General features: G+C 39.6%; 3 protein-coding genes across 4 annotated transcripts; 1 reads left to right on the top strand and 2 right to left on the bottom strand.

Moving 5' to 3' along the window:
• Positions 1–19,088: 19,088 nt before the first annotated feature.
• Positions 19,089–25,599, top strand: LOC135475244 (protein-L-histidine N-pros-methyltransferase-like). Its single transcript, XM_064755068.1, has 6 exons — positions 19,089–19,540; positions 19,865–20,055; positions 21,523–21,623; positions 22,266–22,374; positions 23,300–23,484; positions 24,168–25,599. Exons 1-6 carry the CDS (start codon positions 19,397–19,399, stop codon positions 24,392–24,394), a joined length of 957 nt encoding a protein of 318 aa, XP_064611138.1. The 5' UTR covers positions 19,089–19,396; the 3' UTR covers positions 24,395–25,599.
• A 1,870-nt stretch (positions 25,600–27,469) lies between these two features.
• On the bottom strand, positions 27,470–65,171 carry LOC135474669 (CCR4-NOT transcription complex subunit 1-like). 2 transcript variants are annotated; one of them, XM_064754206.1, is made up of 52 exons: positions 64,914–65,171; positions 62,536–62,643; positions 60,061–60,159; positions 59,632–59,812; positions 58,868–59,011; positions 57,672–57,781; positions 57,154–57,209; positions 56,560–56,686; positions 56,006–56,122; positions 55,363–55,530; positions 54,994–55,121; positions 54,492–54,621; positions 53,601–53,708; positions 53,259–53,378; positions 52,397–52,519; positions 52,090–52,253; positions 51,579–51,735; positions 51,015–51,080; positions 50,313–50,499; positions 49,821–49,967; positions 49,387–49,574; positions 48,327–48,451; positions 48,016–48,126; positions 47,541–47,619; positions 47,106–47,375; positions 46,683–46,823; positions 45,183–45,362; positions 44,871–44,987; positions 44,473–44,583; positions 43,803–43,937; positions 43,035–43,307; positions 42,138–42,275; positions 41,727–41,882; positions 41,029–41,169; positions 40,563–40,667; positions 40,127–40,258; positions 39,709–39,897; positions 39,120–39,268; positions 38,638–38,746; positions 38,045–38,143; positions 37,593–37,660; positions 36,273–36,513; positions 35,586–35,822; positions 35,037–35,200; positions 34,374–34,491; positions 33,469–33,570; positions 32,959–33,216; positions 32,555–32,623; positions 31,964–32,141; positions 30,965–31,097; positions 29,877–30,011; positions 27,470–29,322 (listed from the first exon to the last, which is right to left on the bottom strand). In XM_064754206.1, the coding sequence occupies exons 1-52, from the start codon at positions 65,013–65,015 to the stop codon at positions 29,241–29,243; spliced, it is 7,275 nt and encodes a 2,424-aa protein (XP_064610276.1). In that variant the 5' UTR covers positions 65,016–65,171; the 3' UTR covers positions 27,470–29,240. The 2 variants fall into 2 exon arrangements, with proteins under 2 accessions (XP_064610276.1, XP_064610278.1); XM_064754208.1 differs by having other exon boundaries at positions 39,709–39,894.
• Positions 65,172–70,256: 5,085 nt separating this feature from the next.
• Positions 70,257–71,778, bottom strand: LOC135475018 (late histone H1-like). The gene has a single exon (XM_064754749.1). The coding sequence runs from the start codon at positions 71,724–71,726 to the stop codon at positions 71,184–71,186; it is 543 nt and encodes a 180-aa protein (XP_064610819.1). The 5' UTR covers positions 71,727–71,778; the 3' UTR covers positions 70,257–71,183.
• Between the last annotated feature and the right edge of the window lie 311 nt (positions 71,779–72,089).

Here is a 72,089-nt window from a genome sequence, read left to right as displayed (position 1 = left end):
AGTATTTTAAACTGAAAACTTACAACTAGATGAAAGGTATAGTAACAATGTGTTGCTGTGCTTATTCGTTTTTTGTTTTTTTTTTGGGTGGGTTATTAAAGATTTGAATAACACCCAAGTATTACCTGCTTAACAATTAATTCAAGCTGTTGAACAGTGAATGTTCGACATTGTGGCCCATGAACATTTCAGGTTGTTTTCTTTTATTATTTACCAGCAATTCCATTGAAGGGATCAACTTAGATTTACTACATATAATAGTGTTGTTAGGTGGGGTACTAGGGGAGATTACATGGGGTCCTATCATTAAAAACATGTTCATGTAGTTAGACTGGTCTTACATACATACACAAAAAATCTATCTAAATATATATATACACACACCCATATATATGTGTGTGTATATATATATATATATATATATATATATATATATATATATATATATATATGTGTGTGTGTGTATATGATGCAATGGCAAATTGATTGTCACTCTTTGTTTAAAAAATGTGATTTGATGGTGATATTGGTACATGTAGCCTTGTTATACAAACCCATTTTTGTGTAGTAAATGTGGTTAACCTTCAGTCCCAGTTTGTTTACATTCTATACCGTGTTGTCCTGTGTGGTAGTTGTTTCTACCCCTATAGAGGTTTACGTCTATCCTTAAAAACACTGACCAGAGTCCCGACATTGTTTTTGTTTTTTGTTTTACTGTGGGCATCCACCAAGGTGTCACACTATCTGTTGCTTTCTTTTTGACTGTGGATGATCTATGGTATTATATATCAGACTCTACCTACACTTTGATAGGTAATGTAACCTTTACTGACTAGACACCAGATTGATAGGTGAAGCTTTATAAGTGGTTATTTAGCATATATATATATATATATATATATATATATATATATATATATATATATATGTAATGGTGGGGTTTTAAAAGTCTTTAGATCCAATGTGCATGAAATGTTTCTTTTTTTACTTCTTGTAATTGCACATGTTAATGATTTCCAAGCTTTTAAAAAAATTTTCAGGAGAGAAATTCTTTTTTTCTCTCTCACTCATTTTTTTTTGTTTTTTTTTTTTTGTTTTGTTTTTATTTTTCAAGTTGTTTGAATAAATGTCTTAATGGATTGTTTAAAAAATTAAGATGTTTTTTTCCTTGGGGAAAATGGCAGGGAATTTGTAATAGTGTTGTCTAGGGTCTATATGTGCTATCAGCTTGCTTTTTATATTATCAAAAGCTGCTGCTTTGAAAAAACTGAAATGTAAATTTTGCGAATTTCAATGAAATTTGAGATGACTGCTTGTCCAGCCTGCTTTGTGCTACTATCTCTGATACATTTACACTCTAGTTCATGGCCATTCATGACCAAAACATTGATCATTATTAGATGTTTGATGATAACATGTTCATAGACCGAGTCTAATATGATATTCATAGTATTTGTTCTTCATACGATGTAACTTGTAGAGTATCCCGATTCTAATTTGTTAACCAGTCATGTGACAAGGTCTGTAAAAACGAAAGTGAAAGTATGATTAAATACATGTATGTACCATTTGTGAAATTATGACAAGTGGATATAATATTGTGAAAACAAAGGCTTCCTAATTCTAAAAAAATTGTGCTACCTTTTACACAAAAGGCGTCGACCAAATATTTTTGCATTTGGAATAGATGAATAGAATTGAGTTGTGACATTTTTAAGGCAAGATGAGCCTACTTTTTTTCTTTTATTTCCATGGTTAAATGACCCCAGAATATGTCACTAAGCGTTGGAACATTGGTGACTCATTGTGTTTGCTTTGGACTTGCTTCTGATAGTTTTTTTTTTGTTTTGTTTTGTTTTTTTTTTTTATTTTATTTTAATTGTGGCGCATATATATATATATATATATAAAAGCCATTTTATCAGTTTTCTCAAACCTGCTTGAAAACTGGCATTTCTTCACATGGGCGTTATTTTAAAGCTACATTTTAATCCATGTGTATTATTGATTGTTTACTGTTATTTCACAGTCTTTAAGTTTTCTACCATCTAAGCTTTACTGAGCCTATATTTTACTTTATGGACATCTGTACATGTGTTTGTATATAAACTATTGTGGCGCATACCAGCGTTGTCCCTAGATAAGATGGGATTGGGCGTTTATGTTGTATTAATTGGTTTCTTAGCACCTGACTGTTTTAAAGTGGGATACTGAATAGTAATTTTTTTTTGATTTACAGAGATCTCATTTGTATGATTTACACAACAATTAGACTATGACTAATTAAACTATATTAATATGTTGGACAAGTGAGCTCTGTTTTTAATTTTTTGTTACACTGGCTTTATTTGTTTTCACTCTCAATTCCGCACCTGTCTTTTGTTTTTAAATGTCTAGATATATACATATCTATAGAAGTCCATAGATATACTTAAACTAAAGCTCAGACAAGCTCTATATAGTATTAGAGTTCCCTGAAACATACAGTATGATCGACAGGAGACGCCGTCAGTCTAAGAACACCTCAGAACGTTTATTTAGTAGGGTTTTAGATGTTAGCAATTATTCCAATCCCGTCGGAAGGAACAAGAAAGGCAGAGGTGTTGATCACTTCTTAATATTGTAAGTTGCTATTCAGATGCTTATTCTATCATTTGTTGAGACGCTTTTTTTTTTTTTTTTTTTTGATTCATTTGGTTAATTTGCTATGTTAAGAAATAACAAAGCTTTCAGCAAAATATTGCTCCATCCATAAGAAAAGATTATTAAGTATCCAAAGCCGCCATTTTGAATATCATTTGACCATGCAGATGTGTTGCAAAAATATACGATCTTTTCATGGCACTGTGTTTTTATTTGTCATCTGTTTGTGTTACTTCGCGTTTTGTCTGGTGTTATCTCCGCCTGACCATGGCGAGTGAGATCTCTGTCCGACGGTTGGGGTGTTTACAGACTGAGGGGGTTTAACAGGGAGTGGTGAAGTCTCCTCTGTCTCATCTCTCATTTCTCCTCAGCTCTCTCCCTCCCTTCCTCCTTTCCATGCATAGGTCTCCAGGTTTCTCTCTCCTCGCCTCTCTAGCTTCGGGTCATGAGCCTGGGCCAGAGATGTGGCACAACAAGCTCATATTTAGCGACCTTTTAAGTTCTCTTACACAAGATCGATTTTCTTCTGCACCAAATAATTACGGACGACATTTCAATAACTCGATCGGGCAGCCAGCCGATCAAGGCATTTGGCGAGGCCATCACTTTCTTAAACTAATTAGCGTGTGCTGCAGGACCCAGGCCTCTCTCCTTGATCAGCAGCTCACGGCCTCTCATTAATCCAGCGCTCTATAGTTTGCCATGCATGGTCGCCGGCCTTATTATATTTTTTGATATTATGTTGATAGAGTTGGGAATGTCTTAAAGAAAGGCCCGGTTATGGCGGGTCAGCTCATATCGGCTAATTCGCTGACTGCATCCACCCTGAGTCACCCGCACGGACTCGTGTGGCTATCTATACGGACAATACATACCAAAAAGGTCCAGGCTTTTAGTGGCTGACTCTTTCGTATAGGACAAATCCACCGCAGCTGATATGATACCATAATGCAGTTACATATTATAATAACATGAGGAGTCATTTATTCGTGGAAACATTTTGGTGTTTTCGTGCTACTGTTATTTCATAGGACTGGTGGCCCAAATCCAAATTATAGTTGTTGCCTGGCGACCAAATAAAAATTTCAATCACATTTGAAACGAATTAACTAGATTACTGTCATTATTTCCTTGGAATTGCGTGTTTCCTTGGTGACAAACCATGGTCCTTTTGTCTGGTTGGATAAGCTTGTTGGTGATGTCATATCATTCCAGAGACGCAGGCGCATTCAGGATTCCGTTTGAGCGAGCTTCATTAGTTTGTGCAATCAATATGTGTTTTAGCCTATCTCTAATGAAGCTGGGTCATTTTTCCATGGCAAGCAGGGTTCTAACCTTTTGACTCGGCAATTAGGGGGTGCACTGCAGCGAGTTAGGCCGGAAAAAAACGGCTTACAATTCTCATTTAGATGAAGGCCCGTGACTTCATTGTCGAGTCTTTGATTGGAATAGATTGCCGTGGGCAGGCGTGACTTTTCCGGCCTGTGATCATCGGTGTTGGAAACTTATTGATACATTCGTCCGTTCTAGATCTATCCGAGTTTGAGAAACAAAACCCAGGGCAAAGTCGCTTCGTTAGTGGAATGTTTCTAGCGAAGATATCTGGGTTACAACATATCTCACATACAGAGTGTACATGAATATGTCATAAATGCTGAGGATTTGAGAATGGGGATAGGTGGTACGCGCTGCACTTTACAACCAGAGCGAGGAAATAGTCCAGCTGGTCGCAATATGTCTTCTGGGATACAGCAGAAAGTCATTATTGTTTTGGTAATTACAACAGTGTTCTGAGTTTCCAGCTAGCGCACTTTTCTTGACACATTCTTAAGCCGTCTTGGTCGTGAAATAACTGAGGGTTGGGTTATGAAGTTAAACTCAGTCCCGGTGTTAAATACTCTGTCAAGTCTTTGTCTTTGGAGGTCGGCACTTAGACAATGGCACGGTTCTGTTCCCTGGCAAATGAAAACCAGTTTCAATCAGCCGACATGAAAGCCTTACACTTGCGTCGCCACAATTACCGCAGGAATTGTCATTGTAATGAGGCGGTGGAAGCATTCATGGATTGCTCTTTGATATAGAGATTAGCTTCTGTTCAAACGAACCCTTCACAATATCGCTCCTCTTGCACGCTTAACGACTTAGCAGAACCTGACGAAATATATTAGTCAAACTTTAATTTCAGGTGTGTCATTAAGAACAGGTGATCATACCGGACCTGAACAATTGAGACCATTCGCTTGAAGCCTGGGAAAGTTTGTTACCACCGAATCGCAAGTAATTTAAAGGGTGTGGTCTATTGTTTCCTTCTCCAGGCCCCTTGTCCCTTTATTTCCAGTAGCCCGTGAGGTCATTGTTCTCCAACCCAGCGTATCAGCGACTAGCTTAAGCTGTTTTGTTTTCAGCGGTGCTGTCACATACTCAAGTGTCAGTGAAAACTGGCCAGTCAACTTCTCAGAGGGTCAGCAAAGCTGTAAATGCATGTGCCGGAATGGCATTCGTGTCCAAAGACAAGGCCCACCCGCGTCTAGCTGTAAGACTATGCCGGAACCCTTAACCCCGGGGGTCTGTTTTAGAGGTGTCAGGCCGTGTACAATGTCCCGGAAATGCACACTGACGCTATGTATTCAACCATACGAATGCTGATTATCATTTCAATAACGAATTAAATTTTATTGTCAGAGAAAGAAAATGTAGGCAGAAAAGTAAAATTAATCCGTTGGAAAGGTTACAAAGAAAGGTGGATTTGATCTCTTGTGACTGGTCTGCGCTAATATGCACGCATCTAAACACTGAACTTTCATTTGTCTGGAAATCGTTGCTTTACTGCGTTTTCAGATCAGGGGTGAGCTTCCGTGACTTTAATGGACTGCGTTCACATGCATGCGTAAGCTTGGATTACGTGGCAAATCAGTCGTCACTGAATATGTAACTTTCCATGCAGTGTATGCCAGCTTATGTAACCGAAGACTTACAGCATTTGACAACCTCAGCTAGCTTTTCAAAGAACGGAAGAGTATACAGATATTAACTATATCAACCTAAGAGGGTTCATTTATAATGGCGCATGAATACAACTTCCACCGGCATTAGACTAAAGTGATAATGCGCATACGTAACAGTAGTTTGCCTCATGTAGAGAAAGGATTATGTTAAATGTTTGTGTTGGGCACATTAACCAAAATAACCCGTTAACTTCAACAGAGAGTCTATGGCCTGAGTGATGCTAGAACACGTTTGTTATTATAACATAATATTGTCATATTCAACGCAATATCCCGTAAGTCCGATACAATCTTAATTTATATTTGATTAATAGAATATATGTGCCCTGTATTTTACAGAATAACCTGCTGCAATCACAGAATGATTTTCTGCGATAATAGAATGCACGGTAGCATTACTCAGACATCTGACTTTCTGTGAAATTTAACAGATTAAGTTTTTGAAAGTATTAATCATCTGACGTAGAAATGTACAGGCCTGCTCATTTTATAACAAAGAACTGCGATGGCGGTATATATGCGCACTACATACTCTGTTTGAGTGTCCATACGCATGGGACGTCTGTAATGACTAAAGTTGACTAAATTGGTGTAGAAGCTATTAAGAAGGTACAGTTTCAACTACCACGGTAAAAGACCACAGAGTTCCGGTAAAGCGCCGTGATTCGGCAGAATCGAGTGGACAAGGAAGATGGTGTGTCACGGAATTATAACTGTGCACGACTCAAGGACGAGTCTTAACGCAAGAGATAAAGGGAGTAGGGGGTAGGGGTAGCATAACCCGAATTGCGTTAAAATTTGACTAGTGTTTAAAGAAAGTCCATTAAGGCAGAGAGGTGGTCCCGCGGTGACGCCTGGGGCGCCCTGTTTATAATTATATCTGATGATTTCAGTGTGAATACCAGACAGAAGGAATCTCTGTGCGGCCTGGCCCAAGAATCTGCCCGTCCGACGGGTCCTGATTAGACTCATGTGTTAACAGGACTAAGCCCTACTCCCAGGCCCAGCTAGGACCCACGTGTAATTATCACTCTCTCTGTAAATATATTTACTGAACTTTTGAACTCCGGCCAAAAACGAGTTTTTCCATCGCGTCACAATGGATGGCCCAGCTTTTCGAGATCTGCCCATTGTTCCCGGGCAGATTATATAAAGCTGTGGTGCCCAGTGCGTGCCTCCAACCTTCTTCCGGCCTCAAAGCTACTGGGCCCATAAAAGAAAAGTTAATGGCTCTTAAGAAGTACAAAACTGCGCCGCGAAATATATGTGGATATACTTTGGATATAAAAATACATTCTGTAAACACCTCAGGTAAAACGAGTATATATACACCCCCTCATATTAAATTAAACTTATACACAAGTTATGCCCTTGTTATGAGTCGTGCAGTACGTAGGTCTACCTTTTAAAAACTTAATGAAATACTCCCCATACAGGTATAGTCTATGGTGTGCTTGTGATGATTCACTATGTTGGAATTATCCTCCATTTGCGGTTTTTAAATCACCGCTAAAGGTAGACCTATTCTTCTTGGTGTCGTTCTCTCACACGAAATCAGTGCTCCCTTTTTGTAAGAGATCCGCATTTACATTCCTATACACCCCATTTTCTTTATCGCACATTCAATAAAATCTAGGATCCGTACGTGTACCTATCTCAATGTATATTGCCCACCTAACCGTAACATGTACCATAAAACACCAATAATAAGACGGTAGAGTTAAGTGAGCTATCGTACAGTCAAACAACAGCAAAGGCACACAGAAGCCTGTATTGTATATCCCTGGCCAAGTGTAGAATGACGTAATGTGTCATCTGATGTAACTGTCAGTCGCCACGCCCACGTTGTGGGCGGCCCCATAGGCGTGAGAGTGAGGTTACAGCTACTTACTTAACAGCACATACGTAGCGTCAGATGGCTTGTACACATGTATGCATTAACAGATTTACAGTGTGAACTCCAGGTGACGGGGACAGCGCCAACTGCTGCTTGAGTGGCGTAAAGTCATACCTCGGGGTGTGGCGTCAGGCGGTGTGGTGCACGTGACGTCAAGTGACAGCTATAGCGCCCTCAGGTGCCTAGGTGACGTAAGGTTAAACTTCTGCCTCAGGGTGAGTTATGCTAGGCGGTGTGATACACTTGGATCAGGTAAAAGCTATACCTGTCTGGTGTGACCTCTGAAGTCCCCGTGTGTATGTGTGGCGTCTGTTATAACAATAACAGCCATCTGATATCTGGAGAACGTCAATTAGGTACAGTCCTTAAAGGTGTCTAGGTGACGTCGGTTACACTATTGTGAGGGGTCTAGGTGACATTGGTTACACCATCCTCAGGTGTCTACCTAACGCCAGTTTGGGTTACGTCAGTTATACCACACCTAGGTGTCTTGGTGACGTCAGTTGTACCATCCCGAGATGTCTTATTGACGTCAGTTGTACCATCTCGAGATGTGTAGGTGACGTCAGTTGTACCATCTCGAGGTGTGTAGGTGACACCAGTTGTACCATCCCGAGGTGTCTTGGTGAGGACAGTTGTACCACCCCGAGGTGTCTTGGTGATGTCAGTTGTACCATCTTGAGGTGTGTAGGTGACGTTAGTTGTACCATCCTGAGGTGTCCTGAGGTGTTTGGGTGACGCCAGTTATACCATCAAAAGGTCATTAGTCATTAGTGACGTGAGTTAAACATTCCTGAGGTGTCCGGGTGACCTCTTTTATATCACTCTGAGGTGTCTGAGTGACGCACGTTATAGCAACTGGGTAACGCCAGGTGTCAACAGGTGTCTACGTAACGTCACTTACACTATTCTGAGATATCTGGGCGACGTCCGTTATACCATCTTGAGGTGTATGTTCTGTCTATACTATATATAACCTGTGATCCTGCTATCAACCGATATAAAGCTTAAGCTACAAATGGTGATACTGTTACATCCAAGGCATTAGCTGGTGATACTGCCATCAAAGTCGTAGCTGGTGATACTGCCATCAAAGTCGTAGCTGGTATAACTGTCATCAAAGACAGAACTGGTGATACTACTATTATGGGCATAGTTTGTGATACAGCCATCAAATCCATACCTGGTGATGCTGTCATCAAAGCCATAGCTAGTGATAATGCGATCAAAGTTGTAGCTGGTGATACTGCCATCAAAGCTATAGCTGGTATAACTGTCATCAGAGACATAGCTGGCGATACGGCCACCAAAGTCATACCTGGCGATACTGTCATCAAAGCCATATCTGGTGATACTGCCATCACATCCATAGCTGGTGAAACTGCCACCAAAGGTATAGCTGATGACACTATCATCAAAGCCATAGGTGGCGATACTGTCACCAAGGCCATAGCTGGTGATACTGCCATCAAAGCTTTAGCTGTGATATTGCCATCGGAGTCATAGCTTGTGATACTGCCATCAAAGGTATAGCTGATGACACTATCATCAAAGCCATAGGTGGCGATACTGTCACCAAGGCCATAGCTGGTGATACTGCCATCAAAGCTTTAGCTGTGATATTGCCATCGGAGTCATAGCTTGTGATACTGCCATCAAAACCACAGCTGGCGATACTGTCACCAAGGCCATAGATGGTGGTGATACTGCCACCAAAGCCATACATGGCGATACTGTCATCAAATCCATACGCTGGTGATACCGCTTTGAAAGCCATAGCTAGTGATACTGCCACCAGTCAGAGCTGGTGAAACTACCACCAAAGCCATAGCTGGTGATAGTGCCACCAAAACCAAAGCTGGAGATACTGTCATCAAAACAATAGCTCGTGATATTGCCATCAAAGCCATAGCTCGTGATATTGCCATCAAAGCCATAGTGGTGATACTGTCATCCAACGCACTAGCTTGTGATGAAGCCAGGCATTAGTTGGCATTAGTTGGTTGTACTGCTTTGAAAGTCAGAGCTGGTGATACTGCAATTTATTTATTTGTCTACTGGCTTCGTGTTCAACGCCGAACAAAAAATATTTCACTAATACGACAGGACCAGCATTATGGTGTGAAGAAACCGGGTATATCCCGGGGGAAACCCACGGCCGTCCTTATGTTGCTGGCAGGCCTTTCCACGTACGGCCGGAGAGGAAGCCATTGTGAGCTGGAATACAATCATTGATTCTCTACCGTCGGCGGAAACACATCTGCCGGTCATACTTCAAGATTGTAAAAAGAGGTAGCTGTATATTTTAGTTGTATCGCTTGACACCAACGAAACAGGAGTTGATCCTGTTTTCTTAGTGCGACGTCGTGTAATACAGTGTAACATAAAATGATGTTCTTGCGAATTGAAACCCTCCGCACCCGAAATCGGATATTAAAGCTGCGGCTGTTTAAGGTGCAATCTAACCGAAAATGTTTTCGACTTATAGAGATATAGAGATTAAGGTACGATTGAGAATAAGCGTGTTCTCAGTATGACTGACAATATATGACATATCCGACAACCTTGTTTCCGATATGACTGACAATAACCATGTTTCCAATATAACTGACAACGAGCCTGTTTCCAACAAGAATGACAATGTTCTTGTTTCCGATATGACTGGCAATATTCCACTTTCCCATATGACTTACAATGTTCTTGTTTCCGATATGACTGACAATATTCCATTTTCCCATATGACTTGCAATGTTCTTGTTTCCGATATGACTGACAACATTCCACTTTCCCATATGACTTACAATGTTCTTGTTTCCGATATGACTGACAACATTCCACTTTCCCATATGACTTACAATGTTCTTGTTTCCGATATGACTGACAATATTCCACTTTCCCATATGACTTGCGATGTTCTTGTTTCCGATATGACTGACAATATTCCACTTTCCCATATGACTTGCAATGTTCTTGTTTCCGATATGACTGACAATATTCCACTTTCCCATATGACTTGCAATGTTCTTGTTTCCGACATGACTGACAATATTCCACTTTCCCATATGACTTACAATGTTCTTGTTTCCGATATGACTGACAATATTCCACTTTGCCATATGACTTACAATGTTCCTGTTTCCGATATGACTTAAAAATGACCATATTTCCGATAAGTATAACAATGACCGTGTTTGCGATATGCCCTGGCAAGGATCCTGTATCCCATGTGACTGGTAATGATACTGTATCCGATGTGACTGACAATGATACTGTTTCCGATGTGAAAGGCAATGACCCTGTATCCGATGTGACTTGCAATGATACTGTATCCGATGTGACTGGCAAGGATACTGTTTCTGATGTGAAAGGCAATGACCCTGTATCCGATGTGACTGACAAGGATGATCCAGTTTCCAGCATGACCGGGAATGATGTAGTTTGCAAATAATTCAGGTTTGGATGACCCTGTTACTGATCAGTCTGTTGGTGGTGATTGTGATATGATCGGCAATGACCTTATTTCCAGTATAGCTATCAATGGCCCTGTTTCCTATATGACAGCTGATGACCTATTTACCAATATGACTGACAATGAACCTTTTTCCGGTATGATTGACAATGGCTATGTTTCCAATATGACTGACAATAACTCTGTTTCCAATATAACTGGCAATCTGATTATGGCGTCGTTTCCGATAGTACAGGCGATGACTCATTTTCCAGTATGACTGACAATGAATCTTTTTCCAATATGACTGACAATAAACCTTTTCAACCTTTTTTCCATATGACTGACAATAAACCTTTTCCCAGTATGGCTGTCAATGGACCTTTTTCTAGCATGACTGACAATGAACCTTTTCTCAATATGACTGACAATAAACCTTTTCCCAGTATGGCTGTCAATGGACCTTTTTCTAGCATGACTGACAATGAACCTTTTCTCAATATGACTGACAATAAACCTTTTCCCAGTATGACTAGCAGTGAACCTTATTCCAGTATGACTGACAATGACCCTTTTTCCAATATTTCTGACACTGATCCGTTTTCCGATATGACTGACAGTGACTATTTTCTGATACGACTGACGATAATCCATTTTCCGATATGACCTAATAAGAGTCTGTTTCCAACATGACTGGCAATGGGCGGGTTTCCAGTACGACTGACTGACTGACAATGACACTGTTTGCGATATGCCCTGGCAAGGATCCTGTTTCCTGTATGATCCAGTTTCCAGTATGACCAGGAATGATCCAGTTTGCAAATAATTCACTTTTAGATGACCCGGTTTCTGATGGACCTAGCAATGATGTAGGAACAGTTATCCGCCTAATTTCCTTTGTCCCACTATAAGGATGGGCGGTGTCTAGTATGATAAATGACTATGGCCTTTCGGACCTGCCACGCCCATTTATGGGCAGCCCGGTTGCAGTAATCTGTCATATTATTATGGATTGGGCGTTGTCATGCTTTGAGGGTGTAACTTTGGAGTGGGTCATGCACGATTCTGATGACACTGAGATCATGGTATAGCGTGGGGAGAAAGTTTATCATAACTATATAAGACAACTTAATAAACCAATGATAACTTTAATCTAGATAGTATGGTAGTTAAAATTGTACTAGACATGCTACAACCACATGCAGTTATAAAAATGTTAATATGCAATGCATGTGCAAAGACTATAGTATTTTTTACAGGCAAATAATAAAGAAGATTAAATAGACCTTTTGGTATTGAAACGAGAAGTTTTCCGGTTGGATGTTCTTCTATCTTCCAGTCTCACCTCAAAACACCATTAAAAGATCAATATACTTCTTAGAATCGGGCAACATGAGTAACTTTGTCATGAAGGTAATTTTGGGTCAAATACACTGTAAGTGCTATGACGAAAGGTGTCAGAAATAGGTACATGGACAAAGGCATAACATTGTGTATTTTCATCTGTCGCGACATAACTTACAGCATGTACACACAGGCTACATCATAAACAATTAAGTATAATTTCAGACTGTCACTCCGTGGTTTCAACTTAAAGAACGTATGTTTACTGCCAGTGATTGCTCAGATGTTATTTATCAGATCTGAGATTGTTGTATATGACATTCGTCCGTGTAAACATCCACACGTGTATTTGCATTGACACTAAGCCTAAGCCTATATAAGAACTGTGAGGTTTATAGTTAGTTGATGTAAGCCAGTATGCGCGCAGTATTTACCACGGCCTTTCACTAGGTATACCAGACAAATTTAATGACCTCAGCCATAATTTAAAGACAACATATATTCATTTTATTTACTTTTTTTTTACATCTAATTTCAGTGAATTATTCATTCAATATAACTTCGTGTCTGTTCAGTATGCCTAATACTGGGTTTTACACAGATACAAGTGAATAGCGTAATTAACACATTTTGTGATTGGAATTTCCGTCTAGACCAACAGGTACTGTGTGTTCACTCAGACCTACGGTATATATTGACGTAAGCAGATGCACTATATATTAAATATGCATGTAGGCCTATAAACACGTAGGCCTCGGCCTATGATACTGCATAGCTGTAAAGACGTTGCGAATCAATAAAATATCTACCTTTAATTTTCATGTCTTTGTAGCAGAATATACAACAGGACTTTTATCACATTCATTTAGCTGTAAATGAAAATATTCAAGTAAAGGTTGATAATTTTTGTTTAAACATGGTAACACAGATATTCCTTAGACCGCCTGTTCGGCACGCTGCCCATCAAGAAGTCGAACACAATGTGACAGGGGAGACAAATCTACTTATTTCGTTTGACAATATTAACCGCCCCTGTTTGGCAAATCAGATATTAAAGTTGCTGCAAAGTTCATGCGTATAAGTTAAGTGATATTCTGGAATTTAAAATACAATAATAATATTAACAAAAAGGGAAAAAATCAAGAAACAAATATATGTGTGGCGTTAAAATTGAAATGACACCCACACACACTTACATCAATTCATTTCATGTGTGGACAAAAAACGTATATGTGGACGAATAACCTTTTTGTCTTTTGTCATATATCGAACTACCATTAAAACAAGCAAGCGACTCTTTTAAGCTGTCTTATTCAAGTCACCAGTATAGCATAAATGATATTACCAGTACTTTAACAGCACGCAAAAGCGGACACTTCTTTTATATATCGCACACACCATGCTGACTTGCGAGCCCACTTGGTAAGGGTTACTCTTGAGACGGTTAAGTCTTTGGAGTCAAGTTCAAGCCTTAAAACTGTATGTAGATAAACAAAACTAAAGGAAATGCATGAGTTATCGTGAAATGAGAGCGGAGTATTAATAAGCTAATCATATCTAGTGCTGTCTACAGGCCGATCTCGACACGACCTAGCACAAAGCGTCACGTTTCCCATCTGCCAGCTATGTACGAATGAAATAATGAAACATGAAGATATGCTAACAGTTTTTTATGAAGGGTACTAACTACGAAAAGTCTAATCACATTTCTCAAGGCGCACAAAAGCACGTTCCTGTATTATTGGCTGTGTTTTCTTCTCAATCCTCTAGTTTCTAATAAAGCCAGCCATCGGTAGCTTGCCTTTTGAAGACACTTTGCGTTGTCTTGCAATCGCCAAACCGAAGTCTTGGTTCTTTTGTTCTTGTCATGCGCACTATTAAAATGAACTGGTCCGAGTGGCAGAGTGCTGACTGTATATGACATATGAACACAGCGGCATGATCTCATAAAATCCTAACCACCAAGGATTTTGTTTCATATGCCCTGGAAATGTCACTTAAGCCAGATCAGGACAAACTAACTTTCTTTATGAGCAATTCATTACAGTTCCCGGGCATTTGTATACAGACTTCAAACCCAGCCCTTTATCACATTCAGTCCGCCGACTGAGTAGAAAGACGGTGGGTCGGCCGACAGCCATTTTCTTACGACCAGGAACAGAAATTAGTTTTTTCGCTTTGACCGGAACACAACTTTTATAGCCCCTGCATGGTATGGATTAAATCCTTATTCATGATTTGTCCGGTTATATCACATTCCTGGCGGAAAATCAGATTTCTTCTACAAGTGTTTGCAATTCCTTTCCTCGTTTTGATGAGATTTGTTTTTTTATTTCCCTAATATAATTTGACTTATTCCAGAGATATTGCAGTTTGAAGATTTCATTTTGTTCAAGCTTTAACTGTATGCAAATTAACTGAGATGATATTTAACATTCATTTATATGCATTATCAATATCCGGTATTATTTACCTAATAAAACATGTTTTATTAATTTTTATTAATTTTTAAATTTTATATTTTCTCATTAAGAAACGCTACAGTGATGTCTTCAGCCAGCTATACGCCTGAAGGCCTACGGATTGAATTGAAATCATAGCGACCATGCCAAAACCTTAAGTTATTGATGAAAATGATACAAATTAACTCAGAACAAACGCTTAATTTCTAGGTACTAAGATAAATTTAAATCTGAATAAACTATAACCCATGGATTTTTACTGAGTCAGAAGTAGTTTACGTGTACTGACGTGTACACTTCATCATGAGCAGACAAAGAACACAGGAGCAGCACAAAGAATACAAAGCGTATTATGTCCACAAACCAACAAAAACTAAACCGCGGCGACCGCCTCGAAGACAGAAGTCCTGGGATCAAGCCCGGGCCGGGCCATATCAAAACTTTAAAAATGACACTTGTTGCTGCGCTCGGCACTGAGGAGATAGAGCCAGGACACAGGACTGGTTGGCCCGGTGTCAGTGTATTGTGAGAATATGGGATATCATGGTGTCTTTGGCAATGGTGACAGCACTTCGGAGGTATGAACTCGCTCTGGAAGTCATATGACTTAAATTTGTTACGACGCACAAAGCTAAGCATATGTTCAGAAATATACCACAGTTGATGAGTTTTCAGTGTAACTGTGCTCGCCCATGCATGGACACACGTCATGGTTAAAATCTATGAGTCGAAACAGACATTCGTATACCAGCCGTCAACCCAGATGGACGTTCCAGGTCAATAGTCGCAAGGCCAATTCCAAAAACTACGTTAAACACAAACCACAAAAGAGTTAAGAAAGTACTTGACGCGCGAAATTCGGACGGAATCATGGAGAGATAAGCAGTGAACAGTTTTCAACGATGCTGGAAAGACGCAAGGGATGTAATCGGCGACTGAGTGAAATCAGTATTCGCATCGTGTGCCACGGTAGTATATAAGTTGTCCATAAGTTGCAACTGTTCGTCCAACTTGGCGATCTAATTCAACACGATGAATATACAGCCCCTAGCCCCGGGTTAAGCGGAATTAGACAAAATTATGAAACACAGTGCCAGAGATTCTGGATGCTCTGTCCATATGTACTTACAAGAGAATTATACCCACTGTAAAACTTAAGAAGCGTAGAAAGAAGGCGTTTGGTTGAATAATTTTGACACACTAATGTTTTAAGTAATAACTTGTGATTTTGATCGAAATGGTCACATAACACACGGGATCTAAGAAAATTAAATGCTACAAGCAGAGATATGGACACACCATAAGTAGGGCTCTTCTGTATATTGGTATTTACATAAGGATAATTTACAATGTCAAATCTGTAACTATTTCTCCTGTAAAGTCTTCTACACTGTTTTGGTTTTCGTACAAATACAGTTCCAGATAAGACATACACTGTGGACAGTTTGCGGTTTCCTTTAAATTCAGAGAAGGCGGATATATATCTTTCACCACCTTTGTTGTCTATGGTTTGTTTAAAACCAGCAGATCATCAATATATCTTTTAGAACGTGAGAAAGATCGGGTAGGATGAAAATTACTTTTTAATAGTTTCTGCATATGGTCGTCATCATACGAGCAAAAAGATTATAGGTCAGCCAAAGTATTGTCACAATGGGTACCCATCAGTATACCTATGTAGTGTTGATATATCATCATGCTTTTCACGAATTTCACATAGATGTTGCTGATGAGAAATTCAAGCAACTCGATGAACAACGAAAGATCCCATGAACGGCAATCCTTGTATGTAGTGTAACTGAAGAAGTTTTGTTGCCTTTGACGTTAATGTGGCGGTGACCATTCATATGAAACAGCGATACAATTAGTGATGAAAGTATATCAGTTAAATCTTCGTGAGAAATACAATTTGAAAACCAAAGTGTTACATTTAGCACTTGTAAGAGCTATCTGACCACGATTGTAAAGTGTAAATGTTTTAGCACTCTTCTAAGTGTTCACAGTCCAACACTATCAAAAGCCAACGCCTTAAACCAACCCTTGAAACAGAGTTAAAATATAACACTTTTACTGAAGTACGAATGTGAACTCTCACAAGTGCAGTTACTCCTCGTGATCCTTACACTGTTAAATGTAACACTTTACTTTTAACAGAGTGGTAATCGTATAGAGAGTAGAGAAATCACAACGTCTAGTTCTTCAGTGAGACGTTTGGAGGTTTTAATAATACACATATAGCTAACGCCTGGATTTTTGCAATTGCAAAAACGGTACTTCTTCCGAAAAGGCCTATATTTCTTTTAGTGCCTTCGTTAAGAGGGTAAATACAAATTAAGTTGTACAGCTGATGTTTTTTAAATAGTTTCTCAAGAGGGTAGGTCTTTATAGAATCCGTTGATGTTACGGCAGTTGATGTAGTGATATTAAGCTCCTCTACAAGAATCTAATGTAAATAATTCTTGCAAACAAATACAATGCTAGTAAAAACTTTGTATGGAGGAACAATAACGCATTTGCTCTGTACGTCACACATCTATGTATAAACATTATTCTGGGAAATACCAAAACTTACCGACAAGTCAGTGCAGGGATCGGGTGTTACTTCAGATCTAGTAGATAATAAGTCAGTATAGGGACCGGGTGTTACTTCAGATCTAGTAGGCGTCGTCAGTACAGGGACTGGGTGTTGCTTCAGATGTAGTAGATGATAAGTCAGTACAAGGACCGGGTGTTGCTTCAGATGCTTTAGATTTGTAACAGACACCAAGTCAGTATAGGGAGCGGGTATGTGCTACTTCAGATCTAGTAGGCGATAAGTCAATACAGGGAGCGTGTCAGTGTTACTTCAGATTTATAATAGACACCACGTCAGTATAGAGAGTGGGTGTTATTTCAGATATATACTAGTGACAAGTCAATACAGGGAGCGTGTCAGTGTTGCTTCAGATTTATAATAGACACCACGTCAGTATAGAGAGTGGGTGTTATTTCAGCTAAGTTAATACAGGGAGCGTGTCAGTGTTGCTTCAGATTTATAATAGACACCACGTCAGTATAGAGAGTGGGTGTTATTTCAGATAAGTTAATACAGGGAGCGTGTCAGTGTTGCTTCAGATTTATAATAGACACCACGTCAGTATAGAGAGTGGGTGTTATTTCAGCTAAGTTAATACAGGGAGCGTGTCAGTGTTGCTTCAGATTTATAATAGACACCACGTCAGTATAGAGAGTGGGTGTTATTTCAGCTAAGTCAATACAGGGAGCGTGTCAGTGTTGCTTCAGATTTATAATAGACACCACGTCAGTATAGAGAGTGGGTGTTATTTCAGCTAAGTCAATACAGGGAGCGTGTCAGTGTTACTTCAGATTTATAATAGACACCACGTCAGTGTAGAGAGTGGGGTGTTATTTCAGATATATACTAGTGACAAGTCAGTACAGGGAGATGGGGGAATGCATGTAAGTTCATTAATTATATTAAAGCTGTGTCTACAAAAGCAAGTAGTCCTACATAAGTTTCACTGAAAATGGTAACATTTGTTTGTTGGCAAAGCGAGCAGATTCATGCTGTGACCTAAATGTCGATATTAATCTCATTGTTATAGGCCCATGTATTTGTAAAAAGATGTATGTAGGTCTGTTATTCCATGATTCGTCTCGTTTAACTCCAAATGCATTAGCCTTTGTTCTGGAGTGTGAATTGAGGTCATAATAGTTTTCTCTTGTTTTACCTGTATCACTATATCGCACAGGTGAAAGAGTAATCACTGAGACCATGTTGAGATTTTAGCCTAATACTTCGAGATTTTATTGTCATACTATGATTTCTTGGGCACATACTCTATTTTTGTTGCTTGTTATGCGTGACAATATTAAGTTTGATACCACATAAACGTATGTAGTCCTGTGTATTTATGTTTGTCTCCTGTACACTCAGTTCTTTCCGGCGTCATAACATTACTTTTTTGTACGCTCAACTCAAAGCCTTTTCTCATTGCAACGGGAATCTGGCATGTTTTATTCATTTAATCTATTTTTAGTGTAAACACTTAAAGAACCTACCACTCCAGTTTGCATGTGAAATCTTTTCACATTTTCTCCAAATCTAGAATCAAAATGTAGCTGAAGCTGAATTGTGTGTCCACTAATTAGCGAATCGAACGTCCAAGCTGAAACCATAGAGATCAGGGATAGCCCACTGCTGAAAATAGAATGTACGTTGTGCATGACGTCATCGGGTATCCCAGCCTCGTTTTGACATCAGGAAAACAAATGCCACGAGTGTAAAACGAAAGCTGTGTGCTCTTCTATGATCGATTGTTTATCCATCGATCATATGGTATTTGAAAAAAATATTGAGTAATCTTTGCACAGATTATTCATTATACTTCATATCGGTCTTTCAAGAGATCGTGAAATGACGTTTTGCTAGAATAAAGCAGAATGTGGCATTAGAGTCTAGAACCCGAGTCGGCCGGCGAGCACTTTGACTTCCCTTGGTTGAACTGGAAGTGGCAGTTGCAACTTGCACATGAAAATTACTGGAAATCTGAATCAAAGTTTCTGACTTATTTCTGGCTTTAGCATCACTGTGGATATGGAGGATAGCCCTCAGTCATCCATGTCCTACATGAACCAAGAATCACCAAGACCCATCGGCTTGGTGCGAAGTTCTGTGGCCAGGACTATATATCATCGGATGTTGGAAGACGAACGTCACAGGCATGACTGCCATGATTATGTAAGTTACCACGTCATTCTGTTACCAAAGCTAAGGCATGGCGTACATGTTCTTTTCCTTAAGTATATTTCAAACTTATAGGTGTATGTAGTGTAATTTTTTTGTGTGGGTTCATTTAATTCAAGTTCATTCAATGAGAATGATATTAAGTATTTCTCTGGGAAACTCATGGCCTTTTTTTAGGCTGAGGTAAGTTTGGCAAGTAATCAATAAAACATAAATCTTAATGCCTCTGGTAGGGACATAATATGTTGAATTGTCTTTGTTTTTTCTGATTTGTTCATCATGTACTGGTATCAAAAATCTGCTCCTTTCTAATAACAGTGGTATGTGGTAGAACAAGACAAACTTCCGGCTGACATCCGGGACAAATTCATCCGATTTCATCAAGATACGGAAACAGAACTTTTTTTGGAGAACTGCTACCAAAAATCCGATTGGGTTTTTACTCAGGTGTTACATTCTATACTCCGCTCAGTGCTAAGCTGGTTTATGAGCAGCACCTCCATTAATGGGTGAGTTTTCCATAGGAAGTGTATTCATGATAATCACAGTGTATAATACAATGTATCATTGCTCATCTGACTTATGGGTAACACCTCTAAAATTAGGCGAGTTTTCAGAGTGAGCATATTCTACATTATCAGCGTAAGTCAGCACTCCTGTGGTTTATCAGTAGCACCTCCATTAATTAATGCATAAGTTTTCCATGTAAGGAATACATTTCACAACATCATAATGTACTGAATAATATGTCATCGTTCAACAGTTCTATGGGCAGCACCTCGATTATTGGAGGTTTTCAAAGTGTGTATATTCCACATTAATTTATCACAGTGTGCAGTGTTTTTGAGACACACCTCCTTTATTCGGTTTTCCAAAATATTCAAGATAATCACAATACCACATATTTCAACACATTTGTGAGCAGCACATCATTATTTCAGAGTTTTTCAGAGGAGTACATTCACACTATCACAGCCTGACTCAATGTACATCTGCTTTATGAGTAGCACTTCCATCAATGCATGAGTTTTCCATACAATACCTGTGTTTTCCATATAATACCTGTGTTTTCACTCTTATCACTTTGTACTGTAGAATGTCAGCATTCAACTGGTTCGTGAGCAACACCTCCATTATTGAATAAGTACAAATGAGTATATAATTTCCAATGACATTTCAATGCACTTACCAGCACACTTGCCCAGCCAATGTTTAACAGGGCCTCTGTTGATATGGGGACCTTGCTGGCTCAGATGGTTAAAGCACTGGCTTGCTATGACCATCACGGCCTTAACAAGTGAGGCCAAGTGTTCGAATCTAGCTCTTGCTTTTTCAGCTTTGGCCATAATTTTAGTTCAGGGTTGTCAGCTACCTGGCAAAGGTCAGGGGTTTACCACAGCTACCTGGCAAAGGTCAGGGGTTTACCACAGCTACCTGGCAAAGGTCAGGGGTTTACCACGGCTACCTGGCAAAAGTCAGGGGTTTACCACGGCTGCCTGGCAAAGGTCAGGGGTTTACCACGGCTACCTGGCAAAGGTCAGAGGCTTACCATGGCTACCTGGCAAAGGTCAGAGGTTTACCACATCTAGATGACAAAGACCAGGGGTTTACCACAGATACCTGGCAAAGGTTAGGGTTTTACCACATCTAGATGATAAAGGTCAGGGGTTTACCACAGCTACCTGGCAAAGGTCAGGGGTTGACCATGGCTACCTGGCAAAGGTCAGGGTTTACCACAGCTACCTGGCAAAGGTCTGGTTTCATTCAGTAATAAACCTGACTGTAATTCTTGAGCCAGCTGGGTTGGGTTGCACAAAGCACACATGCAGGTTTCTCTACCACTAAGATGATTTCATGGCTATCATGTTGGCTCTTTTGTCTGCTGCTCCCAGAAGCTCAGTATTTCTGTTCTCATATAATTCACACCATTAAAGTAAATATGGTTAGTATTTTATTGTCTTGTTTTCTCTTTTCAGCTATCTTGACAGAGGTTCAATGTTTGTATTTTCTCACAGCCACTTCCAACAGTTACTTGGGATCACAGATCACTGGAAGGGAGATAACTTACTAGATTTAGGTATTTTTATGTAAATTTGTCTGCCGTCTTAACTAACAAAAATTATCCTGTGGATTTATAGTGATGAATATAGGCAAGTGGGATGGTTCAGTCCCAACTTGGAATGGTAAGTTTTCCATATTTCTAGAATCTGGACTCTTGTGAATTTGGTGACAATGAGCAAGTGACATGTTGCAAGTTTGTTGCAGCCTTTCACCAATATTTTACACACACTGAGCTTACTTTGTGGGTGAATATGTATGCATAACTGTTGCGATACATGTGGTAGTTTTCTTCACTTATAGATGTGAGAGATGCTTTTTAAAGACAAATTATGTGGTTGTGAATTCCATTGCTGGTTGTTAATTCCATTGCTGGTTGTTAATTCCATTGCTGGTTGTTAATTGCAATATGTCTAGCCTAATTCTTCAACCTTTTTGCATATAAAAAACTTTTGGTGCAATTTATGCACATTTTTAATTTGATTTTACAGACAAAACTACATTGGATGGATTGGCCAGGCTTCACGAAAAGTATAATTTTATCCGTTAACATAGAATAATGCCTTCAGAATATGCTTAAATTAACACCTTGCAAGCATGCTAATAAATAGTCGTAGTCACATAATGGCCTTGTCTCAGTCTTGTCTCGCTTGACCCACAGGAGCAGGTGATGGGAAGATAACTCAGATCATGGGGACGTATTTCGCAAATGTCTACGCTACAGAGGCGTCGTCTACTATGATAACACGGCTACAGGAGAGAGGATTTCAGTATGTTCACACCTAAAATGATTTCTTAATTGGTCCAGTTATGGCCCAGTAAATGTATTTTGGTGTATGATATTTTAAGTGAAAAAACGAAATAAAATTATTATGAGCTGAAAGACAACTGAAACCATACGGTACTTAAAACTTAAAACTTTTTTTAACTGAATTAAATGTTGTCAAATGCTGGTGTTCAAAGTTGGGCTTTATGGATTTTTTTCATGTATAAAAGCGCACTTCTGCACACAGGTGAGTTATTCATACATTAATCAGCAGGCATAAGAAAGTAAATAAATGTAGTTTCAGATATTGTTTTCAGTGGTCTTGCTGTCAATAGTGACTTTCATCTTGTCTTTTTGTAACCTCAGAATATAAGTAAAATAGATCGGAGTGCCTTGATTTATTGATTTATTTGTTTATATATTTATTTTAGTGGAGCTTTATGCCATGCTCAAGAATATTTCACTTATAGAACGGCAGCCAGCATTATGGTGGGAGGAAAGTGGGCAAAACCCAGGGGATGCCCACAGTGATATTTATGTCATAGTTGAATGGTTTGCATAGTAACCAGAAGATCCATATTCAATCCCAAGTCAGGTCAACATTTTCACGACAAATATTCTCGGTACTGGGTACTTGTATTTCCTTGCTTTACACTCAGCATAACAAATGGTGAACCTGAAATGTACTCTGCATGGGGAAGGGTGTCATCTCAGGTGTCTTCAGCATAACCTTCAAGTGAAACAGCACTGCTACAGGGAGACACTTATGATGAATATCAAGACCAAAATGAATGTGACACCGAACTTAACCAATGAAGAACAACACCAGTCTGCTAAGACTTTTGTCATTCAATTACTTTAATTGCTCATGATACTCTTGTATCAGATGTATACTGGTTTTCCATCATTTTTCTTATATTTCTTTGTAGAGTTTTAGGCATAGAGGCCTGGGGCAATGGCACGTTGCAGTATGATCTGATTGGTTGTTTAAATCTTCTGGACAGATGTGACAAGCCAATCAGCATCCTCCATTCAATTAGGTCCAGCTTAACACCTGGAATAGGAAGGGTTATCATAGCCACTGTTCTTCCATTTAAGCCTTATGTTGAGACAGGTGAGTTTGTGGGAAAGGTATAAAAATTAAGGGATTGTTTTAGGTAATCATATTGCCACAATGGGGTGTTTTTAAATGAATTATTTTCGTGAAGAAAGCCTAAAAATGTGTATTATTAATGTGTAATTACTTATTTTCACAAAGAAAGCTGCCACAGGTTTATACAATAAGATTGTTGTCAAAAATGTTTTTGCAAATTTGAAAGCGTTACCAAGTGAGGCAACTTGATCTTTGTGGTTCTAACATGTTCTTGCCTGGAAATATTGCCAATTTGATGTTAAACATCAAGCATTCATTTGTTCATTTTATTTTTTATGCATATCAAAAGTTACCTTTCAGGAATTTATTTATTTATTTGATTGGTGTTTTACGTTGTACTGAAGAATATTTCACTTGTATGACCGCAGCTAGCATTAATGATGAGAGGAAACTGACAAGAGCCCTGGGAAGAACCCATCTGGAGGTTGCTGGCAGACCTTCAAACGTATGGCAGAAGAGGAGGCCAGCATGAGCTGGACTTGAAGTCCCAGCGACCGCATTGGTGAGAAGTTCCTGGGTCATGGACCCACGCTGGGGTGCTACCCTCCTTGGCCATCGAGGTCCCAACGCTTAGGGAAACCAGATGGGGAAATCATACACGTTTAGCATCTTGGTTCTCGCTAACTGTAGGAGGTGTGTTGCAGGTACCGATGACCACATCCCCACAGAGAACATTCGGTTGGAGGGGCAGAGTTTTGAGGAGCAGGTGACCTGTTTAGTGCGACATGTGTTTGAACCGGCGGGGTTTGAGCTGGAGCGTTTTACTCGTCTCCCGTACCTGTGTGAGGGAGATTTGCAGCAGTCATTCTATGTGCTTGATGATGCGGTATTTGTCCTGAAGCCGAACACACAGGACCCTGCCCCCAGCTGATATCTGCCTGGGTACACAACTCTGTCTAAACGAGGTCAAGAGATTATGTAGCATGGTGGTGTGAACAGATTTGGCTATACAGTTCATACAAAGTGAAATCTCGCTTCCCAGCATGACGTTTCTTCAAAATAGGACTGACACAAGAACACGGGCTAATCTGATACCATGCAACTCTTGCGCGATAGTGAGATTTCATTTTTAATATAATACATGAATTTCACACAGAGATCTCATTATAAAGATACATGTATACAAATGACCGGTGAGAACAGAATAAAGGAATGTTGCATTTTTTTTTTTCTGGTAAAGGAGAAATTGACTGAAGATCTTGTTTGATCAAGTATCCATAGGTATTATTTCTATGCAGGGATAAATCCTTAACAGATGCCCATCCCACAGTTTTCATGTACACATCCAGTCAATCAGTGTGGGCCTAACTTGGAAATTAGAGATACAATAGGGAGGTTTTGCAGGGCTGTGTATACACATACAGACATGGCCATGACCTTGACTGCATTCACACACAAAGAAAACTGCTGTGTCCATAGTCAGTAGAGAATGTATTTGTATATAGTTTGTGCCACTTTTAGTACATTCTGCTTTTTTACTCAATCCTCAACCAGAAATTTGACTCAGTTTTACTTTACTTTGAGAAAACTATTCTCATACCAATGCTTCTGGTTTGGTTAGTAAAACTATCTCATAAGATAGTCTGTACTGACGTGGGTGGTATCCGTTGCACATTGGATAGGCTTGTGCACAGTGGATCAGAGAGAGAGAGGAGGTATTGGTATCCGTAAATGTATACATGACGGCACAAAACTTCTCTGTTAAGAAAAGAGGCTTCAGTCGGTTTATAGTTAACAGGTTCTTGTTACAAAAGCTGTAACATATTCCTGTTACAAAAGCTATAGTACCAGAATTTTGTAATGGTGGATGATTGTAAACTTTGCTTTGTGTCCAGTCTTTTCCTGCATCTGGTGAATTTCCACCACAGTGCAGTGAAGGTTCAGTTCATTTTACACTGAAAAAATATTTCAAATATCTTGGCAATTTTCAGTAATGCAGTTCAGTTTTGGTGATTTTGATCAGTTATATCTATGCAAATGATACTTAAATCCTTTTTATGTTTGCGTCCAAACATTGTTTTTAAGAAAGGTATACCTGTACATCTCAAAGGAAAAAAAATAAAATTACGTGTACAAAACGGGAAATTTTAGTGTTTTTATGTTGTTGAAAGTTCTTAATTATTTCATTTTTGTTTAACTGTTATTGCTAGTTCATCACTGCAATAATCAAGAAACAGAGATGACTTAGTGTATGTAATTGATCTGATTATTTGATCCATGTATTACGCCACATTCAAGGACACTCCCAGGATAAAATCAGGTTTATGGACAGGTTTGTATGGGAGCTTGAAAACATTGAAATGCCTGGAAATAAAAAGCATCCTTACCAGGCCTTGAAGAGTCCGAAAACTCAGGGTTTTTTGTTACTAGTTGGGCCTTGAAATTGGGAACCAGCATGGAACAAGTACCGGTGCTATCTGTGAAGACTACACAAACTACTGGATACAGTATATAGTATGCTAACATTTGCTTTGATACATTTACTTTTCACCATGTTTAAAATGAATTGATACACAGCTGCTGTACATCTTAAAGTTAACAAAGGAGGACATTTTAAAATACTTTTAGCTTGTATAAGTGGAATATGTGCTTATGTTTGGGGTTTTGTCGTTTGTAACAATTTTTCAGTTGACCAGGAGTAAGTGAGTACTTTGGGTTTAACGTGGTATACTTAACAATTTTTCAGTCATATGACGACAAAGGAGTCCTTAGAGTGCATGTAATGAGTGTCATCGTTGCAGGACAGATTTCCACTGCTCTTTGATCTAGTGCTGCTTCACTGAGACGTCTTACCGAAGACAAGTAAGCCGACCCGACCGAGTCATTATCCTGATACGGGGCAACCAGTTGTTGCACTATCCCCTTTATACTGAACACCAAGCGAGGAAGTTACAACTTCATCTTTTAAAGTCTTAGGTGTGACTCGACCCAGGACTGACCCTGGACCTACCACCTTTCGACGCAGATGCTCTACCAACTGTGCTATCGAGACCGGTCAGTTGACCAGGAATCATTGGGTGTGTATACATATGCTGAATGCTGGTACACCAGGCAGGAGACCCCAGCCGGCCACATTATACAGACATTTAACATCCATGCCCATTTTCTTGTTCCAACCTTTCAGTGCTGAGTTCCAAGCTAGGCAGTAACAAGTAACATTTAAAGTTTTTGGTATGACCCAATCTGGGGTTTGAACCCATGCCTCCTGACTTCTAACCATCCTCAAGATCTGTGAACCGTGGGATGGGGGAAAGAAACCAAGGCAGAGGCTGGGGACACCTATCAAGTTCAGCCAACCAAGAACCAAGGCATAGCCAGCCTATGGCCAGGGCACAGCCAACCTGAGGCCATGCCACACTCAACCTAGGGCTGAAGCACACCAAACCTAGGGCCAAGGCACAGACTGTTTAGGTCCAAGGCACATCCATCTAGGGCCAAGGAACATCCATCTGGGTCCAAGGCGCAGACTGCCTAGGCCCAAGGCACATTCATCCGGGTCCAAGGCACACCAATCCTAGCATCAAGGCACACCCAGCTGGGATCGAGGCACACCCATCTGGGGCCAAGGCACATGCATCTGGGTCCAAGGCACATCCATCTGGATCCAAGGCACAAACTGCCTAGGTCCAAATCACATCAATCTGAGGCCAAGACATGGCCTGCCTCCATGAACTAGCATAATGACTTGAGCCTCTAACCGATGTTGATTCTGTGCATTTAAGTCCAGTCCATGCCTGAATTCCTCGTCGGAATGGGTCGAAAGATCTTCCAGCAACTTGCAGATGGTTGTGGGTGCACTCGAATCGCTGGTTTGCTCTCATCCTAATGCTGATGTATAGGTGAAATATTCTTAAGATGTGAACTTCTAATCAAATAAACAATTAAATAAGATATTAGAAAAGTAAACTTGCACATTATGATGTCATGATGAAAACATGATGTCCATTGCAAACACTAATTTTTATTCCAAATTATAGCTTATTAGACATAATTACAGCAAATACAAGTTGTACAAGTTGGTTGTGGGTTTGGCTGTGGACGTTCTAGTCCAGGTTCTGAAGAGAGACACACTTTAGGAGATCATTTCAGTCCTGTGACACCATGGTTTATAATCAAGATCTGATAAACAGAGACAACAGCTCTGTGACGCTGAACAAGTTGGCTGGTCTGTGTTTATCAGCAGTAGAAAGAGCTTCAATCTGTAGCCAGGTCTGGGCATCAACATAACATAACCATCCGTAACAATTTACAAAATGTTTCTACTCGAGTGTAACTGATAACAAAGATGAAGGTAGGATATCCCAGGCTGGGTAGACCATCACCTGGCGGAGGTTTTCATGTCATCAGATGAAAACATGAGTATTTAATTAACCTGTTGACATGAAAATTTGACATGACAAATATCAACAATATTAAATTAGACTAAGCGCGAACATGTTAAGTACCAGTAGTGTGTCCACCAAGCGAACATATTTAGTATTAGATGTGGCACATATTTGGCCAAGAAAAAGCATTGAAGGCTAAGTAATAAAGGTAGCATATTGACTCCTTAAAGTTCTTGCAACATCATTCCTGATAATACATCACTTCATGTTGCATCTAGTTGCAACATTGCAATCTCGTGAGCAATGAACCTGTGATTCAGAGACAATGGGTAAAATCAGTATACTAGATGAATGTCTAGTGCTATTTAGAGACTGAGGTCTTTGACAAATGCAGTATGTAAATGAAGGTATGATGAACATGCATACAATCTGACAACAGCTTGGTAGCTGGCATGATTTACTTAAATGAATGGAAATATTGCAGTGTTTTTCTCAACACACACCTCACATTTTACACACACCTCACATTTTAGGTCAACACATTTTGACAAGGACAGATGAAAGTAAAAGGTAAGTAAATAAATAAAATGACATCAAGAAATCTGAAAGTAAAATGAGGAAAAACACTGTGAATAGGTTTTCACGTCAACAGTGAATGTTTGAACTTGCAGAACTGAACACAAGTATCATTATAAAATGACTGCACAAATGGCAAAAAGACTTTGCATTCTTAAAGCTGAGCTTACTTTGGGGAAAATGTAGGAAGGTATCTTTTGTGTTTAGTAGTAACACAAGAACTGCCTGTTCCTTCACCAGGTATGGTCTATATTGACAAATGAAATGATCTTTCTTTCCATGAATCACACAGGCCACAGAATACTGATATGTTCTCATCAACAGTGTGCTCCCTTATTCTCTACAGCCGTTGGTCAACTCTCAGCATGGTGGCTGGTCAAATCAAACTGATAAAGCTTGGAGATAGAGAAGGAATCAAACGCTGATAGAATGTTAACTGTACAAACAGCTAGTGGTGACAGGATCATGAAAAGGGTTATATCACTGAACCTTACAGCACATCAGAGTCACTGTCCACAAAACAAATCCTGACTGATTCTTCGTCACAAATCTTTGAATATATAAAGATCAAAGGTCAAAATGAGGCCCCCACTTCGGGCCTTTCAAATATGAATCTCTCGTACAAATAAACTTAAGATAGCCAAGAAAAATAGAAATCTTTGAAAATGATCAGAGTCAGAGGAAACCCCTCTGACGATTCCAAGGATGCCAGTTTTGCACCCTTCCTTCTTCCAGTGGTGTGCGTAGTCACATGATGGTTACCACGATGAAGTGGAAAGTTCCCTTCTATGGGGTTCTTCCGTTATCCAGGCCATCTCAGTGTATTTCGGCTGTTTCTTGCTCTCGAACACTCTGCGTCTGCTTGGGCATGCATGACCTAGCCACGGACTCAAACAGCCTGCAAGCGAAAAAAACAACAGTGGTCATTACAGTGAGGAACAACTCTCTACACCACTCACGCTTCCAAAACAAGTCGTTGTTAGCCAAAATCAACCAATCAAATGCTTTGGAGCAGTTGTCAGTCACTAGAACTTCAAAAACGAACTTGTTGGATCATATGCAAGGGAGAGCTGAAGTTGTCAGAGGTCGTGTGAAAAGTGAAAACATGAATTCAAAGACATTCTTTAGTGGGTTTGATGTTGATTTAAATGTATTTGGGTGTAAGGTGCTAATCACAGAGTGGTCCCAATGGCAACACATTCATGGTGCTGCCTCACTGGAATGCCATGTCAAACAGACATTATGTCCCACCCCTTCACATCATTCCAACACCAGTCAAACCAGCAAATTGGGCTTTCCACCCAATGAAGCCAGGCTGAAATATGGGACAATGAAATTGTGTCAGTTGAGAATTGTGTTGGTTGATATGCTGTGGATGAAACGGTTCACTAGCACAACAGACTTCACTGTTTTCAGTGACGTAAATGTTTCCACACTGAACATTCTACTTACTTTTCAATCTCTGGGGCACAGTGCACAAAGTCATGGTTCCAGAATTTGAAGACTGGGTTTTTGATGAGTTCGATGAATGTGATGAGCAGCCCCCAAGGATGTGGACGGTTCACAATTAACCGCTCCAACAGCACTCTGTAACAAGAACAACAAATATGTACAAAGGTGGAGATGGTCAGGTTAATAATGGTGGGAAAAGTACAGAACCACCACATCTGCCCAAGCCTCTCACAAACATATGGCTTCACACATAGCTTATCTGTAACTAATAACTAGTAATTAATACATGCAAGCTGCTGAACCATTGGGCAATAATTCAGTTGCATATCGAGTCCAACTGAGCATGTCAAAAATTGAGGTTAGAACGCTGTTAGCTCTGCAGGTCTATCATGGATTACAGGACACAATGGGATTTTATGATTGATTTATTTTTACTGTTGCTTATACCTTGGTGGTCAAATTCCCACCTTTGGGAAGATTACGACAAACTTTCCAACATTGTAAGGGGTTAGACTGCACGTGTAGGCGTCATTGACTGTTTATTGTCACCAAGACCCTACAGTCAAACGGATCAGGGGAGTCCACAAATTCCTTGTTTACTGCAGGTTTTGAACCAGCAACTCCTGTGCCTGAAGTGCCCCTAGCCAGCACACAACAGCCACGATGTGAGTAATATCTTATCACTTTGAATGTTATGAATGCCATGAGGGACAATCAATTACACTGAAACACATTTGAGAATACAATGCTGATGCCTACAATACAAGGTGTTACGCCAATTTTCAGGATTGTGAATTACAAAACAGTTTTACTTAGCTCCCATCAAATACCCTAATTCTTGCACTGTGAACAATATTTTGAAACATTCTGAGGAAACTACGAAATGCAGAGAAATAATTTTAACAATTTTCTGAACTTTGCAGCTTTAGTGATACAAACAAATCATTTTTAGTGCAATTTTCAAAATAACTGTAGGAATAAATTTCCTTCAAAAACGTGCTTCAGTGGTTGAAAAGGTTGAAGATTTGCAGTAAAGCTAAGCTGCAGGCCTTGCTTAATTACAGCTGTGGACATGTGCTGGTCAGTACCTTGTGATCTGTTCCTGTATGGCTTCTGTGTTAGCCTCAGCAAACAGGTACAGCAGTGTACAGCTGAAGTAGTGGGTGTGACTATTGGGGAACCTCAGCTGGTTGGCTATGGCATTCAGGAACAGGTAACGACCTGCAACAGACAGAGGAAATAAATCAGATGTGAAACAGTGACTAATCTTTCTTTCTACTGATTTCTACTTTCTACTACTGAATTAGTGTTTTTCTTCTCAAAAATATTTCACTTATTTGATGGCGACCAGCATTATGGTGGGAGTGAGTGAGTGAGTGCTTGGGGTTTAACGTGGTACTCAACAATTTTTCAGTCATATGACGACGAAGGAATCCTTAGAGTGCATGTACGTGTAATCTGCCTCCTTGTTGCAGGACGGATTTCCACCGCTCTTTTATTTAGTGCTGCTTCACTGAGACGACTTACCGAAGGCACGTAAGCCGCCCCGCCCGAGCCATTATACTGATACGGGTAAACCAGTCATTGCACTATCCCCTTCATGCTGAACGCCAAGCGAGGAAGTTACAACTTCCTCTTTTGAAGTCTTAGGTGTGACTCGATCAAGGATTAATCCTGGATCTACCGCTCCCGAAGCGGACGCTCTACCAACTGTGCTATCCGGGCCGGTCATTATGGTGGGAGGAAACCCATAACCATCCGCTGGTTCCTGGTGGACCTTCTCACACACACACAGAGAAAGCCAGCATGAGCTGGACTTGAACTCACAGCAACTACATTGGAGGTAAGATATCTAGGTTCACATATTATAAAGTGGCAACTGAACGAATTTTTCAAATCTGACTACATGCCTGAAATATATGACCTTAGCAACAATGAACCTTGTAATAATATAGAACTACACTGTCTTTGTCTTAAATTGTACACATACAACAATGAAGGACAAACTAGAACTATCATAAAACTGACACAACACAACACAGGAGATTTACCTCCCTTGGCAAGAGCAAGCCTGGATGTCTACTCACCTTCAGTGTCTAGACTGACCCCCATGTTCTGGAAGATGTCCATGTGAGAGGAATGAGCTATGGTGCTCATGGAGGGGGTCAGGCCTTTGCTGTTGATGTAGGCAATGGCCTGGGTGCCCACGTACAACACCAGAGCATTGATGAGAGGGATGTTGTACCTCATCCCGGGCTCATCCACCTGATCACAGCAACAACACACATATTTCAAAATTTAATTTTCACTTTTTATTCAGCAATACTTAGAAGTATTTAGCCATATTAGAAGTCACACAGACACCATAATGCACCTTAAATATTTACCTTCAAGTTTTTTTTTTTTTTTTTTTTCATTTTAGCCAGACTGAACACATACAACAACACTGACAAAAGTAAAATGATTCTTCCCTCTCCTGGAAACCTTCAATTTAGGCTTCCAAATACTTCAGTTCTCCTAATCTACAGTAAAATCGGAAATATATAAAAAAATTTGAGTCACAGTATGCAGGTCAAGTTCATTGAGCAGTCAACATCTGCAAAGTTTCTCTACAGTATATTCTCTTATCTTTTTTGTTTTTCTTTTTTTTTATGTTGCTATAAAAATACTTGGCATACCTGTAAGTTTCCTCTAAGCTCTGACAAAAATGTCACGGGTGACCTTGTCTTCAGGTAGGACTCCAGATTCTGCAATCAAACAAACGCAATACTTTTAGACGTCTAAAATCATTCTTAATGCCATTTCCCATAGTGAAATTGGAGTGTCCAGAGCATCGGTTTAGCCAGGGTGTGTATCAGGGTCTATTAGACACCCTATTCAAACAAAATGAATATGGCAGAGACAGGGAAAACAGGAGAAAATTGGAAATAAGTGACTTCAAATTCTGGCTAAATCTATGGATCAAAGTAAAGGGCAAACAATACCAAACACCCAACAATAAGATCAAAATAAGATCACAAATAGATCAAACATACTAAGTAGTCCATTGTAATACATGGGTAGAAATGAGAGCTGTGTTTACCTTCCTGAATGATGGAGGCTGTATCATGGAGACAAAGCTGGTGAGGATCCGCGGAGGCTGGGCAATGTCTTGTAACATGTCCACCTTGAGATTGGGTGTGAACGGGTCGGGCAGGCGCATGTTGCGAGGGAAAGCACTGAGGATAAGGTTACGCATCTGAATGCAGTTTGGCGGGATCACATCACAGAAAGCATAGTGGAAATCACAGAGGAATTCAGGGAAATCGTGGAGCAACACCAACAACACACGCAGTGTTCCCTGCCAAGAGAAATGTCGCCATTAGCAAAAGTTATGACTAGTCATTTAATTTTATGCAATATATGTTATTACTACACGTATAAGTTATTACTACACTTAATTGCCTTGATTATAAAATTATCTGTACTTTTGTATCTGTATATAGTTACAATAAATTCGATCCATAATATAATCCACCTAAATTGAGCCTCAAAGAAAATAGTATACGGGTTGCAAAAGTGGAATTGTGCAACAACCTGTTTTGATAGTTACCTTGTAAAGAAGCTGTGTAGGTTTAGTGAGATCAGCATTTCTCAGGAAAGGAGACAGGAACTTGAACAGGTCGACCAGTAACTGGGCATACATTCCCCATGCCTGGTAACACACACCCGCAAAAAAAATTAATAATTCATACATATCTGACACATGGCGTGAAAAGTAATGCCTTTTTATCTTCACTGGTACACTGACCTTAAAGTCAAATTATTTACAGGTTAGAGTACATTTCACCTTTCATTAGTCGCTCTGTTTGTTGGATGATTGATTGATCACATTTTTTTTTACATCCTATCTATAAACACGGGCCATTCGTTTCAGGGTTCAGAATGAAAGAAGACCTGAACTGTGTATCTGTGCTCTAAAATATTGCCCTATATCTGGGTAATGCCATCCAAACACAAAAACACCATAACCCACCCCTCAACACACTGCCTTGAATACAGACAACAAAATGATGAAATAATGAAGTTCTATTACTCTCACACAATGCATCTTGTGAAATTCCTCCTGCACAAAGAGACTGTCACAAGATGTCAGAAGGCTTGGAATTATAAAAGGCTAAATGGTGGGAGAAAGTGAAAGAAACTGCCTGTTCTAGTTCGAAGTTGGTTACTATCATACCTGGGACTTTCTGTAAAACACACTTTGTTTATTTCTTCTAAAAACTAGTTTGGCCTCTCAGTTGCCTGGCCTGAACGTAATAATATCCGTGACAAAATTACCAGTGAGTTTGGTAAGCCACATTTAGTTTTTGTCACATCAAGGAGAACTAGCTAATGATCTGCCCCATCTACCCATCACAGGTTTGTTATTACAGTCATTACTCTTTTCTTTCTTCAATAGTATCCCACATAACATGTGTATCTAGGGAGTGACATGAACAGGTCTATTTGTCTTACCCTCTGTTGGACCGTGAGGGCCAGCAGCCTGCCAATGAAGACTCTGTGAGATACCAGCTCCAGCCAGGCATAAGCAAACCCAGGGGCTTTCACTGGTCGCAGGATGTGGAATGTATTGCTGTCACAAAGAGATCAAAAATAGTCTACAATTACTTATGAACAATGATCATCTTGTTCAGCATAAACAGGATTAACCAACAAATAACAACTTTTGAAAACAACTGTAATAGCCATTAACATAATTAGTCCTAATTTGATTGATAAAACAAAATCAAGGTATAGATAAAAGAGCAATGTACACATTAAACAATAAAACATGTGATATGAAGCAGTATGATGTATTGTGTGAAAGAATACCTGACATTTCATATTTATAAAAAACAAAAGAGTATGTGTTCACGTTAATGAAGGTCATGAAATCATGAAATCTATGTGAGGATTAAGAAATACTAGTATGGTAGCTTAATTCCTCATCCTCTCTATCCATCCTCATCTGGACAGATTAAGGATTGCCGAGCAGGAGATAAGCATAGACTTACCTGAATGCTGTGAAAACTTCAAGGTTGATGGTGTCCAGGACATCAGATAAGAGTAGACTTACCTGAATGCCGTAAGAACTTGAAGGCTGATGGTGTCCAGGATAGCAGATAAGAGCAGACTTACCTGAATGCTGTGAGAACTTGAAGGTTGATGGTGTCCAGGATAGGCTCTGGTGCATTCAGTTCAATGAAGAGCATGATGAAGATGCGGTGATAGGGGAGCTGCTGGAAATCACTCTGCCGAACCTCGTGGTCCTGATAGAGTACTCCAGCCACTATACCCAAAACCTATCAAACAGAAGTAACAGTGATATAACCTGAAGACGCAGTACAACAGCAGAAAATGATTCAGAGACACCTCTCATTACCATTTGCTTACTTGACTGGTATTTCACACCGCACTCAAGAATATTTCACTAATACAACAGCAACCAGCGTTCTGGTGGGAGGAAACTGGACAGAGCCCTGGGGGAACCCATGACCATGTGCAGGTTGCTGCAAGCCCTTCCCAGGTATGGCCGGAGAGGATGCCCATAGGGGCTGGATTTAAACTGACAGCCACCACATTGGTGACAGGCTTCTGGGTCATTGCCCTGCGCTGGTCTGCTACCACTTCAGCCACGTAGCCCCTCCTTCTCCGAAAAGCCTTTCGCTACAGTAGAAAGACACACACCTTGTTTAGAAGATTGATCTTGGTGACTGTGTTGCTGTTGTCTCCTGAGTACTTGACCAGTAAGGCGATCAGACGAACAAAGGCATCCAGGGTGTGGAAGCACTTGGCTCGGACTAGAGTCGGGTTTTGGCTTTGTTCGCCTAAAGCTCTGTAGCACAAATCAACACACATCTCTGTACAGAGACGGAAAAACCGTGTGATGAGATCATCTGTCTTCAGGATACCCTGCTGGTGCATCTGTAGAGTAATAATCATGTGTCATCATGCTGGTCACAGACTAAACTATCAAACGATGCTTATCACATAACTACAGCTCAACTTTTCATTACTGTAAAGTCTTTATTTCAGTCATTTCAGCATAACCTGGCGCTGGAGAGATATAATTCCTGACAATCTACTTTACAATCTACCCACGGCCATAGCACTGTAGAACAACAACTATCACAATGCATGCTACACATGATCTAGGGGAAAAATCAAAAAGAAACTTCCTACCCAAGGTTTACAATTGATCTCTGGAGCATAAAAGGGAAATAAGCCACAGCTACAATCATGTTTTCTTTAGATAAACTCCTGTAAAATAAAGCTTCCTATCTTTCACGAAGTCACTCACACATGTACACAGTTTTCACCTATTCATCTTGTAACAAAAATCTCCAATATGTTGCTAACTGAACTGTAACTCACCTGACCCACAAAAGCAGAGAAGGCCTTGGTGCTGTCCCTGCCGGCTGCAGGTGAGTGGTACATGTTGACCCATTCACGCAACAGGTACTCTGTCTTCTCATGCAGGCCTGGGGGATCATCAAACTCACGTGCCTGAGATATCCCAGTCTGCATCATGATGGTGGGACCTCCCTGGTTCGGGGTGCGATCTAACAGCCCGCCATCATTATTCTGTCGAATTGTCTCCAACAGAGCACTTAACCTGCCAAAAAAATTTATCACAAACATTACATTAGATGAAATTTGAATATACAGAAACTTTTCTTTGCACAATTTAGCTACACGTTCTGCAGTACCAAGCTCTGTTTGTATTCTTATATAATCATATCATAGGTCTGGTGCATTAAATGTCTTAACAAGGTGCCATCATAATGGACAAAGCCTGCAGAAAGTTCTGTACCCATTACATGTGGACTGTTCAAACCAGTCATGTTGTACTACTACAATCTAAATTCAACTACAACAGACATTAAGAAGGGTTTTAAAATACCAAATACAGACTTCATGAAGAAGATAGTGAAGTCTGGCCAGTCAAAACACACCTTCAGAATCCCACAAAAACCTTAAAATTATACTTTTGATGCCAAAAACTGAAGATTTTCTGATAAGAAATTAATCCAACTTCACAAAAAAAATCGTCACTGGCCTCATAAGGTGGATGAATGAATTAGAATCAAGCAGAATGTTTCACATGAAAACTCCTAAGCAATCAATCCTTGATCGAGTCACACCTAAGACTATAAAAGAACTCTACAAAAGAGTTGTAACTTCCTCGCTTGGCGTTCAGCATGAAGGGGATAGTGCACCGACTGGTTGACTCGTATCAGTATAATGGCTCGGGCGAGGCGGCTTACTTGCCTTTGGTAAGTCGTCTCAGTGAAGCAGCACTAGATAAAAGAGCGGTGGAAATCCGTCCTGCTACAAGGAGGCACATTACACGTACATGAACCCTAAGGATTCCTTCGTCGTCATATGACTGAAAAATTGTTGAGTATGACGTTAAACTCACTCACTCCTAAACTATAGATGAAATATTGTAAACAAAACACACACATGTAACACAGGACACATTTTTGTATACACTAGTTTATCCAGTTCTTGCCTACAATATTTAAATACTAAAATAGGTTTTAATTCTTTGTTTGTTTATTCTGTTGTTTCTTAACATCCATATTCCAAATATTTCTTTTGCAACCAGCAGATGCCCTGAGCTGTCAATGGGACCTTTCATGCACACAACCGTTTAACAGAGCAAATTTTATTAGCTAGAGACAAACTCACCCTTCAGGTGCCTGTCTTGAGTGTGAAGCGATTCTAGCTAACGTCTCAATCGTATTGAAAAAGTCCCCCTTCAAAAGAAATGCAACGAACATTTGTAGTTTTTTAAAGGTAAGAAGAGCATAAAAAATGATGCATTACCACATTAAATATAGTAAGGTAATCAAACAACTACACCCCAACAATACAGTCATATGCTCCTATTCATCTAGGATGACACCCAGGGGTTATCTCCCCTGCTGTCCCCATGTGCAAGTTGTTGATCACCATTCCTTATACATGCAGGTTGATTTTTAAACTATTAGAGAGCACAGTGTATTTTCGATCTATGGAAAGATCACAATTGATAACCACTTCTATTCAAACAAAACCAGCAATTACATGTATTCTGCGAGGTAAAACGAAACTTCCATCGCTCAGGAAAATCTAGGTTGAAAATTTAAAAGTCCACTTACCTCACTGATTTGACTGTTATGTTTGTCATCCACACAGTACCTCTGGACAAGTTGCATTGCAAATGCCACAGCCATGTAGTTCAGCCCATTCTCCATCAGCTGTAACAAACAATGATTTGAGACTTCAGAAATTCTCATACAATACTATCCACCCAACTCCAATACCATTTGTACCCATGAATATTCATAATCCCCGTAAATATCACTCAATGCAACTTCCCTATTGATTATCTAACAGAAAAGAAAGGGCAACTGGGCAAAGTGTGAACTAATGACAACACTGGTAACAATGACAATGGCATTAGCACTTGAATGCTTGTCATAACATTACTATGAAGACTCTGGGTCTGTGCGTGTTGTGTCTTACTACCTTTCAGGCAAGCAATGCATTAGATGAGGATGGATTCACTTATTTCGTACTCAAGAATATTTCACTAATACGATGACAGCCAGCATTATGGTGGGAGGAAACCAAGCAGAGCCCGGGGGAAACCCATCTGCCGGTTGATGGTAGACCATCCAAAAGGGAGGCTAGCAAGAGCTGGACTCAAACTGAGGTCATTAAATTCCGCGATGTCTAGCCTGAGTCTTACCGATGCCAGGTGTGAATCATATTGCGGCATGTTGACAAAGTGCGCTCTGATCAAACAGTCCATGGCCTCTACGTTGTACTTCCGGTCATCTCGGCTTTCAATCAGACACCTAATCATGACACACAAATAGGTATACTTATTCGTGGTCACTTACTTACATTTCATTTATGAATAATATATACATCACAATCTGCATCTTTAATAAGCAATGGCTAGAAATACAAACTTTTTCTTGGATAACTACAAACTCAAACAATTTAAGGCGACATTTGTGAAACATTCACTATTTTCTTATGAAATAAGTGGAAAAAACATAGGTAACATAGGTAATAGGTTTACCAAAACAAATTATATGCACCCAACTATTAACTATCCCTTTCCCTTTCAACCAGAAGTGTTTGTTGTGTACAAGTTCTTAAGTCTCTTGGTTCTTGCCTTTAAACAAGCACAAATACTTCTGCTTGTAAGATATGTCAGCTCACCTGGTGACCTGTTTGTTTGTCCATTGTGGGCCATATGCTCGGGTATCCTGAAGACCTCTCAGCACCAGCAGGTGACAGTCTCTGAACCTTAGCATCAGCTCATTGTCGTTAGGCATCGCTGTGAAATGATCCAGCAACCCCTCAACAGCCTGCCAACAGGTAAAAACAAGATTTCAGGGGTGCAGAATTAATCCTGTGATACTGCTGCTTCTACAGACCATCTTCAGGCAACATGAAGGAAATAGCCTAAAACCAATATTGATCTCTAAATCTTGGTTAACCCACATACCAAATTTCATTCTTTAAAAAAGATAAAAACGTTTGAAAAGAGCAGCATTAAAATGGTCATAATTTTGTTGAAAACTGACAAAATGGCTCAAAACTAACATGAACTGTAGGTCATTATGGTCAAGCCACATACTACATTTCAATGTAATGAACCATTTTGAACAAAAGTATGGAAAACCAACACACCAGCTGTAAAACTATAGTTGCCTCCGATACTTGTAGAGGACTAATAAGATGACTGAGGCCGCATTTAAATGTTAGGAAGGGCTAATCCAGCTGTGGATAATCAATAGCTACATACCTTCTGCAGAAGGGCCAGAGCAGACACGATCTCGTGTGAGCTCCTGGCCAGCAGTACTGCCTCCATCAGACTGTGCAACTGTACAAAGTGGGAGTTGCCTGGGGGAAGGGCTACCATCTGAACATGCTGCTTGATTTCTGAAGCGATCTTGTCATACATCTGTGAGATTTCATCTGTGGCAAATGACTGCTGAAAGACAGCACAAATGAGCATGTAAAACATCTCAAGTAGGCCTTTTTTCTTCCATGAAGATGTGCTTCAACAAACCCAAGAGCAAATATTTATATGATCAATACCTGTAACGTCTTCTTAATACATCTTTTTGGTTGTGCTAAATAACCACATTACACAACTCAAATTCACAACAAATGCTGCAACGAGTCTGTCTCTCAGTAGAGAGGAGGTGAAAATGTGTTACCTGGTCTCTGACAGGCATTGGTCTGGCAATTCCCGAGGGCAGACTGGTGTGTGTCACTGTAGGTAAGAATCCTGGTATGTTCCGGGCAAACTCCTCATACACGGCAATCTGCTGGGGAGTCACACCTCCAACCTGACAAACATAGGGCATCTCTGAATCAGTGTTGGATGGCTGAGGAAAGTTAATCCAATTTGCGCAGAGTATTGCTTGTTATTCGACTGAGCATCAGCTTTAATTATCACCTTCATTGCATGATAGCTGAAAGTGCTTGTCTCATCAAACACTTTCTATGTAGAGGCAAAAGTTTCAAGCAAGTGGAAACCATATTTTCCAAATGAAATATAGGCCAGTACACATTTAGTTTTCACGATATAATCAAATCCATCCTGCTGACCAGCCCTCTCATATGCTTTTCTACAGATTACACCAGAATTACCTTGAGTCGTATTTGCTCAGGCATCCTCTCTGCCTGATAGGTCAGCACCACAGGATCGCAGTAACGACGTCCCTCATTACGCGCATGCTTCCTCAGGTCAATCTCCTGAAAGAGCAATAGAGACAAAATTACCACATCTCATTCTTTCTAATATGCATTAGTGCAGATGGATGGAAGGAAAACTAATTTATGCTATTTCTATTTCAAACTATGTAAACTTATGTCATCCTCAGAGTAGAAAATAACAGACGGCCATTATGATGAATTATTTTTTGGTGAAATAAAGAAAGCAGGAAATGTTTCACAAAAGAGTTTTAGAGTGAAGATTGCATCAAATCCATACTTCATCAGATCGAATTGGTTCAGTTTTCTCCTGTTTTACTAGCAAATATCATGTGCGACTAGCTACAGTTGATCCGCAATGGGTCTGTGTCTGTGTGCCAGCATAGAATGATGCCATACTTACGGTTGCCAGTCTCTTATCCATTTCTGGAATGGCCCTCTCCACAGCTGTCTTCTGGATAAATGCACATGCCAGTTCCACATTCTCCTGGCCCACCATCTGTGCTGCCTGCTCTACCATCTCCTTCTGAGGCTGGGTCAAACCCTAAACACACAAGACATCCGAACATTACTGTTACAAACACACATGTACACGGTGAACAAGAGCAATTCCTCTCCGGCCATAAGTGGAAAGGTCTGGCAGCAACCTGCGGATGGTCGTGGGTTTCCCCAACATTCTTGAATACGGCATAAAACACCAATCAAATAAATAAATAAATAACAAGCAATTAGTAAAAAAACCAGATGTATTTTTCATGGAAAAGACAAATGTATTTGTTGCATTTGACTGCTGTTTACATCTTACTACTTTTCACTTACAGAAACGGCCGTCAGGTCTATGCTTGGAGAAAATCAAAGTGCTTGAAGCAAACAACTGTCCTTAGCACGATACCGAAAAACTCCCTGACTTAAAGTTGGGGCTACAAGAAAGCTGTCTTTAATGAACTGGTAAATTTCAACCAGTTGTCATAAAGACAGATACAAGAGTTAAACTGGAATTGAAATCAAAACTATATTAAAAACAAATTTGACATTGCAAGTCGATGGGTGTCACAATTTTAATGAGAGCACCACATGATCTGGCCACTGGCATGAACTTACTCGCAGAATTGAGGTGAAGGTGGTCTTCAGGTTGTTGTTGATACAGGTACAAAGCGGTTCCCTACAGGTGATAAGTGCAAGCCCAGCTGTCATGTTCCTCACCATGTGGTGAGCTGCGGCACGCATACGATTCTCTTCTGGGTCCAGGGCAAAGTCCTGAATAAATCATAATATAATGTTCTCACCACCTTTATACAGCAACTAAAACAAGACTTCCAACATAATTTCTTTCATAGGCACATGTGAGCTTGGTATTACTTGGTATTAATTGAAAAACAGAGGCATTACTTATAGATATCAACTCTTCCTGTTATTAGCTGGTGAGATTTTTATGTCATTTGTAACACCCAGCTTCTCACATCATATATACATGCTTTTTCTCTTTGGCAACATTTAAAGATATATGCTCACCTTTTTCACGATCTGTTCACAAGTGTTCAATGCAATTTTGATGGCTCTCTCTACAACAGGGGGGAGTAACTCTTGGACAGATCTTTCTACAGCGGCTTTCACACTTAGTTTCAGTTGGGGATTGGCTTGCCACAGGGGCTAAAAAGAGCAAAATAAAGTTTCATTCAAACACCTTTCCAATTAAAAGTAGTCACCACAAAATTACACTCTGACATCCGTTGACACTTATATATGTTATTACCTTAAGGAATTTAGCTTAACCTCTCAACTTTTGTTCTAAAAAATTTCACCTTAATGAGGTGATTTGAGTTTTCAGATGTGAATATGTAACATTCACCTAAAATTAGGGCTATTAAGCTTCAAGATGCTTTTAAACAGAAAAGGTGACACTAAAACCCATCTTAGTCTGTTAACCCTCATGCAATTTTTTTTTTACTTCTTGGCTCTCATACACTTGTATGTCTCAAAACACTACTTGACTACACCAATAAACCCTGATGCAATTCTGTGTGGCTCTTAATACTCAAGAACTCCTCAATTCATATTAGCCTTCATACACTTCATGTATGTATTATAAAAAAAAGGTCATTGTGGGCAGATTCTAAATGCGGTCTTATGATTTTAATTTAAACAATTTTCTTAAAGTGAACAAAATACAAATGAAGATTGAGGTTCTATGGGGGACTTTTTGGACAATATTGACCAGGTCAAAGAAGTGACGTCAGATTCTCTTCAGCTGCTAGACATCCTCTGATTTCTGATTTCACCGTTCTTAAATATATTTCACTTATACGATGACAACCTGTATTATGGTAGGAGGAAACCCGGCAGAGCGCAGGGGACACCCACGATATCCCACAGGTTGCTGGCAGACCTTAAGTTTAATGTTTCACTTACGTGGTCGCTGACAATGATATGAGGAGCGAGTCCTGACAGAGACGAGGTGACGATGTCGTTGAAGTCAAACTGTGGCTGAGGTGGCAGACTGACAGAGGGGGTGGAGGTAGAAGCCGACCCACCCACCGTCACCGGGACAGCTGGGGGCGTGCTCATGGACACCACGGGGTCAAGGTCAGGCTGGGGACTCAGAATCTTGGTAACTCCAGAGAGCTGCGGTTCAAGAACGGCCAATCTGTGAGGGTCACGCAGGTAATTCCCAGGCTTCAGATCCTTGTAAAAACACAAACGGAATGGCAAAATATCACTGACTGTGAACAACAGATTCCATTCATTTACTTATTCATTTGATCAGATTTAATCACCACACTCAAGAAGTTTTCACGGATGTAATCACTGCCACTTATCTGACTTCAATCCAAGGCAACATGAGCTGGAATTGAGTCTGATCCCTCACTGGTCAGGGAACACCTTAAGCAAAGATAACTTAATTTCACTGAACCGACAAGGTTCCTGAAAAGCTTGGTTTCATGTACATGTAAGTTGAAACAATGACTAGACAGTTCAAATGAAAATGGTGCACTCCATGTGGGTAGTTCATTATGACACGGATAATATTGCACTACTTTTGCACTGTCCGTTGGTGAAGTCCAGATATAGAAGGATTATTGCTATTCTGTTTATACTTATATAACTGTTAGGTATGCACACAGAAATTTTCAACTGAAATTTATATATGCATAATACAAAACGACAGTATATACTTACATTGATGTCAATACCAAGTGTCTTGCACAGGACTTCAATCTCGAACTTGAGGTTCAGTTTGAGGTTTTGTTCCTGATGTAGTTCGGATAGCACATTCATGATAGCCATAGTCCACGGGTTGGGAGGTTTGAACACCTTGAAGAATAGGAAGCAGCATGCAAATAGAACATGATCAACAACACATGGTCGTAAGATATCATCAGCTGTACTGGATAAAATCTCAATTCAACTTCTCATAGTGTACTAGGACGAACATCAATTAATTCACTCAATAAAATTGTACTATTGTTCCTGCATGCAATGATTAGGTACAAAATACAGGAAGCTAAATATGATACAGACAGGGCAGCAGTGCATAAACAATGCCAACAACTGACTGCCTTACAGCTGGAGGTTCTTAAAAACATTGTGTGGTCTTTATTTCATTACTTGACTGGTGCTGCATGCCATACTTAATACTTCACTCATACGACAGCAGCCATCAATACGATGGGAGGAAACTGACAACCATCCACACGTTCCAGGCACACCTTCCCACAAACAACCAGAGTGAAAGCCAGCCACCTTGGATGACCCCACAGCAACCACATTGATGAGGCCCCTGATTCATTATGCGATGCAGGCAAACTAACCACTTGGCCACACACGTCCCACACCATGCTGTACCTACCTTGCTCTTGGCACAGGACTCCAGTACTTTGGCTGTGAACGGCACCACATAGAGCAACTCCTGAGCTCCTTTGTGATATGCTTCGTACAGCAGTGCTTTCAGGTCTATATCCTGTAAACAGATTAAAAAGAAATGTAATCAAACCAAAAAAATATTGACAATTTAGGCCAACTTGTAACAAACTCAAAAAAATTTAAAGGCAAGTGAATCAAAACACTTTGCCAAAGCCAATATCTACAGGTAAATCTGATAAAGCATTAACACTGGGGTCAATTTGTATACTTGATAGTTACTCATTTGCTGGAAAAAGATAATCTTTCTCCTGAAATCTTTAATACATATACTATTTGCAGAATTATGACCACGGCTAACAATACAGGGCAAAATATTGCACTCACTATTTGCAGAATAGGCTTGTTTTTGGCTAGGGTCAGCATACCCAGCCAGTGACCCAGATTTTTCAGCAAAGCTCTGTCAGAAAAGTTAGCCACACCTTTGTCGCTTCTCAACAGAACCTGGATTAAAGAAAACAAAAATTTACCATTTACATAGAGCCACACATTGAAAGGGCAACACATGGTCTAGATGATAGAAACAGGATTCAGTTACGGCAAAGGTTAGATGAAGCAGGATCTAGAAAACTCAAGTTTCATTATAACAGCTAGCACAAGTTTTTTAACACAAGATTCCAGGGTGGAATGGCAACAAACCTTGATGTTTCTGAACGTCTCCTTTGTGACGTTTGTGGAGATGTTTGGCATGTTGAGTGCATCTATGAAGTTGGCGTAGAGGGTGTGGAAGTTGGGCTCTATGCTGGCTCTCTTCATCACCAGATACTGGGACACCCATGGCATAAACTCCTCTGTGATGTACTCCTTCAGTTCCTCAGACTGTTGGACAAACAGGGGAGACAACTCTCAATACAACTAGCCCCTAACAAAGTGATAAGTCAGTTTCTTGATGATTTGCTTTCCTTAATTGTTGTTAACACACTTCAAAAAAAAAAAAAATTAACATTGTTGTTACATGCATAATCACTGTATACACTCATATTAGGCTGGTTCTCCACCATACTCAGAATATTTCACAAAAGAAATCAGGTTAACTAATTCTTCTTATTTTTGGGGCAGACATAAGCAGTGTTGAAAGTAGAATATCACATTTCTTTACCAGCCTTTCAAAAAAGGAAAGCTATGAACATGCTGTTCATTAGATGGTCTAACCATCTAATGAAAGAAACTCAATATTCCTGCTACAATTACATATATATTGGTTAAAATGAGCAGACAAATTATAAGAAATAGGGTACTGTAAATGCCTTTGTATTTGCGGGCATGAACTTTCGCAGATTTTGTAAGAACACGCATTCGCAGGAATCAACTTTCGCAGATCTTAACAGAATTTTTGGACAACTGATCAAACTTCAATACACACACGTCAAGTAATGAACACAAGCATTCACGTAAGAATCATTTAAACCTGTTTGTACCTGTAAGATGTGACAAAAATTCTATAAAATACAGTAACTTGATCAGACAAATGAAGTTAATCCTCCGAAGCTTTTAATCTAAGCGCTGTGTTGGTCACTTCAAAAAGCTGATCTAACTGGAAGGCAAGTACAGTCGATAAAAAAACAGCCTCTCTCATCACATGTATATCATATCACGTACACACGCACAGTACAAATCATCGATTGTCTCTAACCGCGGCAATAAATCAACAACAACCTCGCATTGCGGCGATACTTAGACAGGACTAGGCCGCCTTAAAATAAAGCGAAATTAACCGACGATCAATTAAGCTGGATTTGTGAAAGCCGGAATACATTCTAATTACATATTTTTAATTAACATGTAATTTATAACTGCAACACATGCTACATTAATAAATTACTAAAATGGGTTTTATATTCGATGGCACTTATTTTTGCGGCAATGTGTTTGCTGCGAAATCTGCGAATATTATTACTGCACGAATAAAAACACATTTAGAGCATATGGGCTTGATCAAATAACAAAATATCAACCAGGATTCCTTATTAAGAATTTGGATATTCTTAGGACAAACATTTTGTAAAAATGCACGAGCAAAGTGTCAACATCACAGTGAGCTAATGGAGCCCATTAACATTATTAACAAAGCATACAAATAATAAAGCATACAAATAATAAAGCATACAAATAATACAGCATACAAATAATACAGCATACCTTTTGGCTCATGTTTGCCAGGGAGAGGTTATTGAAGATGAAGAAGACCTTGTCCTGTAAGGATTCAGGGGGAACAGAGATCTCTTCTTTGCCTTGACCTGCCAGTAGTGTGTCGATGTTAGTTGCATTTGCAATGGATGGCTGAGAAGAGGAAAGATTAAAACATGGATGTGGTTATTTGTACCTATCAATGCCTGGAACAAACTAAACACATTTCAGAAATATAAATTTTGAAAAGTTTGGCAAAAATTGTATTGAATTAATGAGCAGATCTGCTATTTCCAAATAGTCTTTCACAGACAGATGCATTAGAGAAGAAAATTTTATTCTGTGATGCTGTAGTCACATTATTTCACTAAAATGACAAAACTTGGTTTTAACGGTGGTTGAATTGCAGACGGACAAAGAAAGCATTCAACTTACTTTCGGCATAGCAGACTTTGCTGGTGCAGCAGGGGAGGCAGATGTGGCCTCAGCTGGGGTGGAGGGTGTGGCTGGAGTGGGCGTCGCCGTGCCTGTAGTCAGACCATCCATGGGCGTGCCAGCGCTGGTTGGAGTGGGTGTTAGGGGAGGCATGCCTAGCCCTGAGAGCGCAGGTGTAAGGCTACCAACGGTTGGGGTGAGGCTGCGGGTGGTGATTGCCCCCTGGGGGTGGTGTGGGGGCTCCTGGGAGCGGGCACCATACTCCACATACTACAACACGAACAGTTTAAATATTCACAAACATCCTTACAATAAATAGCTGTCAAATTTACTTGTGTACTTTAAGTCACAATCACAGGCAAATGAAAAACATTCCTTTTCAGCTCATCCATGCAGTAAATATCTGAGGACAACAGGATGCCAATGCAAACTTACTTCAATGAGATGTTGTGGAAACTGATTGAAGTGTGGTATGGAGGCCAGGTGAGTGCAGTACTGAGGGTAATCCTTTAATCTGGAATAGAACAAGGTATCAGTCATCAATACCATAGAAAATCTGCCAGCAGGAGCAAAAAATAATGACAGTATGGTTCAGAAATTACATCAAAAAAACTGGCAATTGATTCCAGAGTTCATACAACTTGATCGCTTATAAATTCCAGAATTTTCAAGGGCCTTACCAGATAAATTTTTTCGAAACTTTCCCAGGACTTTCATAACCATTTAGCACTGCACAGATTTTTCACTTTTTGGCAGACATTTGACAACTTGGTCATTTGAAAGTATTTTGCAGTGTTACCGACATGCGTAAACAACATATTCACAACAAATTGAAATCTTGCTTCCTCTAAATGTCAGGAATTTGGAACCAAGCAGTCTATAAATGTCTTTGATGCTTAGTTCACCATACCTGGATTTGAATCTGTCCAGAGCTGCAATACCGAAAAAATACATCCTTGAGCCCGATGGTTTCCTCAAAGCTTCAAGAACATAGCGGAGAGCAATTCCCAGGGCCATATACCTGAAAAGCAGAGCCAACAAACAAAATGAAATTTTGTTCAAAACAAAATTCTTTCTGTTTCCAAGTAAAAGGTGACAACTGTGATTCGTTTCTTACTTTTCATAAATTTGGCGATGCTTCATGAGCAAGATAACTGAGTGTGTGTCAAGTTTATATAGTGAAGATCAGCATGAAGCATGTACCAAAAACAAAAGACTCACGTGACTAATCCCTGCTCTATGATTCCACCAAACAATACTGCTGTGGTATGGAGTTCTTTTTCTGGATACTGGGGAAAGAAACGGTACTCCTCCAACAGGCTTCTCAACATACAGAAGTACACATCCTTAATAAAACAGAAACACAGTAAGCTCTTGAGTAATAATCGATAGTACAGTACCTGAACAAAATATATCATTTATTTATTTGAGTGGTGTTTTACGCTGTACTCAAGAACATTTCACTTATACAATGGCGGCCAGCATATATCATCATTTGCTATCCTAATTTCATGCACTGTATGTAAGGTGTCCATCACATATGATATAATGTGACATTTACATGTCACATTATAATTTTTGGGCCAAGAATACACAGTAAAGCTGTGACAGCATGATACTGCTCAGAATGGTCCAAAACACTGAGTAGTGCTGTGAGATAGCTGCTCAAAACTTGCCAATTTCATGTCAGTTCACCTGGTCAACTGTTGTATGTTGCCGTGCTGTCAACCTTGGTAGCGAGCGCACAATGCCATGCCTCAGTGAGTGAATAGGGAATAGCCTTAGTGAAATACCACACAGTGCTGTGCAACTGTTTAGCAGTACAACAAGGCTTCAAATCGTGGGGTACTGTGCAAGAGCCTCAGTATTAGGCGGTACCCATAGGGTACCCTTTAATAAAAGCTTTGCTGTGAATTAAGTCCTTTCATTTGTCAATATTTACATCTGGTTAATGTTCATGGCATGTTTACTGATGTGTACCATGTAGATGCAACATCTCTTGAACAATTCTACTTAGCCTCAATTACTGACTCTGGTTATGTGTACGACTTTAGTGTCCCTGCTCACCTCTCACCGAGAAGGAGGGTAAAGCGTTCTGGTATGTCCCATGTTAAACTGTAACTGGGTGGAGAAAATTATTTTTGGCGAATTGAGCATCGGTGTTGCACTGAGGAAGCAACATTAATATGTTAGCATTCGGACTAAACTATTTTAACATGAGCAAGCTTGAAATAACCCCCTGGACACATATATGTACATGTACAGATGCATCGACACGTACCCTTTCTTTCTTGTTTGAGGAGTCCTTGAATCTTTTGAGCATGTCAAGCACCTCATCTGTAGACATGGTTGGGTGTGGAATATGGTTGTAGATTCGCTGGAAGTAGGAGTTGGCCTCATCTTCCACTTCCTTGCTGAACTGTTGATTCATTTCTGGGAAAAAGTTTGACATGTCCCCACCATTGCCAGCTACAAAAGAAGATAAAAGATATATATGAGACCGTCTGTCATATACAGCTAAAAACACCCTATGACATGTTTTGGAGCCAGACACAACACATCATAATCACCACCTACTTTAACTCCACATCTTCACTATTTCGCCTGATCAAGTTAATGACAACATTAAATGATTACATAGGTGACACTTCTGAGGTAAAAAGTTTCTAAAGCTAGCTGTTCAGAATGTAGGTCCCACTAATGGATGATACATACTTGTTCTGGGTCGACCAGAAGGCCCAGTGTTTGCTGGGTTCTTCAATGCTGTCTGTACGCTGAGCGCTCCAAGAGAAGTTACTGTGCTACGGGGTCCCTGCATGACAGAGGGCATCGAGGTAGGCATTGTGGACTGCATACCAAGATCTGAAAAAAGACGCATATCATATGCAATAATATACAATCAGTATTGGAGAGACTTTGTCACAACAGCAACCTTGAATAAAACTAAATAACAAAGCTGCCGCAGAAGTGATTTTTTTTCTTTACTGAATACTGATGGTTAAAAAAAAAAAAGAAAATGTGGGTTCTTAGTACAAATGGATAGCATCTCTATCTCATGCCATCAAACATGAGTATTAAACTGATTATGTCCTTTTATGCACTTCTGACGTTTTGACTGTATAGTTGTTGAATTTGCAGTTTTAACATGTTTGCAAATATGCTCATGCATCTACACATGGCTGGACTAAGACTGGCTGACTGGCTTACTTTGCAGCTGTGTGGTGATGGAGTGCATAGCGTTGAAGACATGTCCAGTCTGTGAGGGGAGGCCCTGAAAGCCCTTGGGAGGTGATGGAGGTCCTGGGTTCAGGTTCATTAGGCCCTGGGGGAAAGAGGAGGAGACGCTGCTGCTTGTACCCAGCCCCACTGGCCCTAAGATACCAGGCCCGTCCATCTAAAACAGAGATACACGGGAAGAGGGGATAAAACAATGAACTGTTTTGATCTCTGAAAAATTTGAAACAAAGCACTGGATCCTTTACATGTAAATAGATAAAATAAAATGATGAAGTATGAGAATTACAAGAACAATGCCATGTATTACTTAGCGTAAAAGTAACCAGATGTTTCACAGGTGAAAAAAACATGGAGAATCCACCAATTCTCAGAGTACTGTAACATTCTGAACCAACTTGGACACATCTAAAGCCTTTCTCAAAACTTTGTGAATCAGCCTTAGTTCTGCTGCAGCACACTCAGTAATAACTTTTATTTGATTGGTGTTTTATGCCTTGGTGTTTTACGCCTTTATTTCACTTTAAAGACAAGGGATGTGTCTTTGGGCGAGGTGAATCAGGTCCTTAATCAGACACACATGAAAAACATTGGGGGGAGTTACAAATATGCCGTCAGCCTGACCATGACTTTGTTAAAGCAGTGAGACATTCACAGCCATATGGGACCTCTCACCTTCTTTTTGTCAGATTGCCACGTGGACCATTGCTGTAACATGGGGTCAGGGGGCTTGGACTCAGCCTGCAAACAAATCAATCCCACAATCATTTATGCCAGGGAATTTTTTTTTTTAGAAGCTTCTTAAAAGTTTCTCATTTTTCAGATTGTATTACTCTTACAAAGATGTTATGATTTGATTCCTATTGGAGAAATCTAAGTCTGGCATCAATAGTAACATTTTATGACAATTTTTGGCCTCTGCACTTTTTCGTACAAGATTTCATCATTTACAGTGTCAGTTTACTTCACTTCCATTTTAAACCTCTGCCAAAACAAACTTCATTGCGAAAACCGCAGTCAAAGCAGGAAGAGGCCTGTTATCTCTCTAAAAAACATATATACTACAGCCTAAAGCAACTGATTATAAATTAAGACCAACCAATGCTGTCACCCCATGTGAATTTCATTCAAAACCACATGTAATATACATCCTTACTAGCTGTTCTTATCAAAATGATTTCCGTTCTTATGTGTGTTACATGTTCTTGATTAAAGACTTGAATATCCAGGCACACTTACAACAGGCGTTGTGGGCAATGGTAAGGCTTGAGGCAACCCTGGGTTCAGAGATTTAGGGCCTACTGTGCCGGGAGGAGCGGGACGAACTTTGTTTAAAATCTGGTTGGCATTATTCACCATGGTCCGAATAGCATCCGATAACTCAATCTGGACTTGACTGAAAAACATAAAATATACAAGCACTTACACATTAGCAGAGGGGAAGTTACAGGACTAGAAAATACATTTTTAATAAAATTAGGCATTAAGTAATGCACACGTTGTGGTTAAATCAGGGGAAAAAACATCAGTGCAGTGAATTTGTTTCTTTGATTGTTGCTAACCCCAGACTCAAAAATATTTCACTAATAGAACTAGTAACCACTAGTCTCATGAAGTACTTCTACATACCTGTCCTTGGCCTTACTGGCTAACGGCTAGTCATCTTTTGATACAAGACACAGTTTGGGTTACATGAAATATTCACTATTGTGACACACGAGTGAAAACTCCTGCTGTAGCAGATACTCACCCAGTGTTGGCACATGTGTGCAGGCAGGACACCATGGTGGCTATAGTCTCCATGGGCAGCTGCTGACTCTTGGACTGAGGGGTCGGGTCTTCCTTGGCCATGCCCCCAACAAGCTGAGGACAGCGACGCTTCAGGAAGTTTGCACATGCCTGGATGAACGGCTCCTAAAACAGGTAATGTCACATCACTAAGTAAACCTAATTCACTACACAGTTATTATAGACTAGGGGAGTTTAAAGAAGCAAGACTATCAAAGTGACAGTTATTTTACAAAATCTGTTACTACACTGGAATCAACTGTACTTACACCATGTTCTCTGATCTTGTCAGAGAGCCACTTGTCTAGCTTGAGGTATTCCCGTCTGGAGGCCAGGCAGGCCAAATCAATCACAAAGGCAAAAGGAGATGCATTCAGAAGCATGGACAGAGCCTAAAATTCAAATCAAAACTTTTATGTTAACAATGGACCACTGAACAGACATTGTGTTGAGTAAAAGACAAAAATATAAGCTGAGTACTTCTAGACACAATAGAAGGTATCTGTCTGTTAGTAATAAAGCATGAGACAGGAGGGTTTTTACTAAATGAGCTCTTCCAACAAGAAAATGTTGAATGAATGAATAAATATGGCATTTCAGCCATACTGTAGCAAGAGCATCTTTAAACCAGGAATCAGCATGGTTTCTGACATGAAAATGGCAATACTACAAAACATTAAACCATCTAACCACACAACACAAATGTCAGTTAAATTATAAAGCCTCATTTAACTGTTCAAAATGTACTCTATCTCACTTTTCCAAATTTCCATACATACTCTCCATATGTTATAACCACAGAACACTTCAAGATTTCCCAAAAATGTTGAAGAATACTGGATTCTGGTGAAACTTATTTTTATTTCATTCAAGATTATTTCAGTTACACGACGGCAGCCAGCATTTTATGGTGGGAGGAAACCGGATAAAGGTCGAGGGAAGCCCAGGACCACCCGCAAGTTGCTGACAGACCGTCCAACGTACGGCCGGAGAGGATGCAGGTTTTCAAACTTTTCTCCAATTCTTAGAAAACATCATCATGCATAAAGCACAGAAAAGAGCTCGTGAGTTTTTACCTGAAATTCTTACTCAAGAGAAAGGGAGAGAGAACACCTGATGCACAAGCCTCACCTTCAAGTCCTGAGCAACATCGAGAATTCGTCCCAATCGTGTCTGGTCGTGTGGCTCTCCTCTCATATACCACTCAGCCATGGAGTGCATGATGAGGGTACGGATTGTGCTGGAGAGGCCCTGTGCAATGAACAGAAAAAGAACATTAACATATCAGTTTGGATATCTGCAGCACATGAACCCCATTAACAAACCCTTAATAGCGTTAAGCTTGAAATAAAATAGCTCTGAAATCACCATTTTCTCCCATTTCCATACTTCACATAAAAAGGATTCTTGTAATGCTTTGTACAACAACGGATAGGGTATGGGTTTGCATAGGAAACAAGGAAAAATACATACCGGGCAGTGCCAGGCGTAATGTAGAACAATGGCAGAGTTTGGGTGGTTCCCCAAGAAGATTGGCATTAGTGTCGAGATGAGTTCCTGCTTCAAGGTGTTCCACGTCGGCTGAAAATAAAACCAGAGAAGCCTTCCATTAGGAGTCGGTAAGACACTTGTCATGTATCCACTGAGACACAAAAGGTGCAGGGTTTAATCCTGGCCTGGGGCTGGGAATGTTTACGTTTCCCTGCCCTTATTGTTTGTGGGACTCAGTGACCACATAAGTCCGTCAACAGCACTTGCGTGGCCTTTTGCACGGTCGATCCATTGTCTGAAGACCATGTGCCTTCCACAAATCTTGCATGTATATCTTTACATCACATGCAGGAAAATTTGTCAGTAACTTGCCAAATTTTGTTGCTCTACCCCAGTTGTTCCACTTTCCAAAAAAACTGACAATTACCATAGTCAAGTGAAGAATGATTCAGTATAGTATTAAATGGCAATTAAATCAACTGAACACATAGGTCACTGCTTTAATTTAAACAATTTAAAAAATGTATATACCCTTAATAGCCTTAAATTTCCTCCATGAATAAATTACTCATTTTTCCTGATATTTTGGATAGGGGTTTTGAAGTTTATGTGGAAAGTAGGATGATATCCTGCTTGAAAAGTTTTAATAAATGATATTTTTATTTACAGATATCTATGTGACTATAACCATGTACTTTTGGGGGCAAAACATTTTAAGTCATTTACCAAAATCCATACATTTGCATGATGTATATTTATATATTGTTAAGAGAAGAAACTCAATCAGATTCAATCTTTATTATCATGCAGGCGATTGCAATGCAGTTGTGAAATCTGCTGACTAAGTTTTCCCGACTGGACAGTAGTACTTACACTGATCTGCAGAAGGGCCAGTACCAGCATGTCAGGACAGTTTCTCACAGGGAAGGTGAACAGTTCTGACACTTGCTGGTTGTGCTGCTCTGACAGTCTCAGTAAGGCTTCTACCAGATCCAGAGATTTCCTGTCCAAATGTAACACAATTAGTTTTAAAAAAAAAAATCAACTAAAACAGTGCGTGGCGATTTCTACATTTCTGTGGACAGAACGGAAAGATTCCTTGGGCTTGGTACTTTGGAAAAGATAAAAAAGAAACTTTGCAACCACACTGTTGTAACTGCCATAACTTTCCATAGGCTTTAACACTATGGTCTGAGCAAGAAGCAGTTTTCTGAGACTGTTGGCATGATAAAACTGGAATTGACAGATATCATACATGCCTTTGTAAGTTAATATTTCATGTTTTTTGTTTACCAGTGGGAGATCTTGTAAATTTAAGTTGAAAAGAAAAAATGGTGTGTTGAGCAGTAGTCACTAGACTATTTGGACTCCTCACCATATTGCCACTTCCCTCTTGTCATCATCTGGGGGTGTTTTGAGGATGTCAATCACCACAGTGTGACATGGATAATCAGCCAAACAAAAGATGTCAGGATTTCTGATAGACTGTACGATGAAAGATAACTGGAACACAAAACAGCACCTCTTTACTATCAACAGTTGCAGAAGATTGGGGAATTAATTGAAACCATCAAAAGTTCCATGGTTAACGATCAATTTAGTTCTGATTAACATTCTACGCTTATTGATTTGCTTACAGTGTAACAAAGATAAATTATAAGGAAAGAGTGCAATGCATACAGATCTTATTAAATAAACAAAGCTGGGTGAACTGGTAAAATACTGAAGCTTTTTAGTATGTTACCTGTCCTTCTGTGTTCTTCCACTGTCTGTAGATTAGCTCCACAGGGAACACCTCGGTCAGCCCCTTGATGAGGCCCCTCACGATGATACTTAGTCCACGCTTGCTGTCCACAAAGAAGCTTGCATGGTCTAGTTCCGATACCACATCTCGCCAGTTAAGGTGAGGCGCCTGTAGAATGGGAAAAGTACAACATATGCAAAATGTAAACAAATATTTGTGCAGCCTACTGCTCTATACAAAGACAATGATGCAGCAGCATCATCTCTAAAATATCAACATATCCCCATGTGGTCAAGTTCTGAAAAACCACAATAAGATCCTATATCTGACCTTTGTACAGTTTAGGCATTTTTAGTACTTTCTGGGCAAATTGGAAAACTTTAAAATGCAGAACATATCCACACAAAGTCTTAAAATAAAACCAAACATCCATGTGTCTAATGTTCTACAACATCTGGCAGACATATTTAAATTAATGAAGAGTGATGTGTTGAGCAGTCAAAAAAAACAAAAAACAAAAAGAAACAGCTGCCTCGCCTACAGATTTGTTTCAATACATAAATAGCATCTAGATACACTCTCATATGGAAGAATGTGGAGGAATGCGAGCTGCTCTGGTAACTAGCCTGAACTGTGGACTCACCAGGTCTTGAACCACCTGAACGAACACCTCCACGTTCCAGGTGTTCACACCGACTGTGTCAGCCTTCTCCTTGGTGTCCCCCCATATACCTCCTCCTAGTGCACTGCTGTTCAAAGACTGACCAGGACAAAAAACAATATATCATCACATGATCAGTAAACAGTCCGTAATCAGATTACTTGTGTTCTATCTACCTTTTTTTTTTTATTTCCTCAACATTTCTTGACGTGTATCTTATTTTTCAATTTGGAAGAAGCCTTATCTTATTTTGTTTGTTTACACAAGTTTAATGTTCCTTTCTTTTTTATTTTTTCCATCTTTTTTATTTATTTATTTATTTGATTGGTGTTTTATGCCGTACTGAAGAATATTTCACTTATACGACGGCGGCCAGCATTTTGTTGTATAGAAGACCTTTGTGGGCAAGGATCTAGTGTGTTTGCAAAGCAGACAAATGAGTGAATGAATATGGCTTAATGCAATGTGAGATATATTTCAGCCACATTGTGATGAGACCGCGAAAGATAGAGAGAAGCGAATGACTGAAGCCTTACCTGTAGGGAGACGTTTTCATTCAGGCCCTGGTGAGAGCGCGCCATCATCCCCAGCACACGTGCTACAGCTGCAGGAGTCAGCTCCCGCACTCCAAACTGCATCAGGGTGTTTCGACATTCTTCAACTCTGCAACACAGGGATATAATATATATCATCAATAAGCAGAACAAACATTTTTGCTGAGCTGGTAGTTTCTTCATATATGTTTGATATGAACAGTCTGAAGAATCCTTTCAAAAAGCTTTAAGGAATCAAATTTCTCGCAACTTTCTTACTGTAATGGTTATGGCACCATAAGGTGATGTGTTTCTGAAACCTCTATTTATGCAGCTCCGTAGAAGTGGTACATGTATGTAATTTCAAAAACAGAAGAAAGCAAAACATACAGACTAACTGTTTAAACCGCTAATATCTACATGGGCTCAATAAATGTGGTCACAGCTTCATTTTTTAGAAAGTTTAAAGGTAAGACATTGCAAAATGTACATGAAAGAACAATACGCATATTTATTTTAAGTTTTAGAAGTTATTTTTAATATTTCAGCAGAAAATCAACATGTTTTATCCACACTCTAAAAACAGATTTGACTTACGTTGCCGTGCATCCATATCCAGCTTCCAATATCATATCAGCATAAGAGCTTTCCATCTGTAACAGGCAATCCCATGGTAAATAAAAGAAATTCCCTTGGTAAACTGTGATTTCCATGTTGCTGCATTTGCACTCTTACATGCACAAAAGTCTGTTTACCTGAACATTAAAGGTGTGTTTCTTGCTCAACTAAATTTACATCAAAAAGCTAAGAAATGCCACATTATTACACTAGATAATAATTCAAGACAAAACTCCACACAAATGCTATCCCCCAGATCCAAAGGTTAGTTTTCATGCATTTCTGATTCAGATCGTGAATGTCTAAAAATTGTTCTGCGCTTGGGTAAGAGACTGGCTTTGTAACTTTACTGTATGGCTAAAAGTGAGAGGGGGCGGGAGGGGGGATATGGGGTTACGGGGGTTAGGGTTTAAAAAGGGGTGTCAAAATTAAGGACACAAATGTGACAAATGATACATATGTGTACATGCACTGAAACTCTACAAAGTAACACTTACGATACTCTTGTGACAGCCAGTTGTATCCGGCAACTTGTCAATGGAAATATCGTCTATGTCTGGGTATAGAAGAGGGCTTAGTACTACAGGTACTCTGTCTCGAGGGAAGTCTGCAGGAAAACAACAGAGAAGAAAATGTACATAAGCCCTGAAAGATCTTATATTTTCTTTAATACTGTAAATGCCTTTATATATGCGGGCATGAACTTTCGCTGATTTGGTAAGAAGACACGTTCGCGGGAATCAACTTTCATGGATCTTACCAGAATTTTTGGACAACTGATAAACGAAAATCAAACTTCAATACAGACACGTCAAGTAATAAAACAACTCAAGCATTCAAGTAACAATGTTATCATTTAAACTTTTTTGTACCTGTAAGATGTGACAAAAATTCTATACAATACAGTAAGTTGATCAGGCAAAGGAAGTTAATCCTCCTAAGCTTGTAATCTTTTGAAGACTCTTAATCTTTATAAGATGAAGCCCTTATCTGCTGTGTGAGCAAGTATTCGTGTCACTCACTTTGGGAGATGACGAAGGATTAAATGTGATATAAATAAATCCCACTGTTTAATTCTCATGCATCAGCAGTGTGAGTGAAACTTTGAGTGAACTGTGACAGATTTGAGTAAATTTCTCAGAAATCATTATGAAAAGGAAGTTTGAAGTGCGGAAACCTGAGCGATGTATTGGGTGGAGCAGAAAGGTGACCTGACTGGAAGGCAAGTACAGTCGATAAAAAAACAGCCGCTCTCATCGTATGTATATCGTATCATGTACACACGCACATTACAAATTATCGATATGTATGTCTCCAACCGCGGCAATAAATCTACAACAACAATAACAACGCAATGTGGCAATACAGAGATGGAGATAAGCCTCCTTAAAAGAAAGCGAGATTAACTGATGATCAATTAAGCTGGATTTGTGAAAGCCGGAATACATTCTAATTACGTATTTCTAATTAACATGTTTGAAAAAGTATTAGAACTGTAGTGCTTGTTAACAAATTTATAACTGTGACGCATGCTACACTGATAAATTACATACATGGGTTTTATATTCAATGGCACCGATTTTCGTGGAAATGTGTTTGTCGCAAAATCCATAAAATAAGTATAGCTTCAGAGCAGCAAATTTATAGTAAGACACAAATCTTTTCACACTTTCCTGAAGTTAGGTGTGCCTACCTTTTCTGAGCGTTTGAAGGAAAGCCTCTTTCTGGTCAGCACCGATACCGAATTGATCTCTGCCTTTGACCAGGTGGGCTAACAACAGGTGAATCACCTCGATGGCAACGTCCTGCAGTCCCCCCTCCTGACTTACTGTGGTGTCTGCCAACACAAGCAGAGCAGATAAAAATCGACCAATACCACACTGCACAGAAAACACGGTAATGACCCTGAAAATGGTCTGTTGTGTTTTGTTTTATTTACAAAAAAAAGTTTTCTTTCTAACTGGACACAAACTTCGCATATAGGATACATACAAAATTTCAACAAAGCTATGTCGCTTGCATTGAAAAAACAAGAAATTGTTTGGACTGCTGAAAACAATAAATCTAGGATATATGCGCTGTTACATGAAATTAACATGTTTTGTAGCCAACAAGCAAAACTGTGGTAACACGAACCTAATTTATGCAACCTTTATGATCTCAAGAAGAATCCAACTCAAGGTGGCATCATTACAGCCAGAGAAGAGGTGCTCTATTTTATAGCTTTCTGTACCATGGTACAAAACCCTTGTATCCACAACTGCAATCAACATAATAGTCCTATCTCAAACAAACAGATGACAATAATACTTAAGATGCCTTAGCCCTTACCCTACAACTGTACCTTCAGATAACAGCACCTTTAGGACCCTCAAAACCTGAGCTGTTGACAACAGCCAGCAAGATGTTAATCTAAAAGACTGAATTTTGCTTTGAGATTCAGCCCAAAATACTTACCGGCATCGACATAGGAGCGGATAAGGTCTGGTAATTTTTGTTTCACAAATTGAGCTGCGTAGTTTCTCAGGTCTGGGTTTGATGAATTCAGTAAGGCAAGTCCAAAAACAACGTCCTGTACGCGGGAGAGCTTGAGAACCTTGCTGACTTGTGGGAAGAGTTGTGATGATGGTTTTAAACTCTACAACAACAAAATAAGACTTTCAGGCAAACTACAAGAAAGTTTAACATTCTAAAAAGCAATTGATTTGAGAGCAAATGAAAAGTTCCATTCTTGAATTATTTTGTCACACTAGAAATCAAAATTTTTTTTTTAAACTTTTAAACAATAGTAAACAATAACCGACTTGACAATTGCATGGAACTCTGTCTGTGAAGACTTTAGATAATCAGACTATTTTCTCCACTTCAGCATCAATGCAGACTCACCTTCTGTAGATGGAGGGGACAGTCAATAGCGTAGCACAAGATAGACACAAAATTCACTTTGCTGATAAGGTTCCCAAATTCCTGAATCAACAACTGTGTCTGAAGAAAAAGAAATACAAAAACAAGATTTCTTAATGTATATGCACAGCAGCTGAGCAGTAAGTATAACGCATAAGGAAATAAAATTTGTTTTTTCCCGAACAAAAAAAAAATTTTTTTTTCAACAGATCACAATTAGCTGGAGAAAATTAGCTGAATAGCCTGCAGTCTAAAGCAAATCATTTTTGCTTCTCTCAGTTGATTTACCTGTACAGTGTGATATTTGTATGAATCGCAAGTGTTGTATATAATGTAAACATCTATGTCACCTATATTTTCTTAGTTTGCTTGATAATATTCAAGTATGTTGTTTATAGTTCAATGCACCATCACTATAGTTTTAGACACTACACACATACATAGATTAAATAAACTGTGAGTCAAGATAATGTAACAAAATGACATTGACAGTTTACCTTGTATGGTGACAATGTGGCCTTGGGATATGGATATCCAGAGAGGTTATACCAGAGATATTTGGCAAAAAGTAGTATAGGTACGAGCATCAAAAATTTGAGCTATTCTGGTGAAATATAAAAAAATCTTACTTGACTGGTGAATATGGACATTTTGCCAAAAATCTCTAGTATAGCCTCTTTAATTGACCACCAAAATTTATGGAACTTTATAACAAATAAAGTTTCAAAATGTCTTGGAAAATGTGTTGACAATACAGCATTTTGAGTAATTCTTGACCAAAAACATGTAACACATCACAGTTAACAGCCCTGCTCAAGCCGTGATATTTGTGAGCATGTAATTTGCTACGACTTCTGCACTTAAATAAACACTTTTAACCCATGCATTTTACAGGTGACCATTTGCTAACTATCACACTGCCATAGCTGCTCTGATTTCATACTCTGCGCTGTAGTCTTTTATACTGGGTTAGGAAAAAAACACCATTTCACCTGTGCTACCACAAATATACATGTATGTGCACAGATCACAAATTTATTTCTATCACCACAAACAATGGAAAGGTGTGGCAGACCATCTTAGGCTTTACCCCTTTACATTCTGCCTGGAACTGGATTTCTAAAGCCAAGCTAAAAATGTGCTTCATTGTTGTAGTCCAAATGTTAAACAGCTGGAGCTGCAAGAGCTGCTGATACACACAAATATGAAGTTGCATGCTTATCTTTATGAAGTTTTAGATGTGTTTTTGTATACAAGATTTTCAAAACTGATGAGTATTTTGGGAACAGTTTGGCACAATTTACAAAAATATGCATCTGGAGTCCTGGTTTCAGATGCTTGTCTCCATATGATGTTAAAGTGCTTCTTCAATCATAATAGACACTACGGGAAATATTAAAATGATAGGAAGGATACCCTAGGGAAAAGGGCTAACACCACAATTCAAAAGGATTTACGACGAATAACACTATTTAGCCAGTATTGGTGAAGAGTACTTAAAAACAAAATCTTCGGCAGTTTCCATAAAATTTTCCTGATGTGACATGATAATGTTCCATATTTGACAAAGAGGGAAGTAGATGTGACATCGAGTAAGGCAGTTATGCTGGAATGAGGTCATTTGTGGTTGAAAGCATGGCATCATTTGTTGCTGAACGTCAGGGATGGGTCACACCAAGTGTTCTTGCAAAATTGGAAACGACAGAAAACTTTTGTTTCCGTACTATACTCCGAAACTAGTGACAGCAGTTTTATTACAATGCTAATTTTCAACAATTTAGGCAAGCAATTCGGACTATCTGAATCTTTATCATTTAACCCCCCTTTCAAGCCATTCAGGTCTTCACACTGTACTGTACTGTAAATGCATCATATTTGAAAAGTACTGCCATGTAGCTGAGAAATACTAGCCAACTGTTGTGAAGCTTGGTTAAGTTCAAAACTTTGAAGTTCATGCCAAACAGAAAGACTCAGTATGCTGACACCTTCCTCTCTCACAAAGACTAAGTGTAAGTGTAAGGCGACATCATCTTTTGGTAGAATTTTGCAGCTATTGCAAATCTGAACATACTGTTTTTTGTACACTTTATTTAGTTTACAGCATGCCCAAACATTAGATGTAAAACATCTAGTGCAAACATGTTTTTCATCCTTCTTTTCAAACAAAAAGGTCACTGAGTAATAAAAGCAGGCAATAAATGTCTGGCTCTGCTAATGTTAAATTGTGACATGCCTTTGAAAAGTGTTTTTATAAGCAAAGAAAACAAAAACAACTGGCACTTCTGATTTGGCTATGCATGTTATGTTTCTTCTTTCTCCACATGAAAGGTTGATAAAAAAAATTTCATCCTTGAACACACAATATTGTAGCAAACACGGAGGTAACTCAGTATTTGGAATTTAGGTCGATAGGTAAACTTATTAAAACAATTAAGGAAAAGCCAACGACAAACATACCTGATGAAAGTCCTTGCCACTACTTTTACCATCCCCACTGAAATCAACATAGGAAAATAGACACCGAAACAGATGCCTTTCTGCTTCAGCTCCGTGGTGTGTGACCAGCTGAAAACAAAACAAAAACTGCTTGTTTAACGACTTACTTATTCCACTGGTTAATCCATACCATATAACTTCCTTGGTTTTCCATTAATGTATGTTCATAGCCCCCACCCCCGAAAAAAAAAAAAGATCAAAAAAAAATTTTTTTTTGACTTTTTTTTCACATAAACATAATGTTTCCTGTACTCTAAAGAGTTTCCTAGTCACTTACTCATCGGTTTAGCGATGATCAGAAAATCAGAAAACTGATTTTTGGCAAGTTTTGTACCGAGTTTTTTTCGCTAAAATAAATTGTGGTATGGATGTTGAGCTATTTGATCTTTCATCTCACGCAAACCACAAAGATTCCCACTCTTTCTCATATGGTTTCAACCATGCGCATCACTTGTCCATGCTGAAGGTGGAGTGGTGCAAGGAAAACCTTGACAGCACAAGCTTAGCTGGAATTTTCACAGCAATGTTCATTTCAAAGTGAGAAATGTGCCATTGTCAAAGATTACTAACTACAAATCTTTCATGAAATCCTTTCACAGATTATTTCCAACAGACGCATTTACTATCAATCTGGTACTTGTTTGAACTGAAATCAGTTACCATAATGGCTGGCACCTCTTTTGTGTAGCAGTAATGGTTTTGCCTGGTATGCATAATGTTGCAGGCCGCATGTGAATCTTCCTGGATCTTCCAATGCTACTTAGTATGGATGTGAAAATGTTGAGACAACTCAAGTACTTTCTTTTCTTTTCTTCTGTTTTCTGTTTTGTTCTTGCTATGGTTGTCTAGCAGCATTCAGTCAGGTGGACAATGTCAAAAATGTCTCAAGTTACACCTTCAAGCTAAAATCATAGCGTTGTGCACCTTATAAACTTTAAAACTGTCACAAGACACACATAGCAAGAACATTATTTCTTAATGAAATAAATAAATGAAACATGTATTATTAAAGATGTATCCCCCCACCCCCTGGCTAAACCACTGCCTACATGCTCAATGCAAAATCCAGGAGACTTGGCTCTTGGGCTATTACAAAATGACACAGATTAACCATAATTTCAAATTCAGTGGACAGATCAGGTTATTGTGCCTTTCAGTTGCATGCGTTTGTGAGAGCCCCAACTCTGTCTCCTCATCTGCATGAACTTGCGGGACTCCTGAAATGCCGACACAGCTCACAGCAGTTGAACATTTGACTTGGTTAGCTAAGTACTACGTTAAGAGCATCTCCACCAGCCTAACCTAACTTCAAAATTAAATTTCATTCAACCGTACATTTTTCTAGTAAGCTACATCTTCACAAAAGCCAGTTATAATATTAAAATAGCCTCCATTGTCTTCCTGGGAATGTCACACTAAATCAGAAACAAACTACTTCCTCACTTCTTCGTTTTATTTACCTCTGGCAGTAGCAGTTCTGAGATTAGCGCCGAAAGACTCCAACTCCTTTTTTTACAGTATTAATTTCGTACTCAACGAATGTCCAGGCCGATTCTCTTTGTTATCGAACATATCTCGTGCAAATAAAAGACACCAACCTAAAGATCTGCTTTCCTCACCTACCGCACCACCACATGCCCCTACTCGCTTTGGAACACATTTATTATAGCCATGACGGCTTCCACGGTACACGTTCCTCGGCCGTGGCCGCCATGTTGAGCATCTACATGTAGGCCTACGCACATGTCCTGCTTCATACTGGAGCAGTAGGAAGATGGTGGTGGCACAGTGGCGGTGCAGTAGATGCAGAAAGCAGGTCATTAGGTTGGTGTCTTATTTGCACAGGACTTGATCGATAACAAAAGGAATCTGCCTGAATCTTCATTGAGTACGAAATTAATACTGTTAGCGTCGAGACTCCAACGACCCTTTGCCAACATAAGAAAAGGAGTTGGTTGGAGTCTTTCGGGGATATCCTGAGATGTTTTTGTGTCGTATCACCTGTTGGCCAGCTACAGTCTGTGTGTACTGCTCTGGACATATTTCACTATAGTTTTGGGGGCCACTGAAGAGAATATTATCTCTACATTACTGTGAAACCTTCATCTTCATTTACAAAAACATTAAAATAATGAAAATTAAATAATTTGAAAGTTCCGGTGTCACACGGAAGAAGTTTGTAATGCAAGGTCAGAGCACAGCCTCGCTTTCGTTTTCAGCGATGTTGTCGTGAATTTCATAACAAAACAGCTCATTTTGCAAATATATTTACGTCAATAAGAATAAATTACATTCTCTCGTCAAGTAAGAACACTAATTCACGCCTTCCATATACTTACGTGGTTTATTTCAGCAACACTGGACTTGAAATTTTTCTTTGTTAGATTTGCCACTGAATAACTTATTTCAGAGAGGGCAAGAGATAGCGAGTCCAGATTCATATTAATCCATTAAATAAGGAACGCTATAAGCCTTCTCCTCACAAAGCGGACAGTATATACAATGTCTATCGTCCTTTTCGGCAGAAATGCTCATCCGCTGGTGAAGCCACATCAGGATTTTTGGCCTGATATTTCTCACCACACAAACTGCGACATGGCTGGCGTCACAGCAGCCATGTTGAAACCGCCTCGTTCTGCTATTTTTGAAAATTTCGTTAACTTAAGTTAATATTACATCAGATTAGTCCTGTGATAACCCTATCACTAAATATGCTGTCCAGATATGCTGCGCTGACGAAAATATCCGTCATTCACGGAATTTCAAAGATGTTAGGGGAAAGTCACATGACGTTTTTGTTGGTCATGTGACCTATACCTCACCGCACCTGCGGGTTCTAGTTTAATCGTTCATCACAGTGCCTGTATTTGGGAGCCCAAATATCACATGCATATAGGCTTACAGTCCTCTTTAGATTACCGCCAATACGTTTTTAGTAGTGCTTGTATAATTTACCCCCTGGAAAGCAAAGAAGACTTGTATGATCCGCAAATTTATCCATAATTTAAAATCCACGGATACCAGTACCCCAAGGCCAAGATGACAACGGTCAAACAGATCTAAGATTGACAAGTGTTCGGTTCGAACCGCCAATCCAGCACTAACGATAAAATTTGGCTGTGTAAAATAATGCATAGTTCTGCTCTTTAGATCGCTTTAAACATATCAGAGCTCTACATAAACCTTTTTGTGGTGAAATTTTGGACATCTTATACATAGGTCTGCATATGTTTTAACCAGGTCCATTCACTTGACGAAGGACCTCAGTGCAAGACGACGTTAATTGTCTATTTGTGGGATCTCGCAGCATATATTGCAAGTCTACGTTTGTTCTAAGTAGAACCCTAATAAACTTGTAAGCAGGTAAGAGTGATCCATGCTCACCTCTAATATATTTTCACTCACAAATGCATGTATAAATTATATATATTAACAACCGAAACTTCAGCAACTCGATCTATTCCCAAAACTGTTGTGTCATATATGGGGTCTATACTTCCATGTCACAGTTATGCATTTTTAACGCTGGTGCGTCTCTGCAAGCAGTATACCCGTCTGTTTTTTCATCTGTATATATTTACATTCCTATAAGATCGTAGTGGTGTGTATGTATGCTTGGGGTGTCACGTCGAATTTAATTCGAACAGTGTTTCAGCCATATCACGATGAAGAGTCATCAGCTGTATAAATATATACGGCCTACTGCGTCTTCTTTTGCCAAGAAGACACATGACGCCAAAGTTCTGCCACAAAGGCTGACGTATTACTCCAAAGACACCAGGCATGACATCCCACCCCCCAGTCACATTATACTGACAACGAGCCAACCAGTAATGTCTCACTTGCTCTAACCTCTCAGTGTTGAAAGAAGCAGTGGTAAATTCAACATTTGTGTAAAAGTGTTCGATGCGTTGCTGACTGTTCCAACTGTCACGTGCAGGTAATATGATATAGTGCTACACTTTGCCGCGTATTTTTTTACTTTATGTATGTGCCATTGTAATCCATTTATTATTCCATTTAATTAAGTGCTGACCCAGCTCATGCTGGCTTCCTCTCCGCCCGTACGTGGGAAGGTCTGCCAGCAACCTGCGGATGATTGTGGGTCTCCCCGGGCTCTGCCCGATTTCCACCAACCATAATGCTGGCCACCGTCGTATAAGTGAAATATTCTTGAGTACGGCGTAAAACAGCAATCAAATAAATAAAATAAATAAACAAATAAAATGCTGACATATTAAGTACAAAACCCATTTATTATTCCTGGTGGTGGTGTAAGAAAGTGCTGCCATATTGAGTACAACATCCATTTACAGTTCCTGGAGATGACGTAATAAAGTGCTGACATATTGAGTACAACACCCATTTATTATTCCTGATTGTGGCGGAAGAAAATGCTGCCATATTGAGTACAACATCCATTTATTATTACTGATGATGGCGTAATATTTATTTATTTATTTGATTGGTGTTTTACGTCGTACCCAAGAATATTTCACTTATACGACGGCGGCCAGCATTTTGGTGGGTGGAAACCGGGCACAACCCGGGGGAAACCCACGACCATCCGCAGGTTTTTGACAGACCTTCCCACGTACGGTCGGAAAGGAAGCCAGCATGAGCTGGACTTGAAATCACAGCGACCGCATTGGTGAGAGACTCCTGGGTCATTGCGCTGCGCTAGCGAGCTAACCAACTGAGCCAGATGGCGTAATAAAGTGCTGACATGCTGACCACAACATTCATTTATTATTCCTGATGATGGCGTAATAAAGTACAAACATGTTGAGTTCAAAATCTATTTATTACTCCTGACGATGACGTAATAAAGTGGTGACATATTGAGTTCAAAATCCGTTTATTATTCCTGGCGATGACGTAATATAGTGCTGACATACTGAGCAGAACACCTATTTATTATTCCTCATGATGGCGTAATAAATTGCTGATATACTGAGTTCAAATTCTACTTATTATTGCTGATGATGATATAATAATTAAAGTACTGACATAGCATATATACAAAATCTATGTATTATTCCTAGTTATTGCGTACTAAAGTACTGATATTGAATATAAAATCCATTTATTATTCCTAATCAAGGCGTAGTAAAGTGTGTACACATTGAGTACAAAGTGTATTTATTATTCCTGATGATGCATAGCGTAATGAAGTGGTGACATATTGAGTATCAACGTCCATTTATTATTCTTGATGATGCCATAACGTAATGAAGTGATGACATATTGAGTACAGCATTTATTTATAATTTCTATTTATGGCGTTATAAAGTGCTTACATTTGGTACAAAGTCCATTTATTATTCCTGACGATGGCGTAATGAAGGGTTGACATACTGAGTACAGCATCCACTTATTACTCGTGATTATGGCGTAATAAAGTGCTGACATTGAGTATAACCTCCATTTATTATTCCTGATAATGGCGTAATAAAGTACTGACATATTGAGTTCAAAATGATTTAGTTCTTAAGATAAACAATGTACTTTTATTTTACATATGCAAATTTACGGTTTGTGGGATATAAATACATAGCCCAAGACATACGTGGTCTATACTTGGTATCGGTCCTTGGCGGTTAATACATAATATCGGCGTACTTTAATATTGCATGTGTTGGGCGGTGATTGCACCAAGCCTTCATTTTCCCATGAAAAGACCAGTGTTTAACTCCAGTTTCCTCTACTCATAAAACTGACCAATATCGTATACTAATATGGGAAATATTTTTCATTACAGCGTCCAACACCAATCATTAATTCATCAATAACGAGCCTCATATATAATAACTTTTTCCGAAAAAAACAAAAATGGCACTAGGTGATTATGAAAAATTAGTGCACAGTTATGTATATCTGTCTATTTCTCAGCTTCACCGTCTTCTTACCACCCCTTCCCACCTTGTCTTTGATCTCTGTGACCCTGGGTGTTAGTATTAGTTATAGATGTGCCCAATTTTAATTCATTCGGATTTGAGATGCTTTACCCGCAAGCCAAAGCCTATACAATGGTGTCTTGACACATAGCATATATAATTGTGAGAATGAATGATGTCACTCATATATGTGATGAAAAAAAAAAGCATGGCAACTATTCAGACGCTGTTCAGACTTTTGATAAATTTATCCCGACAACAAATTTATAGTTACCGATACTCTGCTAACATGACACGTATATTTATTTCAGAAGTGGGGTAGAAAAGGACCTTAACGGCCACTTTTAACGGCCATTTTTTCTGACGTGCAAGATAAATGAACCTTAAAAAAACGTACACAAACATATATGGCTAAAAGACAAAGCACACGTCGAGTGACGTCAACGTAAGCAGATGTAGTCTCGGTTATAGAACAGAACTGATAACAGAGCGGCGCCTTCGATTTTCTCATTATTAGCGATTACGCTTACACTTCGAATTATGATTGGTTATGAAACATCGCTAAAATATAAAGGTATACCTTTTAACCTCTTTGTAAGATACTTTATATATATAGTCTTATATTGCTTTTTCCTGTAAGAATACCGTATGCAAATACACGTGGTAATGTTTGATAGGATCGAACGGCTGTATTTGATAAATTCAATCTTCTTTCTCTGTTAAATGATCTTAGTTTTCTGCTTTCGAGACTACGATTTCGCCGAGCTAGTCGTGCAAGCGGTGTCGATTTATTTAGTTAATTGGTGTTTTACGCCGTACTCAAGAATATTTCACTTATACGACGGCGGCCAGCATTATGGTGGGGGGAAACCCACGACCATCCGCAGATTGCCGACAGACCTTCCATGGGGTGTCGAGCCATACTCAACAATAGCTTATGCATCATAACGGCTTTCGGGACACCTGGTCGCTTTTTTTCTACGTTTAAAGCATTCTTCTGGCGGGTCAGCCCCTCTGCATGTACCATGAAGTCGCAGGCTCGAATGCAGATATCGCTATATACTATGGATAAAGCTTACGGAGCTTTTCGAGATTTTAGTGAAAGATGCTATAGCTAAACCATGATGGTACAGTGTTTTACCTCCACGGGTTAACCTAGAGCGATTCCACAGACATGGACACCATTGCAACAATCGGTTTTATTCGAGGAACATTCGGCTGATAACGCTAAACCCCTGTAGCACCAATCGCCTTATTCGCGATTTTTCTTCCATAATGAAGCTGAGCTCTATCTCAATAACAGTGAAAAGTTCTTTGGAATGGTGGAGTCATCACCAATCAGTGAAACCCATCTATGTGACGCCTTTCAAGTTTAACGTCCGATGAACTAATCACTCCCAATACAACCCGAGACGAATCACCCTAAACTCCCTGCACAGCACTTTATAGTTCTGAAAGGACACATTTGGAATCTGAGCGCGTTGAACTAAATTACCATGCAGTCAAATATGATCAATTTTGCAAGCGGACATTGAGAATAATATGCGTAACCAAGAAACCTTCCACCAATCAGAGCTGCGCCCGGTCTCCCCCCCACCAAATTGCTAGAAGCCGTCGTATAAATGAAATATTCTGAAGTACGGCGTAAGGTACCAATCGATCGATCAACCGATCAGTTCCGCACATATCCAACACTTAGGCCTATAGCCAATGAATAAACATTTCGTGAACATAAATCAACAACACTGTGTAATTAAGTGAATAAGGCAACACTAGTAATTTAACCTTCAAGTTTTAATAGACTGACCGAAGTCCGTTGGATTAAATGATCGTTCAAGATGACCACTGTACGAAACATTTCATTAAAATTTTACCTAAATGTCAGATTGAGAATGAGACGTATTAGTGACAAATACGATCTTATTCAACTGAAATTTCAAGTCAAAAACCACATCGATTGAGAAACATACGTATAGCACTCTATAACTAGACACTGAGATAAGAAGAACCATTCACACGTTAATCCTATCTGCTGAAACTCTGCTTAGGAAAGCAGACGACGAAACAAACCGGACGTGCTTGATTGCATTTAGTTAATCTCTTAACAAAAACCCTAGAAAATAAGGGTTCTGAATAAAATGTACACTTCAAACTTGAAGCAAATTCGGATGTACATTAACAAAAATACCGCCATTCAAATCAGCAAAAGACTGATTCATTGTGAGCACTTTAAAACATCTCAGCCAGCGAGATGACTGCAAGCAGTCCGTTTACGACCGACAGATGATAAATAAATACACAGTCGCTATGTGATATATACTTTACATATTTACATGTGCCATTTAAACAGTGCAAGTGCTGGACTGAATACATCGACAGCTGAAATTATCTGTTGGCCCGGTAACTGTCTTTAATAACACGTACACAGGCGATGGGCGATGGAATTCTTCTACGTCTAGACGGAGCACTTCATTCAGCAACTAGTCCATGCATGGAGATTTGAACGAAATCCGCACGTCTATCTGCAGAGTTTGAAACGCACTGTTCAAGAAAGAATGCTGCCTTTAGTTGAATGTTAATTGATGTTGCGATGACTGCGGCGATGGTAATGCACAACATCTATCTCATCGTATAACCTCAAAAGTCACTTTGTGCCATCCAATGTACATTCACAGAGTGGAGACCATATTCTGGGTTAGACAGTACTTTTTTTTACTTCTTCGCAGCTTTCTTCGGTGACTTCTTTACCTTTTTGGCGGGTGCCTTCTTCTTTGGCGACTTGGGCTTCTTGGTGGCTGGTCTCTTTGTGGCTGGTTTCTTGGCCGCCTTCTTCGCTGGGGACTTCTTGGTGGCTTTCTTTGCTGGGGACTTTTTGGCGGCTTTCTTCGCTGGGCTTTTCGCCTTCTTCGGCTTGGCTGCCTTTGGCTTCTTGACCTTTGGGGATTTCTTCACCTTCTTTGCTTTTTCGACGGCACCAAGACGGAATGAACCAGACGCTCCGGTACCCTTCGATTGTTTCAAGGTTCCTTTCTTAACCCCGGATTTCAGAGACAACTTCAAGTGGGTGTTCACAACTTTCTCGTCCTTACCCACATTATAATGGGCCATAATATAACGGAGGATGGCCTGTCTTGAAGAGCCTCCCCTTTCTTTCAGACTTGTAATAGCCGCTTTGATCATCTCACTGTACTTTGGATGGTTAGAGGGCTTCTTGGGCTTTGCAGCCTTCTTTACTTTTGGAGCAACATCAGCCATGGTTAAGTTGTGTTATAGAGCGGTGAGCGACTACGCTTCCGTGCTTCGAACCGTGTTGTGCGGCGCTATCGAATCGAATGAAGTCAACCCAGGCCGCTGACACATTTAATATAGCCTCAGCGCGGACCTCGTCGAGAGCATACACAAAGGCCGACCACTGCCAGTGAAATGGCTTAGCCTGCGTTGAAAACTGTGTTTCTTGCTTATATACTTTCACTGTTTTCTGGTATTTAGAATAAAAGACCAATTTGTTATTATATATAGGCGGTTAGCTATGATATACGGTTACATTTTTATCATAAGGAGCAGTGCTGTTCATCCTTTGTTTTCGTGTGGCAGGACGAAAAACATCACGAACGTAGT

Source organism: Liolophura sinensis, chromosome 9 (genome assembly GCF_032854445.1).
Source record: "Liolophura sinensis isolate JHLJ2023 chromosome 9, CUHK_Ljap_v2, whole genome shotgun sequence".
Taxonomy (NCBI): Eukaryota; Metazoa; Mollusca; class Polyplacophora; order Chitonida; family Chitonidae; genus Liolophura; species Liolophura sinensis.
The sequence above is the reverse complement of the archived record's forward strand: the minus strand, read 5'-3'. Positions and strand labels throughout refer to the sequence as shown.

What these genes read in the sequence shown, in the direction of transcription:
- LOC135475244 (XM_064755068.1), top strand. Translation starts at nt 19,397, where the DNA reads ATGGAGGATAGCCCTCAGTCATCCATGTCCTACATGAACCAAGAATCA. An exon ending in AGCAGCACCTCCATTAATGG is followed by an intron (nt 20,056 to 21,522) that starts GTGAGTTTTCCA and finishes TTCTCTTTTCAG; the next exon opens with CTATCTTGACAGAGGTTCAA. An exon ending in CTACAGGAGAGAGGATTTCA is followed by an intron (nt 22,375 to 23,299) that starts GTATGTTCACAC and finishes ATTTCTTTGTAG; the next exon opens with AGTTTTAGGCATAGAGGCCT.
- LOC135474669 (XM_064754206.1), bottom strand. Translation starts at nt 65,015, where the DNA reads ATGAATCTGGACTCGCTATCTCTTGCCCTCTCTGAAATAAGTTATTCA. An exon ending in TGGCAAACATGAGCCAAAAG is followed by an intron (nt 45,363 to 46,682) that starts GTATGCTGTATT and finishes TTTGTCCAACAG; the next exon opens with TCTGAGGAACTGAAGGAGTA. An exon ending in ATATCATTGTCAGCGACCAC is followed by an intron (nt 42,276 to 43,034) that starts GTAAGTGAAACA and finishes TGCTCTTTTTAG; the next exon opens with CCCCTGTGGCAAGCCAATCC.
- LOC135475018 (XM_064754749.1), bottom strand. Translation starts at nt 71,726, where the DNA reads ATGGCTGATGTTGCTCCAAAAGTAAAGAAGGCTGCAAAGCCCAAGAAG.